General features: G+C 43.6%; 1 long non-coding RNA gene across 3 annotated transcripts; it reads right to left on the bottom strand.

The window, feature by feature from the left end:
* Positions 1 to 1,622: 1,622 nt before the first annotated feature.
* LOC125335422 lies at positions 1,623 to 51,342 on the bottom strand. 3 transcript variants are annotated; one of them, XR_007207451.1, is made up of 6 exons: positions 50,610 to 51,342; positions 50,098 to 50,219; positions 29,614 to 29,730; positions 14,844 to 15,082; positions 3,851 to 3,993; positions 1,623 to 1,905 (listed from the first exon to the last, which is right to left on the bottom strand). It is a non-coding gene; the product is annotated as an uncharacterized LOC125335422 (long non-coding RNA). The 3 variants fall into 3 exon arrangements; XR_007207450.1 differs by having other exon boundaries at positions 1,623 to 3,993; positions 50,098 to 50,222; XR_007207449.1 differs by having other exon boundaries at positions 1,623 to 3,993.
* Positions 51,343 to 60,948: the final 9,606 nt, after the last annotated feature.

Raw genomic sequence — 60,948 nt, 5'->3', positions numbered from 1 at the left:
ACATTGAAATCTCAGTTGATTTGTAACAGTAATTGAATATCTACAACAAATATGTACAGCACTGTGGTGATGGACTCAGCTCTTTTAACTCCAATAAAGAAAATGCTTTTAAAGATTAGGCTGATATTAAACTACTTTTCCTTTCCCAACTGCCATCTCTATTTTTGAATGTCATGGCCACCTGAAAGCTGTTTCAGCAGATGCAGAAAGCATCACAAATTGTGAAGTAAACATGAGGTTTATGGGCAGTCTCTCACTATTTACAGTGGAAATGGAAACAGCCCTGGATCCCCAAACAGGAAGTCTCTGGTCTTTGAAAACAAAGCAGAATTTATAAAATTATGCAGCTTCCACTTCCCTATTTTGACACTGAGCTTAACCCTTGAACAAACGTTTCTGTGGGCAGCCTCTGGTTTGTGCTTCACTGGCTGTTTCCCTACCAGGTGTCAAGGAGCAATCCCACAGCGCATCCCACGGGATACAGAAACCTCAGGGCTGTCTGAAACCTGAAATACTCTGCAGAGACCACGAAGAAGATGGCCCCAGTTTTGTGCGAGGCCAGCTGGGAATTCAGGCTGCCCTGAGCTGTCAGTGCTGGGGTCTTAGGGGAGCTCTGCTCCGGGCAGGGCAGGCTCCAGGCTGAGCCATTCTGTACGAGCAGCTCCTGCTCTGCTGCCACACCAGGCCCTGTCGCCACTGCAGCCATGGATGGGCGTATCCAGTACAGCTGACACAAGCCAAAACCAGACAGCACGTGCTCCTTTAGCTGATAAACGCCAGCTTTTCCCTCTAAGGGCTACTTCCTGAAACCTTTCAGAATCACGGTGAGAAACCAGCTTAGCACAAGGGCCCCCTTGCAGCAAACCAGCAGGACATGGCACTGCTGAGGACTCTTTCTATAGGAACATCTGCTGGAATTCACTGGCTCCCTCTGGTTGCTCCACAGGGTCTGGTCCAATTCGACTGCCACTCTCACCTGGCTCTGAGGACACTACAGCAGCTTCTGCTGTCGGCACCCTCTCCATCCCCAAAGCTCTTTTTTCAGTTCTTAGCCAACCCCTGGTACCCAGCCACCTCCTCTACCTTCACATTCCAGGAGTGTGGATTCTCTCCCACCACACACACACCTTTTGCTGCTGGACAGATGTTTCATTTCAGCAGTACCTGCTCCTGCAGGACCTTTGTCATCTACCCAGCAACATCAGCTGCTCCCCAAGCACTGATGCTCACTCCAGCTGGCCCCTTTTAAAAGACACAGCCAGGCCAGCAAGGAACTGCTGCAGCCCACGTGGCAACCAGGGCAGGCCTAGGGCCTTCACAAGTGGAATTTATTTTCCTTACACACTAAATTAGACATGCATTTAAAAAACTCCTACCTGACACTCTCTTTGTTTTTATTTAAATACTTTGCCATTGGGAAAATGTCAGGCTGGTATAAATCTAGGAACAAACTACATCCTCAAATGCACTGCTGCTACTGCGAGTGTTTGGAGAACTTTGTGCTTTGATATCCAGAACTCCCATTAAAAAAGGATTACACACACACAGAGCACTGCAGAAAAAGCTCAGTGGTTCTTGCAATTCTGTAGAACACAATCCCACGGATGCAAAAAACCCAAAAATGAAAACAAAACAACAACCAACCAACCAAAAAACAATAACCAGAAAAAACATTTTTACCTTTCCAGTTGGGTGAATACTTTAAGAAGTCTTTTAAAGCCAACCTTTTTTTAGTTGTCTGTGATTTCCTGCAGCCAGTGACAGCTGTAACATGTCACATTAATCACATCTGAGCCTTTCTCTGTGTGGGGTTGTCCACATGAATAACTGAAGTTACATCCTTGGTCCTCCAGCAGGGGTCATGTTTTGATGGCAAATGAAACTCCAGCTTCTGCCTAGACTAGGCTTTAAAAAACCAAATTAAACTGCACAGTTACAGAGCTGGATCATTAAAGGTCAACCACGCGAGCAGGTGTGGGTTCATTGGTCAAAGTGCTCCACCCCACTTGTAATCAGTCTCGGTGGTAATTTCATTAGTGCCTGGGGAAAAGCCAGGCCAGGAGAGGCAGGTGATGGGGCAGGGTGCGCATGGCAGGGCAGGGGGCTCTTAATCCCAGCAGGGTAATGGCCCATGGAAGTGCTAAAAGAACGGTGCTGTGAGCAGCTCTCCGGGCTCCTGGCTTCAGCAACATTTCAGTTACAAGCAACTGCCCTTGGATTTCTTTCCCCTGTTACTCTGGAGCTGGGCAAGGGCTCTGCTGCAATGGCACAAGCTGCTGCACTGCCCAAGCATCCAGGGACGGCCAGGGGACAGCAAAGGGACCTGCACGGGCCCAAGCCTGGTCTCAGGGTGACTTTAGCCATAAAGAACAGGGAGCCCAAGGGGAAAACAACTCGCACCACCCAGGGTCCTGTGGCTTCTATGGCAATAGAGGGACAGAGGACGCCCCTCCTTTGCTGTGGAGATTCCCCTCATCATCACATCTTTGCCCTTCTCTCTGTACTTTTTGTTGCTGACTTGTTTTTTGATGTTGGGCCTTTTCACTAGTGAAATGTTATTTTATTTAAAAGAAATATCCCACACAAGTGACATCCCTTTCTACAATACATAATCTTCCCTCCCTGAACAATTTCAGTCAGAAGCCAAGAGGATGCAGACTCATTTTCCCAGAATCTCTCTGCTTTTCTAAAGCTGTTTAGGTGACGGATGAGTCCCCTGCCCATCCAGGAAGCACACTTTGCTGTGGTCTACAGATTCCTGATCAGGCAGGGGGACTTGGGGTGACCTCTGTTCCATGTGCAACACTGAGGCTCCTCCACCCCTGTTCCCTGTTTCTTTGGACACTTGCTGGTGGCAGCCCAGGGTGCCTGTGCAGGTGAGGGGCACTGGCACCAAGTGTTAATGCATAACCCCAGTGTGCCTGAGGCCAGCACTCATGGAATGGAACTGCTGTTCCAGGTTTCGGTGCAACTACTGCCCACCCCTTCAGCCTCCTGAGCAATGGCTTTGCAGTTATTTACGGCGCAGTTAATCAGAAGAACCCCTCCAGATTTAATAAGCACGTACAGAAGGCATGCTAAAGGGACTGAGGGGAGAGGAAAGATCAAAACTCTAAAGCTGCCCAAACTGATGTGGGATTTTGGGCAAACTGTTGGCTTTGCTACTCCCTGTCTGTAACAATCCATGCCACTGGCTCACTGGCTGGAGCTCTGGTTCATTTTAAGGCTCTCAAACAGCAGAAGGCAGAGCATTAGTTTGCAAACTTTAGTCAAGATGATATAAAATTATTCAGGACAATCAAAACTAAAATTTTCTGCAAAGACTTACAAAAAGATCCCAGAATGTTGTGGAACTGGCCAGTAAAGTACCAGAAGGAATTCATAGTAAGACACACACAAAAATATTTAAAATTATGCCAAACACATAGATGTGGCCTCTAAACCAGGATACAGCTCAGGATCATTCACTTCAGGAAAGAAGAAGTGGGATGTCTGAGCCAAAAATGACCCCAGCAGGAGTGTGGTAATGCCACTCAGGCAGCCCAAGCCCAGCCCAATGGCCCAGCTCTGTTCTGCTTGTGGCATGTCCCCACCCCAGGGATCAGGCAGGACTTGAGGGCAGGGAGAGCAGCCCCTGAGCCCCTTCCCAGGACTGCCCCGAGCTCTGTGTGTGTCCCAGGGCACTGAAGGCCCCATGGGGAGCTGGAGGCAGGGCTGCAGCCTCAGCTCCGTGGGGATGTGCCTGATCCTTCCCTCAGCTCCCCCTGCCCTGGGCCACCTCGCAGCTCCAGGTGGCAAATCCCCTCCAGACCCCACAGGACCAAGTCACCACTTGCACACCACCTGGTACCTTCCGAAAAATGGCTTCATCCCAGGCCCCAGTTCCAGGCTGATGCTTGGGAAATGCTGAAATCCACTGGTGCTTCAGTCGGTTGGTAACAGGCAGGGGCTGCACCTTCACTTCCAGGTGCTCTGATGGCTCCTCTGGCTGCACTACAGGTAAACGAGCCAGGTCTACATCAGGCTTTTATTAAAGAACTCCTCTTCTCATTCCCAACCCAGCATGTCTGAGGAGCTTGGCTGAAATTTTAGCATCGTTAACACCCCATCAATGCTGTGTGAAACATGCCTGTAGGCCAACGCTGGGGAAGTATCCATCTGGAATCCATCCCTGGCATGGATCAAAGTCACATGAGAGCCTGCCCCTGGACATTCTGGTGACTCTGCTGTGGGGAGAGGAGGCTGCAGGAGTCCTAAGCACTTGAGACATCTGCTCAGGTCTAGCTGTCAGTAGCCCAAACTCTGTCCATGGATTATGCTCATCTCTGACCAGAAGGAGCCAGGTGAATCCTCACTGCTCTGCAAGACGACACAAAGCTGAAGCTTCCAGCAAGGAGCAAGTCCCAGCTGGAGGGGGAAAGTCTGAACTCCTGCAGTTAATCTGAGGAGGAAGAAGATCAGACATTCAGCAGCTGGCTGAACTAAGGAGCAAATCAGTGTGGAGATGGGACAGGGAAAGAAGATATTCCTACACAAAAGGGCTGCTTTGTTCCCCTCGTACTTTGTGCCAAGGCAGCAGAGAAGGAACTGTAAAATCTAGAACAACTTTTTTCAGAGCCTGATAAAAAAGGCAATCCAGAAATGCATCACATCCCGAAAACACTTCTGCAGTGCACCCAGGGCCTACACAGAAGTGACCAGGCACACTGATCTGGGGACAAAGCCACTGTACCCTGTTTTCTTTGTTGGCCTGGACCAACAGACCTGGCTCTGAACTGCTGCAGAGATGTGTGATTTCCACTGACCAGAACAGCACAGAGGAAGGGAGTTTCATTTAGGACAGTACCTGATAGGTTCCCACACAGCAAGCTGGCTGAAGGCTAAATTATCTGCTTCAGAGCAGTGAAGGATTGATATGCTTGAACTCTGTAAGGTTGGAATTACTCAAACACCTCCTCTGACTTCAAGACTTTGGAAATAAATCAGAAGGGGGCTGATTAATGCCAAGCTCACACCCTGCTCCCCCTAAAGGCTCAAGAATTCAGGCATGGCACCTTTGATCCAAGAGAAGAGCTTGCAGTTGTATCTGTCATGCCTGTCTCTCAACAAATGGACTCCTTTTCCCAGAGATTTTAACTCTGGCAGCACTTGGCCCTCAGCACATATCAGCTGATGTATAGTGCCTGTCTGGACACATTTGGACCCGTCCTGATTCTCTGTCCCTTTCTTCTCTACCCTGCTTTCCAAATAGCCATCCGTGACTGTTTACTTTGGCAACGCCTGCAAAAAAAATAGTCTCAATGAAAAGGCAAAATCCATTAGGAAAAGCCAGCTGAGTGCTAAAAAGCCCCTAATCAGTGGAAAGTTTAAAGAGCACCGCTCGGAGAGAGGCTGTGGTGCCTTTCCAACACCTCCCCAGCAATGTGTGAGGCTATGACATGTCAGAGTGAAGCCTCAAACACAGGCACAGTGCCAGGGGAGCTGTTTCCTCAGGGCTGAGCCTGTGTCCGGCTGGGTGCTGGGGAGGGAGCTGCTGATGGAGGAGCAGCGGCATCACAGCAAATAACTGCAACCAAACTGGTAAAAGTTCACCCAGCTGGTTCCAGCTCTGGCTGTTCTCAGCCAAAGGAGAGAGAGGGTTGATCTCAGCTCAGCATTACAACTGGACCAAAGCAGGAACTTGGGGTTTAAGGGCCGGTGCAGGTCCAAGTAAGGGGATCTCAGCGACACCAGCTAGGGCAAAAAAGCAGCGCTAGAAAAGGATCTGTTGCTGTGGAGAAAGAAATGCCCTCAAAATGTCTTGTCTGAAACACTGAATTCAGCCAAGAGCTGAATATAGTTCAAGCTAAACTGCAGTTGCCCCCAAACACCTCTCAGCTGTGGATCCCCGCTGAGAAATGACTGCTCACTTTGGCTGTAGGAGGTAGCCAATGCTCGGCCTGGGTAGATTTACTTGCTTTGGGTTGCAAATATTTCAAACCACCATCACCCAACATTTCGCAAGTGCATTGAATTACAGATTTCAAAGCATCACAAAGAAGTCAACAAACCACTCCTTTCAGTTCCCCTACGAAGAAGAAAGTTGCATGTTTTTCTTTCAGGGAACAATCAAAATATTTGTAATGAATCTGCTGCTCTATGAACTGTGTTTTTAAAGCTTGATAGAAACAATCAGGCTCAGGTTTAGCTCATTCTCCTTCATGTTTTAGAGGCTGTAATATGGTGTGTAAGGGAACTCAGGCACAATTTACCTCTAGCAGCTTTATGCCACTGAAGGATGTGCACATCACAGTCCACAGGTGAACTATTTTTTGTCACCTAAGCTACACAGACCCCTCCACTCTGTACAAAATTCTAAGACATGCTTAAGGAAGTGTCAGTAATTGAAATTATGTTGGGCTACACAGCAGGTCATACAAGAGGTAGAAGTCCCATTCCTAATGTCCAGGGTTGTTCTGCATGGGACAAACGTGCTCCTTTGATCTATTTGGAAACTTTTAACTTCAAAAGAGGAAAATCAGAAGTCCTTATTGTTCTGGATAGTCCAGAGGAGGGATATGAAGATTATCAGAGAGCTGGAGAACTTCTCTCATGAAGACTGAGAGAGCTGGGGGTGCTCACCTGGAGAAGGGAAGGCTCCAGGGAGAGCTCAGAGCCCCTTGCAGGGCCTAAAGGGGCTCCAGGAGAGCTGGAGAGGGACTGGGGACAAGGGATGGAGGGACAGGACACAGGGAATGGCTTCCCAGTGCCAGAGGGCAGGGCTGGATGGGATATTGGGAAGGAATTGTTCCCTGGGAGGGTGGGCAGGCCCTGGCACAGGGTGCCCAGAGCAGCTGGGGCTGCCCCTGGATCCCTGGCAGTGCCCAGGGCCAGGCTGGACAGGACTTGGAGCAGCCTGGGACAGTGAAAGGTGCCCCTGCCCATGGCAGGGGGTGGGACTGGATGAACTTTAAGGTCCCTTCCAACTTAAACCAGTTTGTGATTCAAACTTAGGGTCTACTTTTAAGAATTTTGCACTTTATAGGAAAGCAGAAAGATATTTCTGGTACTCATAGAAGTCTTCCCATAACTCCAATTTTATTACAGAATAAAGTTCTAGTGAAACATCCTGAGAGAGCCATGGAATTTTAGGGAAGTATCTATCACACTGTGGAAATGTAATCACCAAACCACAGATGAATTCCAGACAGCCAGGAATGATTCAAGTACAAAGACTGCAGCATCAACTGAGTTTTTCTTCTATCAATTAGAAAATTAACTGATATAGAAGAATAAAACCAGTGTGTCCTGAGCCTTTATCATCTGTAACTGGAGAAATGGACATTACTCTCAAGTAGGCAGAAGCAGCAGGTGGAGCTGAAATGCCTTTGAATTAAGTGTTGGAATGGCCTCTGTCCCAGTGAGATATCTGGAAATGTGGCACGAGCGCTGTACCAAACCAGTCTGCTGCCACAGCAAACTGGCCCCACCTGGGCAAGGCTCGGCCCACTGCAGTTACCTCGTCAGAGAACTTGATTCACTCAGAACTCTCAGCGGGCTCTGCTCTCAGCCAGCCCTGAATTCCCACCTGTCCCTCCTGCTGACCAATCCCACCAGCTTTCAGGTAGCCAGAGGGGATGGAGATGCACACACCTGCCCTCTTCCCTTGTTAATTAAAGCCCTATGTAAGGCTCCCACGGGCAGGCTGTGGTGACTTTTGGCTTTTCTTTTTGGTTTTATAAAAAAGGTGTTTAGAGGTTGCTGAGCCATTTATGTTTGAGGAACTATTCCTAGTCTCTAGAGTTAGTTTCCACTTACAGAAGCCTGCAAGGTAAGAAGAATTCTCTTGTGCTGATAAACTTTTCATGTGTGTGTTGCTATGTTGGCATTTCTTCTGCTGTGCTGCCTGGTGATTTGGTTTGGGTTTATTTCCTTTTTTATTTAAAAAGACGCATGCTAGACCAAGGTATTTCCTGGCAAGGTAATGGTTTTTTTTGCCTGGGGTTGCCTGTTTTGAGGAAACATGCCCATTCTGGTTGGGTTGCAATTCTGACTACACAGGTTTGAATTTGGCTGCAAAGTCAGATTTGTCAGGTTTCAAGCTGTGTTGGATTGTTGGAAGGAACTCGAATAATTTACATCCTCTCTACTCTGTTCTTACAATCAACAACAGATATTGCTTTAATTTCCATTCCTCAGGCAGTCTGGAAAGCCTGATCAGCAGTGGTGACCTAAACTTCGATTCACAGGCCTGTATTTGTGGGTGCCCTTCTCTGCCCTTTTCTGCTTCTTACCTTCAATATAAGGAAATCAGCTCTGGGAACAAGTATTTGTTCTTCATCTCTCATAGATTAAAATTTCAGTCCAGTAAAAAAGCTTGGTGCTAAGAAGTACTTGAACTGGTGATGCCCTTAATGGCAGCAGTGCTGCCTGGAGGGCAGGGAGACAGGAGAGAGAGAGACCAACTCTGAGTACCATGAGAGGACACCTCCTGTCCTTCTTGACACCTGTTCTGTAGCCCTAACGTGCTTTCCAGTGCCTCCTCTCCAGTAACCGAAATCTGGGAGGCACTTGGTGCCCTGAAACGCTTTACAGATGCACTGAAAACCGTATGAAGGAATGTATAAAAAGAGGCAAAACTAGATTTTATGCAGAATTGATGAGAGTGAAGTTTAGGAGGTAAAAGTAGCCCAAAAAGTGTGTGCTTTCATTTTCTGTTCATTTTTTTGTCCCCAGTTTTTCCACCTTGAGGTTAAACTCATGACTTCTTATCTCTGAGCAGGCCCAAGGTGTTGCTTTTCCTTATCTGCTGGGTATAGACAGTGCCAGTGGCCCACCCCCATCCCTGCAGGGAGCAGCTCCCCCAGGCAGGTTCAGCTGAGGATGTGTCACTTTGGGCAGTGAGTCTGGGAGCCTGAACCATTTGTAGCTTGTGAGCGTCTCTGGAACACAGAGGGTCATAAAAGCCCTTCTGAATGGGCACTTTACTGACAGAGCTCACCTTTAATGGCCTTTTTGTGAAGTTACAGCTTGGCTTTTAGGCCCTTTTTGCAATTCATCACTTAATCCATACATGCTACCTTGGCCAAGAGCTGGACAATGGGGCCCACTGTGTCTGGTTTTGTTATGGAACAGCCAGAGTGGCTTTTAACTAAAACAACGTATCTGAAGGAGAAAAATGTATTCACCTTGAATTCCCAACGGCTTTGACTTACTTAAGGCAGCTCTGCAGACACTGGTGTGTGCAATCAATGAAATCAAAACTGCAGCCACATAAGGATGGCAGAAAGGAGTAAGAATGTATATGCCTTTGCATGTATAAAATACGAGGGGAGGAAATGTACAGGGAGGAAGGAAACAACTATCCTTGTAGCTAGCTCTGGAAAAGAGTATCCTTCTGATATGAATTTTATCATGATTAAATATAAGGATGTATTAGACTGGCAGGGAAGGACTGCTACACAGCCCTGACACCAGCTGGGGGCCCTGCTAAAGGTCCTTTCAAAAATCATGTGTCTTCTGGTACAGATCAATCCTATAATCCATTTGTCAGTTCCTTTTTGAATGGGAGGTGGATGGTAAAACTGATCCCCCCCCCAGCCTTCTAATGCTGCTGCACAAAGAGCACATGGTTTGCCTTGGACCATGTAAACCCAGGGTGCCTTGGTGGCAAGCCAGGGCCGGCCCAAACCTGCTGAGACTTGGAACACATCAAACCAACTTGCTTAACTATCCTCCTGTAACACTTCCAGATACAGAGGGAAGAGGTAGATACCCTTACTTAAGGGGAAAGGAGAAGGAGTCCTCCTCTAGGCACTAGGAAGTGTGGAATTGCCTTCTGGAAGCATGGAATCGCCTTCTGCACTGCTGTCAATCCTTCATAAAAATTAATAATCCTTTGTCACAGAATGGCCTGGGTTGGCAGGGACCTCAAAGATCCTCCAGTTCCAGCCCCCTGCCATGGGCAGGGAACCTTCCACTAGCCCAGGTTGTTCAGAGCTCCATCCATTCCTTGACAGAGGCCCTTGCCTGCAGGAGGGAGTACCCCACGGAAATCCACTTGTGATCCTTCACATGCTTCCTCTTTCCAGGGTGCTGACTACATGAATCCAGTGGGAGCAGGGACGCCTGGTACAGGGAAGGGACTGGGCTTCAATGTCATGGAGGAAGAGCAGTATCCATATTATCACCTTTTGGCTCAGGTAGGCCAGGGACCTGTCACTTCAAGGTGGGGCTCTCAAATGGGACCATATGGCAAAGGGTAATCTTTATTTTCCCAAAACTTCAGCTGTCAAATTCAGATTATTTTTTTAAATGAGATGAGATTTTTGGCTTAGGTTCTAGTTAAGCTAATGTGGAAAGCTACACATCTCTGGAGGCTTCTAGAAGCACTTCAAAAGACTGAAGTAAAGTCTCAAGAAAGTCAGCAGGGAATACTATACTCTTCTGTGGAATTTATCCCACTTTAGTTTGGCTCTAGGCACCCAAAGTAAAGCCACAAATTTGGCAATCAAGTAAGTGGGTGGCCAGTCCAACACTTAGAGTAGCAACCATTGACCTCAGTTAATTTTCCTTCTACACTCGGCCATTCCACCCACGTCCTGATTTTTATCAGGCCTTCTGTCTTCCAAAGAATCTCCCTCAGAGAGTGAAGTAGGACACATTCCCGCCTTGACTGTAATGTGTAAGTGAAACTAAAGCAGGCAAGAGGAACTGGGCACCAGTGGCATTTGCTTGCGGGGCTGGAGCCGAGGGCCTGTGTGCGGCAGGCCTGCTGAAGCATTAGCTCCATTTGCTTTTTGTCTCTGAGCCCCCCACACCTGCCTGCCATTTAGCTGCCTCTGAAGGCTGGCCAAGGGACATCAGATCAAATAATAAAGGCCACACTGAAGCAGTGTTTCAGCTGAAACAGTATGAGTGGAGGCGAGATGGGGCTTGGAAAAGGCTCCCTCTCAAAGAGCCCACACATACATGCGAGAAGGTCATTAACTCGTGCCTTGTGCTATCTTTGCCGTCTCTGCTCCCTCTCTCTCAATTATTACATCAGAAGGAAATGAGAGAGCACTTTGCCAAATACTAATGGACTTGATGTTTTCATAATCTCAAGTGCACAACAATCAGAGTTGTTTATTTTCCAAAGAAGATGGGAATCAGGGGAGGAGGCTGAAGACTGTGCCATTCTGTTAAGGAGGAGAAAAAAACCCTTATGAACAAGAGCTGAGACTGAAAAACAAGCATCTAGGAACACTCTTGCTGTTACAACTCTAGCACTCACTTCTGGGGAAAAGGTAGTGAGAGTGGTTGGATATTGTCCTGTCCCAGTGCCCACTGCACAGTAACTGACAGCAAGGGTCCAAGTTGGCAGAACACTTTAGAGTCCCACTTCAGCTTGAACTCAGATGCTTTAGTTTTTTTTTTATGTCTGAGTATAATGATACTGCTATATATTTGTTTCTGAAGCATAGCAAGAACCACTTCTTTCTGAATGAAACGTGCTCAGGAGACAGGATGTGACTGAGCTGACAGGAGGGGTCTCTGCAGTGACATGAAGGAGTCAGTTCTGTTTCTTGGTCTCAGTAGTCAGCTTCCCCACAACTTGAGCCTGTGTGAAATCCCAGGCTTTGCTTACAAAGGGAGCTTAGCAGGATACTTGCACATCCTTAGATTTATGCTGGTGTACAAATACTGGAATTTCCCTGAAGAGCCAGCTAGGACTGTGAAGCTTCTGTCCTGGAGTCACCAGGTTGTTCCCCTGGTAAAGGACTGGCATCTCACTGGGATGTGAGGAGCTGTGGAGGGCATTTGGTTTTACTAAGTGAGCCCAAGCCATCCGCAGGAAGATAAGGATGCTTTGTGTTCTTCCTTGCTGCTCAGATTTTGGAAGCTTCTGCCTTGACAGGGGTTTTAAATTCTCAGCGTCCTCTGACACTGCTGACAGGAATGTGCACAGGGGCTGATGTGGGAATGACTTGCCCAGTCACACCGCAACTGAATTATCAAAGGATCCCCCAAGAGTGTCCTCCTTTCCCACACATCACCTTTCAAAGGTCATAAACCAGAACAAAGGCTTTGTATAATTTGGGAGTCTTTGGGCTGAACTGGGTCTTAACAACTTTCCTAGTGCATGCAGGTACTTATTTATCCCTATGCTCTAAGTGCAGGAATTGCCAGTGTTTGTCCATACAGGCAGATGTTCTGGGCCTTTGACTGGGTTAAGAAGTAAACAGGGCTCTTAACTACCACCGTTCAAGCATTTTTTCATCCACTTAGCAGTTAAATTCCAGATGCCTTGCACAGAGAAGAGCTTTGAATCTTGTCTCCTACAAGCTTATTATCGGTGTTGTGTGCAAGACCAGAAGTTTTCCTGATAGTAAAACAAAGGGCTGCATCTCTGAGGAAGGAACAAAACATCAAAAAATACCAAACAGGGAAAGTTTCTGGACCCCATGTTAAAAACCAAAAGGATATTTCTAAATGGCGAGTCGGACATGAGCCGGGGCAGTGGAGGAGAGGAGCGGGTGCCGCTCCTGTGCCGGCAGCTCCCGGGAGGTGTCGCCGCAGCCCAAGGCTCGAGGCGCCGGGACCGGGCTGTGTCCCCATTGCATCGGGACACACGGACTGTGGGCAAGGGGCTGCAGGGGACACCTCAACCTCAGGTGGCAGAACCAGACTCCAGTGCCACCTCCTGTGTGATGCTGCGGCAGCAGCAGGCTGAGGCTCCCCGTGCCGATCTCATTCCCACGTCCCCATTGTCAGCACCTGGATCTTTACCTGCAGCAGAGGGTGAGGGGCTCTCCCTGCCTGCCGCTGAATCTGCTGCCTGCCAGGGTGTCTTCCGTGGGTGACCTTTGTGCTGAAGCCTAATAAATGTTCAAAACCAGAGGGATTTTGGATTTGGTCTGACAAAAAATGAGATTATGTATACAGAGAGATCTGATAAAGAGCTGCTTTACTTGCATTAAAGCAGACATTTAAAAGAGGCTTTCACTGAGGACATGGTTGCTGTGGAATACTGGGACTGTGTCATGAGAGTGGAAGGGTGTACTGGGCATCTCATGCACCATATAATTAACTTGATTTTTGGGCATCTTGAGTGCCACTAGACTTGAATGAGACATTTATGCAGCACTTGGTGTTTGTGCTCATCAAAGGTATCACTTTGTTGTACTTGAAAATACAGCAGCCAGTGCAACAGAGGCTCAGCACTGGCTGGTCTCGTGGTGCTTGCAAAGTATGAACGGGCACCACTGGACAATGTAGTGTGGGGACGTGTAGCCACACACATCAAACTGAGATGTTTTCTGTACACCTCTGATATAGGAATATTTTGGCAGCAAGCTTTAATATTGTGTCCCAAACTGCAATTATAAGCTGGTATACAGGAAGACACTACTGTAGCTGAGATAGGAAGTGATGATTATCCCTCACATACAGTTTAACTGTATACAGGAATACTGAATGTGGATGAACTGCTGGTGCTGCTCTCAGAAAAAGAAAACTTCCCAGACTGCAGAGACCACATTTAGAGGGAGGGAGGTTAAAAAAAACCCCCCAACAATCCAAGAATGCTCACACAACTCCAAACCACCAGGCAGCCACTCTAATCCTTTAGAGTGGAGAGCTGGAAATGTACCTGAACTACATCACAAGTATGAAGTCCATCCTCCAAAAGGAATCAGATGCTCTGTGGCCCACGTGCATCCTCCCCATGTATTCACTCCCGTGCTACTCCTTAGAATCTCATGGAAATCTCTAATTCAATGAAATCAGCCTTCTCCCACTCCCTGGTGCAGAGTATTCCTTCAGTCACAACTAAATGTGTCTTTAACAATGAGGCAGATGCAATCCTCAAGGGCTGGGAACATGGGCAGCAGCCTTACAGGCAGGTGTGTTCAAACATACCTGAGAGCTGGGCCACCCCACACCTGCTCCGGATCTGTTCTTCCCCTTGCTCTGCTCTCAGGCAAGCCAGCGAGGTTATAGGTTTCCCCATCAGTCTCTAACACTGTGTTTCTGTCCTTCACACCCACTGGTGACCCATCAAAGTACCTTGTTTATTATTTTCAGATTCCTCCAAGTATTTCTGGATGCACCATTCAGGAGCTCTCCTTCTAGGAGTTACGCTTGCATTTTTAGTGCTCTGAGATTTCTATTAACTCTGCCCTACGTGTTTTTCCTCCCTTAAGCATTTAAGTACACAGCTCAGGCATGTACTTGTCTCACTTTAAGCAGTGGCCAAGGGCTATTTAATGATTTGGGTTTATACAGCTCACACTGCCTGCCTAAGTACCTGTGATACATGGTAAAAGCACAAATTCTTCCGTTAGAAACAGGTTTGTGTTTCAAACAAACTAATGTACACTCAGAGTTTTCTTCAGTGACAGCCAGATGAAAGCTGTCCAGCCCAAATAAGCCAGCTTCCAGCTCTCCAAACTTTCCTTCCCCTTTGGAGAGGGTGTGAAGTGCTAGTTTCTGGTTAAACCTTTTTTCAGAATCAACAGTGAGAGACAGGAGTAGTGTTGTGGTTTCCAGCCCTTTTGTCTTCATCTACTTCAGGTCACAGTGGATTTTTTTACATGTTAGAATTTTCCTCCTAAAACTTCTCAAGGCTGGAATACTTGAATTGCTGAAATATCACTGAGTGGTTACTGCCCCTCACTCAGGACAATTATGTAGCCCTTAAAACCTTGCTTGCACTGTTTTGTTTTTTTTTTTACATTGCATCTGCTCCACTGTAAGTCTGTGTGTGTGTAAAGATGCCCTAGAAATGGACCAACTTCATGGGCTTCAATGATGGTGACAAAATGAGGTTAAACTTTTAAGCAGCCAATGTAATTTCTCTTGACATGAAATGATTCTCTTACCACTCAGATGATCAATTATCTGTACTGATCAACACCCTTCTGTGTTGTTGGGCAGTGCAGGATTCTCCTGTTTGGCACATCTGTGTCTCAGGGTTAGAAGGGCCTGATCTCTTGCTGGGGATCCCCAGGCTGCACCTCCACTTGTGGTCTTCCTGCATGATGGGGCTGAAGCCTGGGGAAAGAAGGGAAGGGTGATCCAGCTGTAGGACATTGAAGTTCTTCTCATAAGCTGCTCCTGACTGGAAAACAGAAGTTTTGGTACCTTAGAACAGGAATGGCCTATTAGAAAATACTACCCTCAAGAGAGGAGAATATTATTTTAAATAGTCATCCTTCACCTGAAAACTTTGGAGTTTGATGGGTTTTAATTCAAATACTTTTAATGAATTTACACTTCTGGGTGAATAAGGCCCACAGAAAGACTGTGGCTCTCTTTAAAAAGCCTAAGTACAAGAGTGGAGATGTGGAAGAGAGGCACTGATAGCTAAAGATGCAGAAGAAAAATATGTAATGGAAGACATGTAGGCAAATACTCTGCAGCCTTCTGATGGCTTTGGAACAGTGTTGTCCAGCTCCAGCATCACCCATCAGAAAAAAATATCTGAAAGTCACATTTTCAGCCTCCCAGAGCACTTGAATCTAGGGCAAGTGTTATGGGGACAGATCCAGGTCTGCTACTCTGCGTGGCATTCTTCCTTTTGTGCATCACCATGGTAAACAGAGAGGGTTGCCAAGAGCCTGGATGCACTGTTTGTGTCAGTCCCTCATCCCCTCTCCCCCTCCTTCCCCAAATGCTTTCTCGGTGATTAGTTACTGAGTAGAAGGGGCTCCAGTTACCATGCAGCCTGCCATCCCTCCTCATTTTATTGGAACTAATATCCCACCTGCGATGATAAGGTTTAAACTTGTTTAATCTCCCAGCTTAGCTGTGGTGTTTTAATATTTTTAAAATGGTTGTTTCAGAAATGGGGGATTTAAACAGGTTTTGAATAAATAATAAAAGCCCTTCTCACAGGTTGCAAGGCAGGCTGGGAGGCATGAACCATTTTCATCAGGTCAGATTTCATGTTGGGTTATCCCAAGGTGGCCTGACTTTGTGGCTACAGATTTACAATGGAACAGTCATATGCAAAGCAGTTTATGGAGGAGAAACTGCTTTAATAATGCATTTCCTGCTCAGCAAACAGCAGATACAATGACATTCATAGGGAATGGGAGAGTGAACAAAGTCTTGCAGGAAAGGAACCAGTTTCTCCCCAGAGTTTTAATAACATTTTTTTGCTCCTACAATATATTTGGGGAGATAAATGTTGACCTGAGAGACATCAGAACGTACAGTTTTGAAGTGAGAGAAAAGACAGGTTTGCACATCTCAGGCCTGATAACCTGGAGCTGCATCTGCATTGTTTCAAATCTAAGGGAAGGGAAATGGGTTCTCATTTCATGGTGAAACTTCACTGGCATAAACATAAGACTCTTTGTCTGGAATAAACTGGATAAAGTGCCTTGTGTTAACGTGTAGACCACCTTGGTTTGTCTCCCACTCTTTGCTCCCTGGACTGGGAATGCTGTGTTCAGCCTCAAGAGCAGTACTGACAAGCTCCTGACTTCTCTGAGCCAAACCAAAGCTGCAACACCAGGCTTTCAGGAGTCTTGTCCAGTCCCAGTCCAAGCCACTCGGATGCACACCAGGCTTCTAGGAGCACACGTGCAGGACTGGGATTGTAAAGCCAGGAAAACCAGGCAGGACTTCTTTAGCTTTGTTCAAGACTCCTCCTGCACACTTAGGCACAATGTGTGTGGAAATCTGAGTAAACCACAGCATAGTGACTAAAGCAGGGGTGGCCAAAGGCTGCCAGAAAGGAGCCCACTGACCCATGGCTCAGTTGCAGAAGAGCCCAAGCAGCACCAGCTGGATGACCTTAGTGCTGTCCAATTCTTTTCCTAAGGCTGCAGAAAAGGTGGGCACAGAGCTGTTGTACAAATACTGTTTATATTATTTCTGTCAAACACAGTAATTCACAGTGATACCAGAAGGGCACTTGGCTGTGGTCAGCTTCAAGTGAAGGGAGAGCCATTGTGTCTCAAAGATGGGTCATGCCAAGCTCTGAGTTTGTGCTTGCACACATGAATTTGCAAGTGCAGCTCATAAACAAATCAGCTCTGAGTAGCTCACTTAGCCCTGCCACCCCAGATGGGCTCCTTCCTTACCTGGTGGAGAAGGAGATGGGGAACCCAAATCACTTTGGGGTGGAAAAGAGAACAGGGAAGAGAATAATGCTTTCATTGGTGCATAAACTCCTCTTTGACACAGCTAAAATTACCTTTGAGCTCCTCCAGGAAGCTTTTATGGACAAAATAGCAAATAAGAGCAATTTACTTCACAGCATATAATCATATTTCCCGTATCTGACATAACCACAGGGCAAAAACATGTAAAATCTAGATGAGATTGGGTAAATACATAATAATAACAAACCACTGCCTCCATTACACCTTCTATTTGAGGGAAAAGAGGCTGTTTCAGCGTGATTTCAAGCACTACTCTAGTTTTGTACCCCATTGAAATAGTGAAGTATTATCCCCATCTTCTTTAGCAATGCCACGGAAGTCAAGTAATAACTTGCTACACACACTGCTCACTCTGTGAGAAGCCCTGTGGGCACAACCTAAACAACCTCAACTGCAGTTGTCTGCCTCAACATAAAAGCATCCTTCCTCAGCAAACCAAACAAACCCCACACCTAAATTCTTTATGGAAAGATGTGGTATTGCAGGCTGAAGGTGATGTATAAAACAGGAAAGACTTTTTAAAAGCAAGAGGGGGATAACAGTGAAACTGGGGCTCATTTTTCTGCTAAAGGAAAGGTTGGGGAAAGAGCTAAATCTGTCAATGAAAAGATATGCAGATTACTTCGAGGACCTTTAAAGGGTGGGGGCTTAAAACATCAATATTAAAGTGGAACTTGATTGGCAGGACAAGCAAACATCAGTAGGTTCAGAATGTTACAGCAGAGAGCCATCCATATCTCTGGTCATCTCATGTGCATGGAAAAACCACTTTGTTCAAGGGCCCCGTGTTAACGAAAGAATTTGTTTTTCAGTTCCTTGAATGTCAGTTTTCAGCTGGGGGGTACCGAAGGGCAAACATACAGAAAAGTCAATCTTGCAGATTCAGGAATGAGCTGAAGTCCAATTTTAACAAAAGAAAGGTCTGGGCAAGTGTTATTTGGTGTTCAGCTGTAACATCACTAAATCAGAGCACACTGCAGGAAAGCTCTTTGGTTAGTCTGCCACTAGATACCTGTCTGAATACAAATCACCTCTGCTAATTGCCAATAAAGCAAAGATCAGCATCGTATTTATTACATTAATATTTATTATTTATTCAGAGGCAAAATTTCACACAACAGCACGGGCTACTGTGGTGCTTCAGCTTTTTAGCTGGCATCTGTTCTTCCATGAGGTTTTATGTTCAGTTTTTCAGTGTACCACTTGTAGCTATCTGGTTTCAGGTCATACAAATAAAGACAGATAGTGGGGGTTTTTGTTTTGTGGTTTGGTTTTTTTTGGTATATGGCTACTGGTGAGCTATGCAACAGGAACACCACTGTAGGACAATCCCAGGTGAATCCCACCTCTGATGCTCACATGTATGATGGACACAGCTCTAGCTACAGAAAACAGGGGTCAGTTCAACTTGTGGAAATTGGAATCTGCACAAGTGGGTCTAGAACGCTTCCAGTCTGGTTTGCAAACTATTTAGCAGGAGCCAGCAACTGAACATGGCTCAGAACAAAAAAGGAGCAAACCCAATGGAAACACCAATTTGTGAAGCAGTAATTATTCCTTGTTTGAAGTGGAAGGTCACTGGAGGAAAGCAGTGTCTAGAACTGGAAAAGTGACAAGTGCTGTTCACTGAAGTATTGCGGCAGATTTTTTTGGCAGTTGTTTGTACTTGGGGTACCTAGACTTGGCCATAGCTTTGTTGTGCTGGTTAACTGTTTGTGGGGCAGCAGTACAGGCTGAACCACTGAAACAGCTGCCTGGAAAGGTTATTTGGAACCAAAAATAAAGTTATCTGCTTCAGCTGATGATCCAGCCATGTGAATCACTGTACTGCTATACAGCTGATTTCTAACAGCTCAGGTAAGTAATTTGGAGTAATGGAATGGAGGAATCCAGGGAAAGATCTGCTTCAGAGGAGTTTGCTGATGGTGGAGGGATTCTGTGGACATATCCTTTTAATTTTTAGAGATTTGATCTGCCAATCTCATACTTCAGGAGTAAATTTGATTCACTAAGATCTTGCTGACTTCAAACAATCCCCCAGGAATGCAATTTGTAACAAACAGCCAAGACTTAAGCTTCTGCATTAGAAGAGCACTTTAGTTCAGACTTCGTATTTAAAAATACATTAGAAACAAAAGTATATTTTTTTCAGGTAAAACTAGCCCAGTGCCCTGTGTGTTAGAAGCTCTGCCTTGTTTTGAAGGAAGCAGCTGTTCCCTGCCAGCCCCCAGTGTCCTCAGGTGCAGGACACACATATAATTTGCTCTTATACCTCAATCAGTGAACAAGCAGAAAAATAGGAGGAAATTAATTTCTCTCGTTCCTTTTCCCTCTGTCCTATTTTTTACAAGGGCCTTTTAAAAACGTTGCTTACTATATGATTATGCACAGCAGGGGTTTGTAACAACCTCATCTTAACTCAACTACCTCTGCCCTTGCTGTGGAATGATTGGTTGCCTTGGCAATCTTCTCCATGTGGTGCTCAGGAGCTACAATTATAGTGCTTTTCTCAGTAGTGATCCTCTTAGTTCCCTTTCTTAGGAGTTCATGATAAGGAGATACAAAATTATATATATAATGGATTTTATTGCTCCAGCCTTCTGTCTCCTTCAGGCCTGAAGGAAGCATATCTGCACTATCTAAACCTGTTTGCTCTGCAGCAAGGAGAAAAACCCTGTTTGTGTAGGATGAAGGACTGTGTTAGCTGGAGGTCACAACCAGGTGGGTCAAGCCACCCGAGGTGATAACTCTGAGTCCCACATAAACCCTGAGGATTCCAGCAAGAGCCTTTTGAGCTACCCCCCAGTGAGAAGGACGCATTGTTCTGTATTGCATTCCATAGACTTCAGCTCAAATGTGCTGTCTTTGCAAGTGAAATGATGGCAACTTGAACTGCTGGCTCTGCAAACTCAGGCTAAATTCAGATGAGCAGGACTTCACACTGAAATGGGAGGGGCAGCTGCCTCAGCCTCCCTCAGCTCGGATTTATCAGCCAAGCCTGGTGCTAAACTATGCCATCACATATTGTCTGTGTACAATATGGATGGACAAAAGTAAAACCCGTGTCAGCTCTGTGACATTAGCAAAAGATTCAGTGATAAAAATGCACTATTTTCTTGACTGTACTTGTTCCGCTGGGGTAACAGGGGGGTTTAACATTAAAAAAAAAAAAACAACCTGTCCCTGAATTTGAATATGACTGGTAACACAGAGGGAGCAAGGCTGCCAAGGAAGCAGTCACAAAGCAGACCATTAGTTTCGGGAGAAATCTGAGGGCAGCACTGAGGTTAGTTCAACCTCTGCTCTCTGTAAGCAGTGGGTAGATGCACAGAATGGTCATATATTGCTTAACCTACACGTGAGCCTCTGTATTGTGTGCCTGTGTCTGATCCTGTGAGTACCTGAGAAAGGACACGTGGTTTTCTTGCTGCTGAGGTTGGCAGGTTCCAGTTCGTGCTCAGGGAGAGAAGTTGTTCTCACCGTGCACAAACTGTGGGGCTTCACAACAGAAATGCTTAATTGCAGCTGGCATTTTGGACACTCAGTGCCTGTGCCAGTGGGCACTCGGCTGATGAGAGACATCCCTTCTGACACGAGCAACGTGAAAACTGCAGAGGAGACTGAAGTGCTGAACTGCTGGTTCACCAATTAAGAACCAAAAAAAAATTAAGCAGTCCTAAACAGTTCAGTTCTACCTGCTAAAACACAATCAAGCAGAAGATAGGTTTCCAATTCCGTACACACGGGTCTCCTCTTTTTCTCTTCCCCTGCCCCCTCTGCTGTCAGTGCGACCAGAGATGTACTCTGCTCCAAGAGGGCAGCCACCAGCAGCTGCTTGAGATGCCATCATTAATTAAAGTCTTGGTTCTCAAGTGCTGCTCAGATTCAGGAAAGGGTGAGAAATGCCATGTCTGAGAGCCACGAAAACAGAACTATCTCTCAACCAAAATCACTGAGGCTGAGCACTTCCAGGCAGATCGCACAGATGCCTGGCATACACAGAACAAATTCAAAACTGACTTGAAGGAACAAAACTCCACCACCACCAAAAGCTCTAAATTCAATTTAGAAGCTACATGGAGAGTATAAGAAGGAGCTCTTTTTGCACTAGATACTGTCTTAGTACCCTTTTGAAGAAGAAAATCAATGGTGAGGTATTAAGCTGATCTGTTTTGTTAAGTTTGACACTGCATCAGTAATTTGCCCCTTTTGGATCATGGAAAGTCTCTTGTGCCAAGGGCTCCCAGCCCTCCACATCTGGGCCTCGGGTTAAACAGCAAACAGGATACACAGATACCCTTGACTTTCTTGCGCCAGCACATTGCAAGCCAGGTGTGAAGTTCACACTTGCTTTCTTTCAAGAACCAAGAAACCCAATAGAATAGCTGGAGCAGGTTTCTGCTTCAGCAAGGACCCAAGCTTGTTTTGGGTCAAACAAGGAGTAGCATTAATCCCCCCCCTTAATTGCAGCCCCCTTCAGGGTAGAAATTGGCAGTCGTCTAATGTGATGGAGGAATGTTACACATGAGCTCAGGACAAAGCAAGGAATGATGTTTCCATTGAAAATTCAATGAGACATTAATGGAGAGAAAATAATTACAGCTGGAATTTGGAGGGGATGTCAGGTTTAGCACCTCTGTACTTGCAAAGAGTACTGCAGGATGTTTAGAAACCCTGCTGATCTACGTCACTACCTGCAGTGCTGCATTGACTTGGGAGCTCTTACTGTTTGTTGCTCTGGAATTCTTTTTAAAATGTATGGAATCTGACAAGATAATATCTTGAGGTGGCATGCAAGCTTCAACTGCACTTCACTAAATCTCAAAGAATCTATGCATCTTTACCTTTTTGCCCTTTTCTTTTTCTCCTGTTTGTTGCAAAGTCAAAGGAAACAGCTTTTTATGTGAATGATGATTAATAAGCAGCCCTGCTGAAGGGTGACAGAGCTGATGCTAAGAACAGGCTGCTTTGATAGACACTTTAAAATGTGTTCTAACATGTGAAAATGATAGGCTGTCAAGTCACCATTCAGGTGTACACCGAGATAATAACATGCATTTGAGAAAAATGATAAGCTAAAATACACATTTCTACAGCATGAAGATAAATAGTGAAATACACACTTGTGTGCCTCTATGTAAAGTAAGGAGAAAAAAATTAAAAATCCATTTAGAATGGAATTGTGAGGAGTCTGGACATCTCCATTGCCTTGTGCTTGAAATATCATCTCAACTGAGTGCGTCTTCTTGTATTTGTGCTTGAATTAAAGATAAAAAGCATTTGCAGTGTCCATCCTATCAAACCTTCCCACAAGGTTCAAGGCATCTCAGGACAGGACTTTCTTTAAAGGTTATGTCTGTACTTTCAGTATGTGAATTTCTGGGCAGAAATAGAAATGGGATCTTTCTACAAAATAACACAATTAATGGGAAGCTTCTAATGAAAATGAGGCGGTAGAATGTCTGGTTTGCTTGAGATCACCAAGAAAACAGCACTTTTCTCATTTGCAAAAAAAGTCGACAAGCAGCAATTGAATTTGTGTAGTAGTGAAAGGATAGTTGTCTTTTCCTATTTTTTGGAAGTATACTGCAGCCCAGAATCCCCTTCCCTGACTGCTACTTTGACCTCTTAAGAACAAAGTGCCCAAGCATTGAAGTTTAACCTTAGAAACATACAGTGAATAACAGGCATTTTCCCATTCCTGTTCATGTTGCCATTTTCAAACATCTGATAAATGTCAAGCCCTCTCCCTTTAAAAAACGTTTTTCCTTTTGTATCAGGGAAAACCAAAACAAAACAGCAAAGCCCAGAATGCCAGTGTGAACCATGAAGGCAACTATCCTCACCTGAGCAGATTGCCCTGGGGAGACAGGGTAGATACCCTACCTGGAGTTGTTCCAAGTTCTTCAAACCCAGCATCAAAGCAACAACCCTCTGGCTTAGAGGTGAGAAAATGATGCCCTGAGGCACAGCTTCTGTGTCAGGCAGATAGCAAGCAATGGGCTCGTAAAACAATATTTGAAGAAAGGTAAAAAAACATGAGGGAAAGGGAAGAGTTTCTTATTAGCTGCAGAGTAAGGCTTTTCGATCACAATCTCTGACAAAGAACAGCACTACCTGGACAGTAAATCACTGTGGCCGACTGAGGAACCTGTGCTGATAAGAGCCTGACAGGTCAGGGAAGAGGTTCAGGGCTTGCAGGGAAAATCTTTCATTCCAAACACACACAGCAGACCAGCAGAGGCAGGAGGAGCAGGTACAGGCAGGCAGTTCTGAACAGGAGGGTGAAACGGGATTTCTGCTCTCTCTACAACGAGGAGAGAAAAGCCCCTCTCTGATGCTTTTAGTTGGGAATAAAGAGGGCTGCCTTAAGATTCTTCTATCTATGTCTTCTTCCCATCATTTCCTGGGTCTAGTGATACAACCCAAAATGACATTGAGTGTGTCCACAGATTCCCCTTCGTGCTCTGGGCAGGCAGGTGGCAGGGACAAGTGACTTGGCATGTTGTGCATTTTCTGTAAAACTTAAGATTTTTTTGGACTTGCTTACTTTGTAGTGAACGAATATCATGTTCTTTCCCCTCTTTTTCCCTTCCCACTCTTCCCCTTGTGCACTTAGTTTTGTCCCCACAGCAAAAGGGAGTTTAATATGGTGTGATTTACATTGGCAAGGAGGAGGGAGACTGGAGGAAAAGCAGATAATTGAAGAGTTTAAGCACTTTTCTCTTGGTTCCCAAACACTGTGGGTATGATATTTCAATATTCTGCAGAATTTCTGGGACACATCTGAAATATCTAAATTCAAGAGGTGACTGGAAAAGAAAATAACAAAAAAAGGTTTAATAAATGTTCAGGCAGATTTTATTGTTCCTTTGCCAATGCAAGGAGAAGTATGGAAGACTACACTTTGCCCTTGATACTGACCTTCACATTATTGCATTTTAACTATACCATCTTTCCAGGGACTGCTCCACAGCATTAGTGCAGAACCATCCAAACACTCATATTCCTCCTACTTTTCCAGTGCTCCTCTTGTGCTCCCATTGCTCCTAAGTTTCAGAGAGCTCCACACAAGACTGGGTGATGAGAGAGCTCCCCATGCAGTAATCTGCCCCTGAGCCCTTACTGCCAGTCCTGCAAGGGGTATTATTGTGCCACCAGAGCAGTAGAGAGGCTCAAAACTCACTGAAGAGTCTATTTCTAAAATTTTGAGCAGTTAAGAGTTCATTGAGGCTATTTGGTGATATCTAAAGGCACAAACCAGCAATGCTGAAGTTTTCTCCCCTCTCTATTTACCTTCTACTGGTCATAAATTTTCTCTGCAATCAACACCTTGCTGCATCCTGGTTTTTTTTTTTATTTTACTACTGGTCCAGCTAACCTGGCATTCACATTCTAAGCTACAGTTCACTTGCAAACTTTCTTGGTACAGCTGAGGGAATGGGGAGGGAGAAAACATACATAGGTGTGTAGAAGCACTAAGCTGTGCTGTTGAATGAGCAAAACTACATTTAGAAAGTATTAAACAGTATTTTAAAAAGGCAAGAAAACCCAACAAACAGCCAGAGCCTGCTGTCTTTCTTGTCTCCTATGGAAAAAGGGGAATTCCGGCTCCTGCCATTAGAAATAAATTGCCAGCAGCAAGGAGGTACTAACTAGTCTGACACGGTACTTTCCCCAGGAGAAGAGAATGCTGTTATAGCACCGAGAAACATTCTGACCTCAGGCAACTGATCTTAACAGTTCAGTGTCTTAAATTCAAGGGAGCAAGAAGGGAACGATGATAGCACTTGCTCTTCACTGAGGCACTTGCCTCGAGAGGCCTCTCAGTCCCACTTCAGATGAACAAAGTCACTGTCCTTCTGTCAAGCACTTACAGGCACCACAGCTCCCTAACTCCACTGATGGGGACTACTCAAATTGGGTAAACCTTGTAAATTGTCTCACTAGAGAGGCAGTGTCTTGGAGCCACTATCAAATCACATGAGAGGAGTCAGATTAGATTAGATCACAGCTAAATCTATCCCAGCATCCTGTCTGTTACAATGGTCGTTAGTGGATGCAAATGGAAAGCTTGTGAGAAACAAGGCAAGTCTAAAGTGATCTTGCACCAACCCAGTCCCCCCAGGAATTAGGGATTAGATGACTAATGTTCTCATAACAGGCTTTCACTGCACTGAGACCCACCTTTCCTACCTCTGTCTCTGCTTTGAAACTGTCACCCTGCAGTCAAGATGTTTGCAGAAAAATGCATCTGTAACGGGTTAAGATAGGAAAATTTCTCAGCCAAATTCCCCACATGTTGACAGAAATTAATGTTGAGATGACAGAAGACTTCAGCTGTAGGGAGGGGTTAAAACGAAGTTGAGGGCTTTACGAAGTCTTCATCCTTGGAACTCATAACCTTCCTTAAAAGCCCTCATTTGCTTCTTGACTGAACCCTGGATCTTGCACCTTCCTTAAAGCACTGACACAAGGCTGTTGGCTATTTGAGGACAGAGAGATATTCTTGATGCTCAGGTTTAGTTCTATTCTGGTTTTTTTAAAATAAAGTATTTAGCCTAGGCACAAGGAAGACAGTAGTACACTGCTCAGGCCACTCAGAGAATCAGATGTAGGTTCAGCTTACTTCAGACAGAAAAGGGGAATGAAACTGGGGCTTCTAAATTCTTTTTCTGTTCCAGTTTGCTGGGCTGATCCAGGAGGTCACAAGCATGCAGGGTTTTCCCAACTCAGACCACATGTTTGGGAGTAGATAGCACAATGTCCAGACAAGATCCTTCTCTTTCCAAAGACCAGAGCCAGGGAAGCTGGAAGAGGACATGTTGAGAAATTCCTTAAATACTCACAGAGTGCTCTTCTGTATATGGTGTCACGCAGAAAAACAAGTTGCTACTCTTGGCACTTTTTAATACATACCAAAATTCAGGTGGATCAAACTGTACTGTGTAACAGCTGGGAGAATATAATGCTATGGCTTCAGAGTCAGGTATTCAAATGAAAAGACCTAATTTTACATGTAATTACCTCACTGTCAGTTTCTAGAACCTACCTGCCAATTAATCCCTAGTGTAGGAGGCCCTCATTTGAGAAATGGAGTGTGATCCTAGACAATTCCCCAAGCCATGTGTGTGCTCAGGGATGTCTCTGGTTTGTCTCTGTGTCCTTGTGAGGGAAAACATGCCCTGATTGTCCTGCAGACTCTGAGAGGCAGGAGCAGGTACAGCCCAGTCCTCCCAGAGCCTTCCCAAGGTCAGGATGCAGAGCCCCCGCGGCAGCCCTGACCTGTCTCACCACGGCACAGATACTCTGCTGTTCTGACAGCCTGGCAGTTCATCACCCAGATGAAAGCTCTGATCTCCCCCGTTTGTCAGCAGAGCTGTCACAGGTGAAATTTTGCAGATTTCCCAAGGTAGGTGAATTACAGAGTCAAATATGACTGGGGGGCAGAGGCAGAGAGGAGGGCAGGGAATGTACAGTTATTGAAGTCTTCAAGATGTCTTGGGCACGGTGCTTGGTGCTTCTGTCTGGCTCTTGCCCGTGACTACTGGAAGAGGCCTAAGGGACTGTTCCTGGAATCCTCCAGATTGTCAGGGACCTACTGCTCAGCCAATGGGCTACATACAGATTCCTCAGCTCTAGGAGGGAAAGATTTAAGCCCCGTATTGAGCCATCTTCTACACTTTCAGACTTCTAATGTTCATGTTAAGGAGGCCCTTCTGAGCCCTAAGCTTTTATTTTCTTATACACTCAATGTTAATTAGCTGTCCATAAAGTCTTACATTTTGAAGCAGTGAGGAATCTTACAGGCGTGGAAATTAGAATCCTGTATATCCTGCAGAGAGTCCTGATACAGGGCTCTGAATCTGCTGGCAATTCCAATGCTGTGTTTCAAAGCTCTCTTTCTGCCAGAGTGCAGAATGAGACTTAGTTTTTGAAGCTGAGTTGTCAGTAACAATGAAGAGTAGCTAGTCATGTTCTGGTTTATAGCAGACACTTGGAAACAGCCACAGACCAACAATCATTTGAAGAACTTCTCAAAAAACAAGCAGCAGACATCTTCGGAAAAGCCTAACTGTGACTGGGAGTGAAGGAAAGGGAAAGCTTACAGGTTTACCAAGCAGGAAAACTAGCTGCAGTAAAAGGAAGTGTAGTAGGCAGAACTGATCCATCTTTGTCTCTTAGGTATTCCCTAGTTAATCTCACTGCTATTCCAGTAAGAATTTGACAGTGCTCTACTTTCTCCGTAACTGGTCCAACATTTAGCAAATAAACAGCAAACACGGGTGAGTTTCATTACACAATACATTTTCTTCCCTTTCACGTTGGTTTTCAAGTAGATCAGTGGCATGCTGGAAGGGTGAAAACTCTCCCTGTCAGTCAACTTTGTATTTAATAAATCCTTTCTTTTCCTAAGTTCAGCTCATTCTGAACAGCTAATTTTGTGATGGCCTGAGGATGCAAGGAGGTCAATACTCTTTGCAGGGAAAGTCAGGGGTCAAAATCTGCTACTTGCACACTGAGTACTTCCATCTTCTGTGATATAACGTACACTGCATCTACTTGTATGATTCTAGCAGCCTTAGTCCCCTCTTTCTGGTCTCTCCAACGTCCATGATACAACACAGTTGTGATGAAAAAAGTGGTGAAAGTGATCAAAATAGGTAATTTGGAAGCCTGTGCCAAATGTCAGTGCAGGAACTGCCTCAAGTAACTGAGCCACAATTTTAACTCTATGAAACAATTTAGTTCTAACAGATCTACTGCCCCAAGCTTTCCTAGGTGGACCTGTGTTGCTGTGTATGTATGCATTTTATAGCTTTGGCCAGTCAAGTATGGAAGGTACAGGGCTTCTTTCCATGCAGTTCTGGGCTCTGACACTTACCCCAGTCACCAACTCCCTGAGAGCAGAGCAGGATATTCCCAAAGATAACTCCAGTACACCATTCACAGCATTTATATGGAAATGATCTCTACCTAGTCAAAGTGTCTTCAAAGGAAAATAAAGCAGAACAGAAGTAGCTCAGGTTCGTATCGTGTGCTGCTCTGAATAATGAGGAAAAGATGATGTAAAATGTACAACCACTATTTTTTTTCCAAATGTATTTATCTATTCTGTATTTGGAATGAACTGCCCAACTGAAATATCTCTAAATGGCAGCAGAACTGTTTGAAGATTAGGAGCACTCCAGAGATGAGATTTCCCCAGTGTCCCCCACATGGGCCTATGATGAATCCCCATCATCAAAATAAACACACTTTTCTACTAAACACTGTTTTATATATAAAAGAATTGGCATAGACAAATAACTTGTAGTTTATGTAAGCCAAGATTCTCTTACAGGCCCAGTACCAACTGCTATAGATGAAGGTGAAACAAAATAAAAATTGATAGGACAACTTGCCCCAAGGAGAATTCTTCCTAATTGTGAAAAGTTAGAGAGTGGCTGAAAGATGAGTTCAGACAGTACAAAAGGAAAGAGATATCAAAAAAGGACATATACATTCATTCAGGGAGAGTTTTGCCAGTTATACAACCTTGCATAAGCTAAGCTGGTTTATCTCCACACAAAGTTTCATGTACATTGGCTTTTTATAGACATGGGAGGAAACAATCTCCTTGGTCGTGCCGGGACACCACAGAGGGTAGCTTTCTCCCAGCATCCATGTAACCCTGGAGCTGCTGTGCAGGGTGAACGCTTCCTGGAGCACTCCCAGTTTCCCAGCACAGCCCATCAGGAGGGTCACAGTGGAGCTATGGTGCATCTGGAAGGGGTGTCTGGTTTCTGAGGCGAGGGGCAGAAGCGGGACCCCAAGGGAAGGCTCTGTCCCTGACCCCCTTTGCCCTCCCTTGTTCTGATCTTTATTGGGCCGTCTGCCTCGTAGCATCAAAGGCAAAAGCAGGCCCGTGATTTGTCCTACAACAGCTCTATAAAAAACATAATTGCCCAATAACCCTCTGTCTGCAAACCAAACCATCTTCCTGTTTCTTCTCTCATAAAGAATATTTGACAAGCCTGCTCCATCAGCTTATAAAAACCTAGAAATAGCTACCTTCCCTAGAAAGAAACTTTACAGAAAAACAGAATAGAAACTCATTTACTTATATATATATATAGTATGTGTATACAAGTAAATGCACTAAGACTTCCACAGCAAGTAAAATACATATATCATTTAAAACAGCCAAGTATTGGCATGACAAGCAGAGGAAGCATTCCTTCCTAAAATAAGGATGTAGCCCTACATAGTCAATTTATAGTGTCAGAAATGTTCTGCACAAAACTGAAGAAAAGTGAGGTGGGGGGTGTGTTGCTGAACTAAACGGGGAGTGATCCAAAAATGATGCAGTAAGAATTATCCTCAATATCATCACATTATTGTGAAGCTGGATATGAGCAGAGACAATTTAGAATTATTTTTTTCCTCTTTCTCTCTTAGATCTTGTTTTCCCACATAACATTGGTGCAAGACTCACCAATAAAAATGATTCTTCAGCCTTCCTTTCAGTAAGTATACAGATGTAAATTGTCCAGTCACCTTCTGGTTAGTGTAGGGAGTAGCTCATTCAGGTGACATTCTGTCCTCAAGCATCCTTGAGAAAATACAGAGAAACTTCAAATTAAATTGCTATACTTAAGCTTTAAATCTAGACCATTTTGTGCTTCAGCCACTAAAAAGCAGTTTGAAGTAATCCTTTGAATAATGTTGCTCTGATGTTTTTAAAAGATCAGTTATCGAACAACTTGTCTGACTGTCACAGGTCTCATTTGAAATATTGGACATAGATATACAATTAATTTGATTTGTGGTGCTGAGATTTACACTCCTAGCAAATGTAGGAATACTGCATTTTAATTTACTTTCAATACAAAATAGTTGCTTTGATATGCCTGAGAACAAACACCTTGGGATCTGTTCCTCCCAAATGACGTCAAATAAGAATTCCTCTATTAACATCAGTGGATGAAGGATCAGGTCTTCAAAACCAAAGAATTTATGACTCCTGCTATGGGCCAAATCTTGAAGTGCTTACTTTATTACACATGCAAGATTTGAAATCAGTGAAGACAAAATGAGAAAGGTGATGCCAAAGCTAAGGGAAGGGTCCTGATTTCAAATTCCACTGCTTTAAATCCAGGGATGTTTCAGAATGCTCCAATTTCACACCAGTGTTTTGTGTAAGCAAAACCACCTGAAATCTGGAACAGGGGTAAAACCACAAACTCCAAGTGGCCCTTGCAGATAAGGCCACTCTGAGTAGACGTATACATAGTTAGGATGTTGAATAATGCCTGTAATTTAAAAGTTTCAAATAATATAATATTTTCATTCATGGTACATAGGACGCCTCTTCAGGTGTGTTTCCTAGCTTTTTTCAGTCTCATACAGGAATGAAATATTTCTTTTCCATTCAGCTGGTTGTGCTCTGGTTTGTATTCACATAACTAATTGTCTCTGTGGGACTGAATCCTGATTACAATTATCTGTCTCCAGAATTTTATACAGCTGTCAGTCGTTGCTGGCTAACAGTCTGCTTCCAACATCCAGTCTCTTGGTTTCTTATTGTGCACTGGTTCATCTCTCTTCAGGGTCCTCCTGAGGTTAGACAATCGAGTTGTCAAAAAAGAACCGTTTTCCAAGCCTTCTCTACTTTTTCTGCATTCTTTCTGTTCAACACAAGGTCATTGTCACAGGGGACTGAGCCCTGCACTTCCCAGCAGATTCTACTGCATCTTTTCAGTAGTTACACTTCAGAAGTATTTTCTGCTCCCTCTCCAGGCTCTTTCCTTCCCCTTGTACCTAGTGGAGAAGCAACCTCTCTGCAACTTTTCACACATTGGAAAGAATTAATGTCCCAAGCAGCTACATTCAGAGTGACCTGCCTGGTGTGGACCTGTGGCTCAAGGCAATCCAGTTGGCTTGTCTTACAATGTGAGATGATGCAGGAGTCCTACCTGTTGGCTCAAACACTGTAAGGCCAGGCTTAAAAGAACCTAAAGTCAGTGTCTGCCTCTTTCTAGTGATGTTTCAACTCTTCTCTCAAATCTTCTTAGTCCTCCCCCTATCTCCTCCCTGCATAGTGCTCCCCCCCTCTTAGTTCAGCTAGGTGGTGAACACAAATATTCCTGGAACACTTTCAGCAGTAATGCACAAACACTGAGAGAATCCTGAGCCCATCCTATGATGGCAAGATGGCATTTTTGTTCAATGAAGATTTCAGGCAGAATCTCACATACAACTCACCCAGAACAGTGGACAGCGAGTGACCAATCACATATCTTGGTCATCTCAGTCTTATTCTACCTACTTCCCAAGCTGGGAATTCTCCTTCCTTGTGTCTCCAGTAGACTTCTGTTCAGCAGCCTCCTCCTCCCAGCCAGTTTGTCTCAGGGACTCCCTAGTGACTTATTCTCCCCTCTGCTGAGGAAAGCTCTCAGCAGAGGCTGTGCCCATCTCGGAGCCATGCCAGCACAGATGCCTCCACCTGGGGGAAGCACAGAACCACACGGAGCTCCTTGCTTTTGGAAGGTTCCCGAGTACTCTCCTGCTTCAGGTAGCTCCTTAATATGCGAAACTCCAGGCTTAAAAGTTGTGCCAGGTCCAACACCAGTACCGAGCAACCAGAACTTGGACCAAAACCCTATAAAGGAGGGAGTTTTCACACAAAAGAGGTACTGGGTTGGCTGGTGCCCTCATAACTCCAATCTATCAATTTTGAGGGTTTCTCCCAAGGAAGAACTGGACCCAAAGGTGGGGTTTCACCTGTAGCTTTGGGACTGAAGCAACACAGGGAGGTTACAAAAAGCAAATGGCATGATATTGTACAGCATCATTGCTCCTGAAGTTGGCAGGTTAAGCTTGTCTGGGCCACCAGGCTGTAATGCTGTAAGTGTATGAAGGTTGTTACACACACTATAATTACTACAGTAATAATTCTGAATTCTGTAGCATTGAAGAAGAAACTGTACACCATTTGTGAGGATACATACACTTAGTATGCAGTATTTATGTAGTATATTCTACTGACTTCTACGAGAAAAGCAGAAAGGTGTTGGACACAGCACTTAGCATGGCAGACTGAATTTTGAGCAAAAAAAAAAAGAAGTGAAAGCCTGCTCTTAAAAAAATGAATCGATGTGTCAGTAGTGAAAAAAAGTCCATGCTGAGCAGCAGGAACCTATTGTATATACAGTCTCCTCCATAGATGCTGGTACGGTAAAAAAATAACTTGTCTTGAAACATTAAAAAAACAGAGTTGGCCATTGTGATACTGAGATCTGTGGTCCTTTGCCTTCAAGCCCAGAATTTAACTTCGAGCCTCCCTGCTCAGCAACTGTTCACAAAGTTGTTTAAAATGAAGGTCTCAGTCCTGCTTAGCAAATCTGCATGGTATAAAGTTGAGCTAAACCAGAGCCTTGTTAAACAAAACAGGGCTCAGTGCTGGCTTGGCAGTTTGTTCCTGCTGTACAGAACTGAGATTCAAAGTAGAAGCTGATTAAAAAAATTGTGGAAGAACAAAACTTTCCTCTTGTTCCATCACTCTGGCTCTTAGACATATTGAAAAATAAAACAGCCAGCAACTTTTACAGCAGCAAGACTTGGAGTGTGCTACTGGGAAACCCACTAAATCTTTAAAGGAGGTACCTTTGGAAATATTTTATAGACACTCATCTCCCCAGCAGGAAAGCTCGTGCTGGAAAGAGACATCTTTAACAAATAAATAATAGTTTATTAAGTCACTTGTCTCCACAGCAGGAAATAAACTGGGGGGTGGGAAGGAGGGTGGTGGGTGACAAAAGAAGGGAAACAAAAAATGTTACCCTTGCAACCCCTCTGTTCCAACAGAGCTGTATTTATTTAAAACACTCTTCTCCTAAGACAGATGGAAAAAATAATTAACCCAGCCACCCACCCCTTTTATTAAACTCCTTTGTGACCACCAGGGATACGATTAACATGGCCACCATAAAAACCCAGTCCCCTACCCTCAAAATAAAGAGAAAAACACAAGTAAGAGTGAGACACCGTGCAGGGCAGGAAGTAAATTAAGAACCTGCCTTTAGGGCAGTGAAATATTTTTCCGAGTACCTGCTGGAAAATTTGACAGAATCATAGTGAAGGGGTAAGCATTCAGTTTATCTCAGTATGACCTTGAGGACTCACTTCTGTGGGAGTCTTCCTCAGGCAACCAATTTGTGTGGAAACTGTGTGGAAGTGCCATCACTCAACAGCAGAGTAGGGACAGAGGATGCAGTGCTACTTGTGAGGACAGAAGGGCAATTTACAAGTTGTCCCAAGCTTTCCCAGTTTTGAAGCTTGCGCAAATCCTCTGATGTTCCGTGTGCAATCCCAGAAATTCTTGGGGTGCTAGGTAGCTATCTAAATTTTTTATTCACTGGAATTTTCTATCATCTTCCTATTGCTGCTTCAAGGCATTCTGTGCCTATGGAAGGCCAGGCCAGATTTCCCCAGGAAAAGCTGTCTTCATTTATACAGTTGAAGTCTGGATTTCTCCAGTTGTTTACACAGCACCATGGCCAATCCAGGTACACGGATCCCAAGCAGCAGATTTTTCTCCCTCTCTACTATTGCCTTTTATAGTCACCTATACCTCAGTTTCCAGTTCAAATTAGCCCCGTGTACAGAAGATCAAAGATGCTCAGGTCGAACAACCTTCATCCCTTTCTGATGATTCTTCTGGGATCTCCTGAGCTCCACAACCCTCCATGTCATGAGAATCATATGAAAAACAGATCTTAAACCTATCTGTGGCTATTCACGTGTTCTCATGGGCCAAGTGGTTACAAAACCAGATGAAAACAAATTAACAGAGGGCTATAGTAGGCTTTGTGTACTTGAGTCTGAAGTTACAGGAGTCCATAGTGGGGGCATCGCCACACTGAGATACTGACTTCCCTGTATTATTCCCATGTTATCTTTAGCAATAAACTTGCCCTTTCTGAACATGTCTATACTGACATTCACTCCTGACTGCAGCACTTCATTTGTTAGGATTACCCCAGGCAAGAGGAGATCAGCCAGAATCACAGTGTAGAATAGGCTTTTCATCATAGCAGCCTGACTAAAAAAGGTTATGTATTGTGTCTACCAGCGCATACTGGTGATGAGAAGCCATGCCAAATGTGGCAGCCTAGGACTAGAAGCTGCCAGGGTAAAATGATAGTCATCTCCACGGTGTAAGATCTGTCAGCTTCCCAAAGCAAAGATTTCCATTCTGTGATTGCCAAGGAAGCTCCTTGCATGCTGTCATCATTATATAAGGAAGCACTGAAAACATTCTGAATATCTTGTGAGAACACATTCAAAGAAAATACTCAATACATTTGATTTCAAGCTGACTTGGGAAGCCTTTTGCTCACCTTCTATTAACCACAGCCCTGAGTGTTCTGCTTTTTATCCCTCAGGAAAAACTGGAGGCCTGCAGGCTTAGTCAGAACCTGTTCCTATAGAACATTATATTACCCCTGTGCTGTGGTAGATGGTGACAGTGGGAGGGTAAGTGGTACCAGCTCAAGTACAGGATGAACAAACTCACTTGTTGCATGGACAAAAGGTCTGCACTGAGCTGTCCCAGTAACAATTGTTTACATTGTTCTGTAAATACAGAAAAAAGATACCTGGAGTGCAGGTAAAAGGAACATATAACCCATACTGATAATATGGACTGGAGTAGATGTTCCCATTTTAATAACAGCCTGTTAAAAAAAGAGTAATATTAGCACTGTATAGGTCAAAGTCTCTCCAGATCCCTTGGCAGAGTGAAGTTTTATTTAGTAAATGGTTTCAAAATACAAGATTGAGTAGGAACAGTGGGATGGGGAAGAGGTAACTACGATACTATCCATTTAGGGCAACAGTAATCAAAATCAGAAAATTATACCTAATATTTGCTAGTCTCTCATTTCTTAGAGAAGCCAAACACTACAGTACCTGTTGTTACAGATAATGGGGGGTTGATAACTAGGCTATTGTATGTGATTGCAGATTTTAGGGAATGTTAGACTAGCACAGTGTGGCTCAGCAAAAGGGCACTGAGTCAGGAAGCTGCATTTACTGCTAGCTCTGCCACTGGAGTGTTTTGAGTAAATAATTTTGTTCCTATCCGTGAAATGATAAGGACAAATGTGCTTTCTTTGTAAGACATATATTGTCATGAATGGATAAGAAGTGTTAGAATGAAAAACAAATGTTGTTGGATAGCTGAGACTCGACTTAAAGCATGACTGGAAGGTACAGTCTAGTTGGAAGCGGGAATATTCTAACTGAGCTGGATGTGGAAATCTCACAAAAGTATTTTTCATGACTATGTGGAGATGACAGAATCATAACTTTAATGTCCTGTCTGGATGGCTTTTATACAGCAACATGCATCCTGTTTGGCAGAGCTTAGGATATCTTCATACAAATATTTTAATGCCTAGCTGCTACTTATTTAACAACTTTAGAAATAGTTTTAGTTTATATAAATTTTATCATATTCTCAGGAGGGATCAGAAGTCAACACCCGAGCCTTGGGATCCAAGGGAGGGACTGACCTTGCCAGATTTTCACCTTCTGGTTATTGGCAGTCCAAGTATTTCTTTCCTGCTGCTCTGACAACCAATCTGTTTGTCTGGCAAGCAGTCATGAAACAGTTGATGTGGGTTGGCCCTGCTCACTGGCATTTCAGCATCACTTGGTAGCATTCATCTGCTGCTTGTGGAGACGGATCTCAAAAGAGAGATTTTGAAGGGTTTAACCAATTTCCTGAGTTCTGCCCATCAGCAGTGTCTTCATTTCCTGCCACTTTATAAAACAGGCTCAAGTTACAGTTACAGACTTGTTTTGGGTTATTCTAAGTAACTCCACTGAGCTGCTTCAAGTTTATACTCATGTGGGATCCTGCTGCAAAGACCATGGGGATTGATGGGAATCTTCAGTAGACTTTTTATCAGCCTTGATTCTTCATTGTTCAAACCTATCAAAATTTTACCATTCACTTGAACAGAAGCAGGAATAAATACCTAAATAAGTGGTAGTTAATCCCTCACCATGTAAATTGTTCATGGATCGGAAAAAGTAACAAAGCGGTTAAAAAACTAGTCTGAATCCTGTACTGAATGAATGCCATACATTTTGCATGTAAGTAATTTCATCTAATATTTAACTAAGAACTAATGGGTGCTGCTCTATTGTTTTCTTCTGAAAGAAATCAATTTCTTAGCTGTATGGCAGTATTGTATGGAAAGGGATTACTGTGTACATAAAGACTTTCAGTATTTGGCTCCTACCTAGGTGTTTCTGGTAGAGTTTAGCTTCTGTGGGACAAAACTTTGCCTCATTAAAATGTTAAAGTTTCAGGACAGTGAAATAAGCTCATACTAGTTGTAGCTTGGAGGGGTATAAGGGACTGGACTGGGGATGCTAAGAAAAGCTGAACTGCATTAGGTACATTGATTGCTCTGGGTTTTTTACATTTAAAACGGGTTTGTTTATTGACATGATTTCCCTGACAACTCTGTCTCACTGATACCCAGATCCATGGTCTATTCATGCACAGGACATTGGATTAAAGGCATCATCTCATGTGACAATTAGAAGGGTTTTTTTAGAGAAAGTGGGGTTTGTGGTTTTTTTCCCAGTTATCTGGCAGAAGAATAATGAAATAATGAAAGCAGATAATCAAAACCAGCACAAACTATGAGTAATGCAGAATCACAGGTGATACTGGGAGATTAGAGGGGGAAGAACTACTCAGCATTGACCACCTTCAGTAAGAGAAGGTAGAGTTGCTGTGTTGTCACACACAAAGTTGCCTGAGCTGGTCTTTAATTACTGAGAGGAAACAAACTGCGTAAGAGCACATCTAATAAGATTTCATGGGACACAAAGTTTAGGTTTAAGTTTTTAAAAGCAGGTGATTACAAAACTGAAATTCTCCACCGTATTTACATTTTCATTTCAAATAAAATAGTATGTTCCCGAGTGCTTAAATTCTGTACCACAGTAAAGTGGGTTTGCTCGTACTTGGGCAAGTTTAATACATTTCAGTGCTGTCACTGTCTCAACTAATACATATAATTTTGCTGTTGAGTTTAGCCCACTTTTGACAGACAATTCAAAGAAATGGCTCAATTGTGTCAGGAGGAAAATCCTTCTAGGAACTGACATTGAACCAAAATTTCCTGCTCAAGTCAACCAACCATTTGTCTTCAATTACTGATAGGTTTTCACAACGTAACTAACTTGAATTGAACATTATTTTCTGTTCATTTTTTGTATCTCCTCTTGTAATGATATCAAAGCTGAGGATGCTGGGAACCTGGTTTGCTTAGAGAGAATGAGACAAGCACAAATGTGTGCTTTGGCATGAAGATTCCAGGTCTCAAGGAAAACAAAAGTGTTAGAAAGCAAGAAATCCTGATCCTGGAAGAAAATTATGTACTTCTGAAAACTTGGGGCAAATTTAATGAGCTGGCACAAGAGGACAAAAAAAAAATTTGCCTATGCTTTCAAAATACTGTGCATGGTCAGTTGTTCTAAAAAACAGTCAAGAGTTACTGTGATTAATCAATGCTGTTGTGCCATTTGACTGAAAATGCATTATCTTGGCAAATGAATGAGGATTTCAGGCAGACCAGCCTAATTAGACAGAATATCTATTTATGTAGCCATCTCCTTTATACCATAATAATAAACAGTAATAATAAATAATATGTGAAAATGGATTCTAGGAACCTGATCAAATATGCACTTAGTTCAACACACTCTTTCCACTGGCCTCAGTGCCCACCATTGTTCACGCTGGAATGCTGAAGAGTATTGAAATGAAAAGATTTAGTAAAAAAGATAGGAATTTGTCATTGGAGAGGATGTATCCAACACACAGAAATCCTAAAATTCTGCAAGGCACTAAGTATGGTTAATACGCTCCTCCTTTTACTGTCTAGTTTAAATTGCTGCAACTCTGATTAACAGAAGCACTTAACCCTGTGTTTGACTCCAAGAAAAATCCTAGAACACACTACAAGTCAGATTAGGTGTATGCTAAAATGCTTTTGCAGATTCAAATTAATAAGCATCAAAATCATTACATTAACAGACACCTAAATGCAAAGAGACACTATAAAATTAGGTACTTTTCTGTATTTGTTTTCCAAACAAGTATCATGGACAAGGAACATCAAAACTGAAAAATCAAGTGCTCAGTTTGGGAAACAAATCAAAGCTGCTCATGTACAACCGCACCTCTGTCAGTGTACCCAGCCCTAGCCGTGTGTATGACAAAGGAGATACCAGACACAGGCATTACGTGCTGGGCCTTTTTGCCACTCCTAGTTCAAGCAAATATCTTTAAAAAGAATAAGAAAAACTCAAGGGAAGTTTTGTCTGGATTAAGAACGTGGGAAAAAAAAGGGCAAGGAAATTAGAACAAAGTGAAGCTCACAGCCTTAGTGAAGACAGTTTATACAAAGTCTTTTTGCAACTGAATAATTTGGCTTTTGCAGCAGTCTGATTCTCTGACAGAATGATCAGCAATCTTTCCTCAATCACTGTCTGTAAAATAATAAAACCTATTATCTCCTGATTTAGATATGTAGATGTTACACTATGTCTTGGCATATTACTGTGAAAACCGTCCAAGAAAATCACTGCAGCAATTTTCTTAGTCCAAGAGCAAGCTACATGCTCAGATCTGGTTTGTTTTTTTTTTTTCTTTAAAGCAGTATGGATAATGGAAGATAGATGATTCTGATTGGGTTCATAATAACAATAGGCAGCTCTTTACAAAACTCTCAAGGCTTATCTTGAGAGAAATCCCAGCATCCACACACCAGTTGATGCTCCTACTCCTGTTTTTGTCAAGTGTCTGAAATTGCAGCTTCTACTGAACCGAGTTATTTAATCATTGTCATGAAATGGACATAAGAATCAGTCAAATACGCGATTTATTTCTCCACAAAATTCCTAAAAGGACTTGTAATTTAGTTGCACTGAAAATGTGGAAATGGACAAGGTTAACAGGAAGAAACAGTAAAGGAAAAAAGGAATGAAAAGGCTATAGCTGCAACATTTTGTGAAAAGATGTTGCTTTGGTTGCTAGAACCGTAAGAAGCATGATGTGATAGCAGGTTTATTCATTTCTAATTACAGACATGGCTTCATCTGCAAGTCTTCCTCCCCCTCCTCTAACTGCCCCCCTCCTTTTTCCTCCCGTCCCCTGGGGCAGCACTGTGGTGGGGCTCAATCACTCTTTTATTAGTTGTGATATACTGTGGCTAATTCCCTTAATCTGGACCTTGCTTTCCTATAAAGCCCAGACCTCAGGTATTGAATTTCCCTGATCAAAGTGCAACCAGTGTGGGACACAGCAATCTCCACTAAACAGGGGAGCTTGGGAAAGCTCGTAAATGGAGTCAAAGAAATACACACACACAACGCACTCACAAGATGGTGCAATCAATTGGTAGAACAATCACGTGTGAAATATTACTAGCTCCTTAAAGTGCTGGTTCTGGGATTTACTGCAGTGTATTAATCTGCTATGCTTAATGCATTGACCTTTCACCCCCAGCAATTCAGTAGACAGGGTTTGAATTGCCAGGAGCTGATACAATGGATTAGGAGCAGAAAGACCTCACCACACTCAAGTGCCACGGCAGCTCTAAGCCATACCACCAGTAACTTCTCCATCTTTCCTAACAGATACTGCCAGACAATGTGGCTACCACAGAAAGGACTGTATTGACAGCAGAATTTCTGGAAGGGGAGATAGTGGAAATAAGGCTTGTTATAAAACAATAGAGAAGGGCAGTCTTGTGACTGAGTCACAAGACGGGGATTTAGAAGAATTGGTTTTATTCCATGCAGTCGTTCTCTCCTTGTGTGCGACCTTAGGCAAGACAATTCACTTCTTAGGGTCGTGTCTTTCCTATCTGTAAATCTGGGATAACAGCACTTCTCTGATTTTCTCAGGGGCAGCACAGAGGCTTTGCTCACTGACATTTTAAAGGCACTTTAGGATCACAGGATTAAAGGTGTTATATGTTCATGCAAAATAGTATGATACTCTGTACACTGAATACCCGTCTGGATGGAGAAGAGAATGAAGAGAACCTCCCTTCCTATGTAGACCAGGAAACTCAACCATTAATCTAACAGCTTTCTCTTCAGAGTGCTGTGTTGAACCAAAAAGTTAAATCAGATCTAAAAATAAGTGCTATGCAGACTTGGAGAAATGTGTACAAATAAATGACATGGAGAGCAATGCACATCTGTAATGATGAGATTACCACATGTTCTTTTCCTGCTTCCTTGGTCACCCAAAATCTCAATATTTCATGCACAGAAAACCCTTTGGAATTGCATTTCCAACGTTAACTCTTCAATGTCATCTTTATTCCATATAATTAAACAAACAGTGCTACTGAATTTGAGAGGAGTGTCCAAAAACCTCATCAAGGAGATTATTCTAAGTAATTGCTATCAAATGCCATTAAATTCTGAATAGCGTTAAGCCCCCTCCACCGGCCTGCACAGGCACTCTCATTTAGGATTAAAGGGACCTTTATTTGATTTGTTTTACTTCAATACAAAATAAATTAGGTTGACCTGAATTAAGGCCTCTTTGATACTCAGGAAGAGTGTCTACACAGGGATTTACTATGCTTTAATTTGTCCACTTCAAAAGTTAATTTGGATATTTTTTTCCCAACATGCTCTGAAACTACCCCAGAGTACATGTGTCATATTTATAAAATGGCCGAGAAATTCAAGCCCAGGGCTCAGTGAATATACATTCAGAATTTACCATTTCAGTGAGCATATTGGCACTGCTGAGTACTCCTCAGAACTGGAATATACTTAAATGATAAAAAATGGCGAGATTCACCTCACCAAACTTTGGCTGTCCAAAGTGAGGTCTCTAAGTTTGTTACATCTCCTAACTCCACAGAAAGATGTGCAAACCTAGAGGATGACAAAGCCATCGTGGTAGGCATCTCTGAGGCTGCTGTTAAAGGGCTGCTGTAAGTCCACATTAAGGGGAGGCTGTCCCCAAAAGTTCACCTCATATTCCCCTGTCCTTAGCTGCATGTTTCCCCATGCCTCGTGTGCCAGCAAGCATTCATACAGCGGTGGAACAAATCGAATCAGAAAAGTGATCCAACCCAAACCAACTCTGAACAATACCAACAATGAGAAGCCAGAGAAAAACATGAGTTATGCATCTTGACTTAAGCTGGCTTAATTTTGATTGTGTGACCGTATCCGAAAAAAAAAGCAGGATGAACTCTTTTCCAGAGATATTTCTTTCAGTCTACCAATTAAATGGGCTTTGTAAGTTAATTTATAGCAAACACCTAACTGAAGACAACTGAGGAGAAAGAAACTTAGCCCCAAGAAATCATACTTGTGCCAGCTCCTATGAATGGAAGTATGTCTGAGTTTCTGAGCAGTATCTATACCTCGGAACTTGTGGTTAAGTGTCTTTCCATCAATTTTTCACAGTAAGCTTTGGCAAAGACAGTTGAAAACTCTTTTAAGTGGACAATTAATAGTACCTTAAAGGTGCCTGGTTTTCAGAAAATGCTGGGAGCCAGTCCTGTGAAAACCATCACTCAAGTAGGGCACTCAGAACCGCTAACCAGTTTTGGTCTCTTGGCCCTATCTAAAAAGAGTAGAGTTCACATAAATTAACTTTTAAAACAAATCAATACACATCTATTTTAATCCAGCCATGTGCACATCAAGAAATAATTTTTGTAAGTGTGGCACTGCTGATCCTGTTACACATGGATCAGACAACGCATCATGAGTTTCAAGAATATCTTGACTTGTGGTCAAAAGGCCTGAGTGCTCAACTTGAACAGCTTGGAAACCAGAGCCCCTCAAATCATAATGCAAGGATTTGGGAGTAGCAAAGGGCAGAAGAGATGAATAGTGTAAGAGCTGAGAATGGATCTGAACAGAAGGGATGTCACAGGGCCACAAAGGACAGTTGGGACATTTCTTTGCCCTGGTGGGTTTGTGGGCCCTGCTGCTCACTGCCTGACATCAGCCACTTGGAATGCCAGTAATATAACACCCCTGCGACACTCGTGCTCCTGCCGTACCGTTTTATTGCCCTGCTTCCACTCTCTCTGGTTTATATCGGATTGTGTTTTCCAAAGACAGGCAATAAAGAGGGGAGGAGGGGAAGGGGGATTTATAGCCTGCTAAACTAAACTTCCCTGGGCTTGCTGTCCTCTGTCCCAGCCCTCCTCTTGCTGCCCTGACTGGTCTGGAGGAACAGTGCTTATAGCAAGGTCTCGGGGTGTGAAGGACAAGGCTTGTCAGAGACTACTTGGGCTCTCTTCTTGGGAGGTCAGGGAGCACACCCCGGTCTCCCACCAGCTCCGTTCCCTCCGTCCCAGGCACTGTGCCCTGCTGCCATGGAAAAGCATGGCCGTGCTGTCACATGCTAATAGTCTTGAGACCAATCTTGATTTGCACACTTAAGAGTTTGCCACATAAGTCTCTCTGTGGAAGGACTGTGGAGCAACTAAAGGCTTAAAAAAATCTTAATGGCTTAAAAAAACCTTAATGCAGGCATCTTTAGTACTTCTGCTTCTGAGAAACGAGTGTCAAGGTCTCTGTCTCAGCTGATTTAATGTAAAGGTTTGGCTTGCTATATGCACGATTTCAAGTGCTGTATGATAGTATGATGTGGTTTGGGATCTCTATAATACACACTTAACTAAGCTGAGAGCTTTTAGAACATGAAGATGAGGACCTCCAAAACAGCACTATGCCACTCCATAGTCTTTAAGGTGTCTGAGGTGAGGATATGGAGCTGAAAACAGTTGCAACTGCAGTTCTCTGCAAGAGGGAGCTAGAATCCTGAAAGGCTGCCATTTAGACATACCTGCTTTGTGACAGGCACAACAACAGCACCATGTGATTATGACATTCTCTATAAACATGGGAGGTAGGACAGAGGATATGGGGTTGGATTTGGGACAGGGAGAACCATTTCTACACAGCAAATACATGGTGAAATGCTCATAAAAGGCATAAGTCTCTAAAAAAATGCATCTGAGATGAAAATTCCACTCAGTGGAACACTCAAACTCCTGTGCTATTCAGAGTTTTTAAAACATCCAGTCTTTGCCAGTATTTCCCGGGAAATGGGATAAATAGATGGCATTCTTCCCTACTGCATTTTCAGTGTGGTGTGGTATAGGACAGAGAGAGAATGAGAGCAAATAACTTTGTGTCTCAAGTCACTGCACTCAGTTAACTGCGGCAGATGGGTGGGGAGGTGGACGAACACCAGTAAAATGCAAGCACATGCACCATGTAAGCAGTGAAATTACAGTGTGGTCTGCTGTGATAAAACTGTCAAGTGTCTCTGAACTGCCTGTCATTGACAGAAATTTTAAACCAGCTCTTACTAATGTGATGTCACAGGGCCAGGTGCTCCTCTCTGCTCTCTCCTTCACTGCTTCCTGCTCACTTCTACCTTTGGCAGCTGCCCTGGCCATGGTGGGCAAGGTGAACACACTAGGCAGTGGAAGGGATTGCCTCAGCTTCTCTGGGGAATGGAATGAGTAGGATGGGATGAAATGCAGAATGGTAAGTGCAATCTGCAAGGAACTTGTGAAACCATGATGTTCAAATTGTTTTAAGACAGCGCTGAACAAATGACAAGAGATACTGCACTGTGGGGAAAAACTCAGCAATGGCAGAGATGAGTGGTGTAATGGGACTTCTGAATGTACACTTCTCTGATTGAGAGCCTGCATGTCACAGTTTCTCAGTCCGGTTCAGCTGCACACCACAGGACATGCCAAATGACACCAATCAAAAGCCACCCACCATTTAGGTTAGCAAGTGTTTTTCTTTTTTAATTTTCTCTCATGAACCAAGATGGTGTTGTGTTCTTTAGTAGAACATGTGAAAAAAAGAAAAAGGGACACTGGCCACCTCTCCCATTGCACTTGTAAGCTAAACCTGGTTTTTCTCACAAAAAGCAGAAAAATGGCTCCAACTTCAGGACCTTTTCATTTTCTTCTTTGTTTTGTCCAGAGGTAGCAACTCCTGAAAACAGTTTCCCTATAGGTCTTGGGAGTAAAACACTATTCAGGGCAGGTTCTTGTGTTTTTATACTTTGTTATTATCCATTGGAAGGAGAAAAAACCATAATGGGGCAGAGGGAGAAGGCAATCCTGATGTATAGAAAGCATCCACCACATGCAGAGAAATACCTCATCCCTTCTCTAGCTGTAGGGACAAGATCCTTTGTATACTGTGCACTCAGAATTTATTTACACCTCTACTACATATACGTTGTATGTCTTTAGAAACTGGAACCTAATCAATATTAATAATATTCCAATTATTATTTAAATAATAAAATTCCAGCTTCACAAAGTCTCAGGGAATGCAACCCTGCTATTCACTGTGGTGCATCACACAGATGTGCAAGGCTTGAAGCTGCAGCCAAAATTCGTAAAAATGCACTGAAACGCAGGCTGAGTATTAGAACAGGGTTTACCTTTTGCTGCAATGACAGGGCATGTTAAAGGCAAAAGTGTTTCTAGAGACAATTTCCCCTGTATTACAGACTGATAAGCAAAGACCACATCAGAATAATTAAATCCAACTTCTTTAAAGAGAGAGCCAGCATAAACTGGCTGAGGACTCATTTTCACCTGGTAGTTCCTGGAAGATCAACTGCTCTGGACACTTCTAAATAAACTGGCATTACTCATCCATAACACATCTATTCGTATCTTCGTAAATTTTCCCTGTTCAGAGCAAGAGATAAAGGCACCATTTACACTCCAGAATTACAGATTAAGTCTAAGTGGAAGTTATATTTGCTTGTCCTTCACTGATATCTACTTTGCTGTTTGTGAGTGAGAATGAAAGTGTTCTTGTGGGGTTTTTTTTGTCAGGGAAGTTTCACATTAAACTTCCTCTGTATTCTGAAATATTTAACACAACCCTCTGCAAAGACTCTTGACAAAAACACTGCTCATTAAACAGTTACAGAATCTCAACCAATCTTGAATGCTGCCACGGTTTCCAGTCTGGCAATGCACAAGTTAGAGCAGTATGTCCTGCCAGGTTTTCAGTATGTTCATCTGATATAAACATCTCTCCCACCTTCATGCTTTTATTTCCTGCTTGCCCCGCATTGTATCTAATGCATTTAACAATTGCTTCATCTGAAGTATTTCTAGTGAAATAAAAACAAATCCTGGACTCCTTCCTCCTCTATTTCTACTGCTTTATTAACCCAAGGTGATTTAGGATGTCCTTGAGCCTTACAGCAATTGAAATTTATTTTGGGAGCTGTGTGCTTAGGGACATGTGGAAGAGGTTATTTATTCCAAAGAGCCATCCAGCAGTGATGATGTCACCAGCAAAACACCGTGCCGGCTCCGCTGGTTTGCTACCAAAGCACTGCCTCGAGTTTCCTGTATGTGGGGGCACTTGCTGATATACAGGGTGCCTGTATATAACTGGCATATAGATTGCTTATTTTGTTAGAAATACTTAAAATTAGCTTTTGTACTCTTTATTTTTGGCCTTCTCGAAACCCCTGGTCGCGAACTTCTGCAGTTTCACTTGCAATAAGCAGAGATCTATTGTAAACAAGTTCCATCCCAATCTGAAATGAAATGCAGCTCAGTCATGGCAGGGTGAACCGCTGGGCAGCTCTCTGACTGCTTCATTTGCATATGCAACAACAGATGACAGATTTGTGAATAAAGTGATCTATGAGGATATTTTCCTGTAGATTCCTATACACTTATATAGTTGAGTTTGAAGGAATTCTGCTATAGGTAGCTCATACTATTTTCAGAGCTGCTTCTAAAATCCCTGACTTCCTCCTCAGACTAGCAGTATTCCAAGTTTGCTCCTACTTCTAGGCAAAATATACTGGTAAAAACTATCCAGTGTACGAGTAGACACAGTCCCTTCACTGGGGTTTGTCTAGCTATAACTTGCTGCTAGCAAGGCTAAATATCCATGCAGTGGAGTGTCAGATTTGCTTTATGGAACACAGGACAGAGTCATAGAAAACAGGGCAGAAAGGAAGCCCAACAGATCTCCTAAGCCATCTCCTTCCCTGGGACAGCTACACTTGCAGTGTTCCTTCATGAGGAGCTAAGGATTGGGATGGGATGCTTTTTACCAGCTGAACTGTAGATCTCCCATACAATCTTTAGGAAATGAACCAGGACAGTATAAGCAAAGCAGTATAACCCCTCTGTTTTTCATATGGGTATTGAGGAGCTTAAATACTGCTGATAAAATGCTGTAGGGCCATGCATTGCTGGATCAAAATGCATATGAAGGTGTCATAAGTATTTTTTTTCTCATGGTTTGACTCTCTTAGTACCGGACTCAGTGGGACTTAAATATCCAAGGGAAGATTCTGTGTCAGTACTGAATTAGGCTCTTTACAGTATTGAGCCATTAGTAAGTGGATTGTGACATTCTGAAATTTCAAATTATGCTTTACTACTTGTGTTAGTGTGCAATATTGCTTGTTGCAAGCAGCTCAGAACTAGGCCACTGTGAATATCCCACCTGCAAATTCACCCCAAGTGAGCTAGTTCCAGGACTCAGGTGATGGGAATACCGTACACCCACTGGTGACTGAACAGCACACCCCAAGGATGTCATGAACAACTGCTCATTCAGTGTGTGCTTTCTGCAGATATTCAGATGTTAAATTCTCCCTCTCCAGGTACACTGCTATAGAACATGAACATTTCCTGGCCCACAGAGTATCCTGCTGTGATTAAGTCCATAACTCTTTCAAGATTCTAGGACATGCTCATAAAAATATTACTCAACCCCTAGCTGTAACAAGTACAGGAGTGGGGTTCTGTGCTAGAGAAGTGGTCAGAATATTATTGGGACATAATGGGAGTAATAGGTGTGAAACAGTTATTTGCTACCTGAAAACTTGGGAGGGAGAGAAGATAAGTGTAAAGAAGGACCACACTTGCAGTGTAGGTGTGAGTGGATCACTTGGTGCTGTTGTCTCACCAAGTCCAGTCTGCACCGAGCAAGGACCCACATACCTTTGACACCTTTCTTGCATGATGTCCTGGAGCCAGAAGTGGTCTCACAGGACTTGTTGTAATTCTATTTTAATTTACACCCAACTTTCCTCTCTATCTCTTTCACTAGGATGATCGAGGTGGTCACTGCTATCAGTCACTCTAGTCAAACACATTCTTTTAACATGGTTTTTCCCACACTTTCCCTTGGAAGCTTTCTTCCCCCCTCAAAACGCATTGTTTCCTACCAATTCCTCTTCTCCATTCCCTTAAGTTCAAGCAAACAAAGCAGATCATGTCTCACATAATAGGACAACGTCACCTCTAGGGAAGAATTAGGCTCTCACGTTCCTCTCCTACTTCAATACTTCTATTTAATATAATACTTTTATAGACCTTTTCTTTCCTATGCCAATTTCTCATCTGTTATTTCTTTGCTCTCGTTCACTTCTTACTCCCATCATAGATTAAAATCTCTCCTATATCTGCTACAGACTTCTTAAGGTGTCCGTGTATGGCTAAAGGGTCCTATTAACAACAGAGATTGTTTGTATGACCTAATTAGATTTCCACAGAGACAGCCTTAATAGGCCCTTTTGGTTTTTTTGGATTGTCTGCAAAGTAATAGCGCAATGGCAGTGTTCATTTTGCTTGGCTGTATCAGGCCATATATCACATCCTTTTCCTTCCAGTCCTTCAAATAAGCTTGTCTCATTCTTATTTTGGTTTCAAATTATAGATTATAAATTTTACTTCTCTCCACTTTTCCCTATAATTTGACCCCCAGCTGTTGAAACTACTTCGAGTGATTCCCCCTGCCCACCATCCACCCCATGGTTTCATATGAAAGACAGCCCTGGCTTTAGGAACAAATGACGTCCCTCAGACCAGCTGTGCCTAATAAAAATCCAACCTCCAACTCTCACTTCCCTTCCTCAAAAGGGTAAAATGGATTTGAAAGTGCTGATGATAAGATACATGGGAATACAAAATCTGCCTCAGTCAACAGACCAAAGCTGTGCACTGTGACATCATCGTATCCAAAAGAAACGATGCTGTCAGTTCCTCCACTGCCCTATAACTAGAAGTTATTGCACTTGTCCCAGAGAAGGGATATTTGTCCATTTAATTTAGCCTTGTTTAGTCTGGCAAGAGTTTTTTTCATTCCTGAAGTGCCATAGCAAATACTAGAAAATACCAGCTGCCCTCTAGGGTCCATTAGAATCAGTCCACGTTGTGAAAAACACTCCCCAGTATGGGATGGCCACTTGAAGCAGTTTTCCAGTAACCCTGCAGAATGCCTACCCGAGAAAACAAGGTGGCTTTAGCTGGCAGGGAGCCTGCAGCACCTGCTGTGCACAGACAGGCTGGGAGGTGGCACGAGCCAACACTACTCACCCTTACCTGCACGTCCTGGCAGGCAGACCAAGGGCTGCCTACGTGTGGCTGTGTGACAGAACACAGCTGGACCAGAGCACATTTCAAACCCCTCCACTGCCTGGGCAGTGAACATTCCAAACATCTTCTCTTTCCCTGTCTTTTCCTCTCATCAGTCAAAGCAGAGTATTTCTGTAATACTTAGTGCTGAGGCAAAAACAATTCTTGATTTTCCCCCCTATTTCCCACTAGAGATTTATTCTGTTCAGCATTGCCAAACTTCTTTAAAAATCTGCATCCTTTCTTCTCTTCACCCTTTTCTGTAACCTCCTTAGATAGTTTGGGATATTTCCATAGACCTTTTTGATTGAGAACATTTCATGGAACTCTAATACACAATATTTTAATGAGATTTCTGGTATATCTGGGTATCAGGCAATTTTGAGATACCACTCTCTGGTTTTTTGTTCCATTTCATCCTTCAGTTCCCAAATGAAGCCAGCAGACACAGGACACCTACAGATGATCTGAGAAAAATAGTCTGGAATCTTTTTCACAGTTCAGTGTTTTAGCTATGGAATAAGGAGACTTAAATGCAAACTTAATGCTTTTGTTACTACTGTAAAGTGTGAAAATGTTGATAACCAAGAGGAATAAATATATCAATACTATATTCAAATTTTGAATGAAGGCTGCTCTCATCCATTCCCACATTTTGTAAAGAACCTGATTCTGCAGACGTAACCTGTCTCTATCACTGAAAATGGATCAATTTCAATGAATTTGGTGTGATTCAAGGTTACTTATCACCTTCCAGAAAGTTCTGAAGAGCTTAGAAAGTGAACTCTTAATTATACACAGGGGTAAACAATCTAGGCAAGACAGCTGGGAAATCCCAGCTTTTCCATAGCTCCTAACACCCATGGTTCATAGAGCAACTCCCCAAAATCCTGGAGAGAGAACATCGGCTTGCTCCTGTCCTGGAACTGCTGCTTGCAGAGTATTTTGTACAATGGAATTACAAATGGCTGTAAAAACAGGGCCTCTGTGATTTCCACTGGAAGAGAGTTTAACTACCCAACAGATCTCATCATTAAGAAATGTTTCTGGTGCTCAGCTAAAATGCAGTAATATCCCATCAGAACTGCAGCCTTGCTTTACTGCGGCTGATCAATGACAGTAAGTTGATTAAATATAGAGTTTAGAGTGACACACAGGAGGATAAGCTTCAGAACAATGAGAGTCCCAGGGAGAATTTTTTGATTTTCAGGAAACTGCCTCAATTACCTTCTGTATTTTTGCTTCATTTCAATAAACATGATGGTAGAGAGCAAATACTGATTTGGATTCACAGAATATTCTGAGTTGGAAGGTACCCACCAGGATCATTGAGTCCAACTCTTAAATATATATGGCATGTACAGGGATTGAACCTACAACCTTGGTGTTATTAGCACCCTGCTCTAACCAACTATGAAACTATTCTATAAGGAATTATCTTGATTCTTGTTACTTACCTCAGTTTCAGCATTTAGTATTATCTGAATGCTTCAGTCCTGCTTGTACCAGTGTGGACCAGGAGATGGGGAAATGCCACTCAAGCCCTCACAATGGGACAAGAAACCAAGCCGTCTTCTTTCTGCTTCGTGGCGACAAATTTACAAAATTAACGAAACTTATTTTATTTGACTCAATAAGCCATGAGTGAGTTTAACAGAATGCCACAAAGCTGAGTTTGGAAAATGATTGCCACCCTCATCTCCTACCTGAGGGTAGTCCCACGTTCTCCTTTTACAGGGTCCTAATGCTGTAAAGTGAAGCCCTGGCACAGGCTGACCAGAGATGCTGTGGCTGCCCCATTCCTAGAAATGTCCACAGCCAGGTTGGACGGGGCTTGGAGCAACCTGGGATAGTGGAAGGTGCCCCTGCCCATGGCAGGGGGAAGGACGAGATGAGCCTTAAGGTCTCTTCCAACTGAAACCACTCTATGACTCTCTAATACACGAGAGGATCTCCTTCTCAAACCTACCTAGGATGTCCTTGGCGCTGGAATGTGCTCATGGAAGGACAGAGGTGACCAGTCACCTGCTGCCGTGGTGGCTGGACAGTGAGGGCAGACCCATGGCGGCCTGAAGTGCGGACGGACACGAGGCGCGGCGGTGATGCGATTCAAGGGTGCGCGAAACCGTGAGGCGCGGAAGGGCACGAGGCGCGGTGATGCGACTCAAGGGCGGGAAGCCGTGAGGCGCGGATGAGTACGAGGCGCGGTGATGCGGCTCAAGGGCGGGAAGCCGTGAGGCGCGGATGGGTACGAGGCGCGGTGATGCGGCTCAAGGGCGGGAAGCCGTGAGGCGCGGATGAGTACGAGGCGCGGTGATGCGACTCAAGGGCGGGAAGCCGTGAGGCGCGGATGAGTACGAGGCGCGGTGATGCGACTCAAGGGCGGGAAGCCGTGAGGCGCGGATGGGCACGAGGCGCGGTGATGCGGCTCAAGGGCGGGAAGCCGTGAGGCGCGGATGGGTACGAGGCGCGGTGATGCGGCTCAAGGGCGGGAAGCCGTGAGGCGCGGATGGGCACGAGGCGCGGTGATGCGGCTCAAGGGCGGGAAGCCGTGAGGCGCGGATGGGTACGAGGCGCGGTGATGCGGCTCAAGGGCGGGAAGCCGTGAGGCGCGGATGAGTACGAGGCGCGGTGATGCGGCTCAAGGGCGGGAAGCCGTGAGGCGCGGATGGGTACGAGGCGCGGTGATGCGGCTCAAGGGCGGGAAGCCGTGAGGCGCGGAAGGGTACGAGGCGCGGTGATGAGACTCGAGGGCGGGAAGCCATGAGGTGCGGATGGGCACGAGGCGCGGTGACGAGGCCCCTGAGGGGGCGGTTACGGCGGGAGGAGGCTGAGGGCAAAGAAGTGACCTCAGGTGCCGTAGATAACGGCTTTCACATGTTTGCAGGATAGTCAGGGTTGGAAGGGACCTCTGGAGGTCATGCAGTCACACCCCCTTGTAAGGTAGTGTCACCTGAAGCAGGTGACAAAGGAACACACCCAGATGGGTTTGGAATGTCTCCAGAGAGGGAGACTCCGGGTGTTCTAGTGCTCTGCCACCCTCCTTGGAAAGAAGTCCTTCCTCATGCTGAGGTGAAACTTCTTGTGTTGTAGTTGATGGTCTTTCCTGTGCATATTGTTTGTGAAATGCAATGAATTACTTTGAAGCTCTTGGTTGTCTGTTTCAGTATCAGCAATCAATTCCATGTTCATTTCAATGAGAAGTCTGAAGGTTTGCTTGTGTCCCAGTCTGGATTTCCAGTACTGTGCTTATTTCTGCTTGTGACTATGGACAGCTTTCATCAAAACACTGTTATTCTTGCTCAGCAGATCCATACCTTTAGGGTCACATGATTTTCTCCCTAATTCTCACCGTGTCCTCTGCACCCTGGGATAAAATTGCTCCAGAGCCTTTGGTGGCTCATCTGTGCTTCACTAAGTAAGGCAGGACTGGCTTCTCCAGGAAATCTGAATATGCACAGTCATAAATACGTTCTTAGTACAGTTATTTAGTAATAACTTCATTGTTGTTTAGTAAAAACCGCATTAGATACAGGGATAGCACAAGGCCCCAGTGGGCTCAATGTCTGTGAGACCTGGGCTAAAAATGAATATTTCACAGGATGAATCATTAAATAGAGGAGGAGTGCAGTAGCGATGGGAAGATGGAGGGGTTGGGCAAGCCAGGTGTGACTGAACAAATTTGTTTATAGGAGAAGCCTGATATTTGTATCCCATAACCTTTTTGAATCTTATTTGAAGTAACATAATCGTTCTTATATTAATTACATGTCGTTTTGACTGTAAGTGAAGTTTTGCTGGGTGTTTATGCCTTAGCCATAAAGGATGTGCTGGTGTAAATACCCTGATACAATTATATCACTGAATCTGCTGAGTGGAGCCACAGCTTTAAAAGAACCATTTGTCTATGTAGTTTATAAGGATTTCCTCACCACCGAGGCAAGCCCTGGAAGCAAGCTGACTTTGGTTGTTTGCTTTTGGGTTGTTGGCCCATTTTGAATGCAGCCATATTAGGGTTACAGGGGTAACTCTCTACACCCAGTCAATACCAGTATTCTTATGCAACTTTTAAGTATAGGCCAGGTTTCAGTTTTCCATCCTAAGCTATCATTACCTGTGCCAGCTATAAAATTACTCAAAATACATTTTTCTGTGAAGCTGAATGGATGTCCTTTTGACGGAAATGGGAATGTTGGACTGAACTGTATGACAATGCAATTTCTAATCACAAACTGTAACTTTAAATTTAAAAAAAACCCAAACCAACCCATTTAAAGTCAAAAGCTCAGTGTTTCTTGTCGTTCCTCAAGCAATTGTGGATTCATTATCAGCTTCTTGTGAGGTAAAAGAGTTGTTACAAAACAGAACTTCTACATGGAAATGATTACAGTTCTCTCTTTTGCTTTAACATTTGGAAAATGTTTCTCCAAGTTGTTTGAATTTAGCCTCCCCAGATATGTAATCTGAAATTTGTTTATATTCTGATTCAGCCTTAGTTGCAATCTGTGTAAGCTGCTTTAAAACAAGGTTTTAAAAGATAGCGTAAATGGGCCCAAACATTTGCTATTCTATAAGTAATATTCTAACTTTATTCTTAGGGTGAGAAAATCAGGTGAATAAGTACTTCAGTAATGTATATGCTATGAACAGAGCTAAGGCCAGCCCTTGTTTAGGTTGTGGCTGCTTCCACTGGGAATCATTCCCAACAAAATGATAAGAGGAATGGTTGACAAGGCTTGTATGGCCTCTCTGAACAAAGGACACCCCATCTGTCAATGGAGAAGTGCTGGTGGTTTTAGCTTAGCCTGTAAATTTAGTCTTAGCCTATAGCTGAGCGTGGTTATTGTGTCCTGGTGATCTCTGCTGGAAGACCTTGATGCCGATTATGGGCTGGTGCCACATGGTTCCTGCTGTGAGCCATGTGCTGTCAGCTCCTTCCGAGGCAGAGCTTTATCCCTGTCCTATCCCATGTCTCCTGCCCCGAGTGCCTCGGAGTAGAATAAGCCCTGTGTGCTCCTGAGCAGGCACCGAGGCAGCCACAGTGCCCTACAGAGTCTCACATGTTCTACTGATTATCCAGCACACTTAAATTTTGAGTTATAAGGGTGACCCCAGCCAGTTGGCTGAAAAAATATATTTGACATCATTGAAAATGTATGCTGCTGCTGAAGCATGGATTTTAATTTGAGGAAAATGTCGGCCGTAATCTAGCATACATTAAAAAATATATCTTTTTATTTCCATATGGGTCACGTTAAGGAAAATATTAAAAAAAAAAAAAAAAGCCAACCCTATTATATGAAGTCTCATTAAAGCAGCCTGGAAAAGTTTAGCCAATTTACAGGCTATACATCTTAATCTCCCCAAATTACAGGACAGATAGAAAAACGGGTGGTTGAGAGGGAAAGCGGGACCAGCAGAACCTGGCTGAGGGCCAAACAATGGATCAAGTAGCCCTTGCTTTCACTTGACTGCTACCCCTTGTTATTTAAAGCAAAGAAAGGATTTTCAAAGAAAGGCCTGGAAACAGCGAAGCACGGAACGTACTTCCTTCTCTGGGTGAAAACTAAAACCCAAAGCTTGGTTATTTTAACATGGTGCCTTGGCCCATCTCTCTAGTGCCTGGAGAGAGATTTTTGAGAGCTCCTGAGAGAAAATAAGGTATCTGCAATTCTTCTGTAGTTGTTAGCAGGCAGGTGGTTTAAGGACTGATTGTACCGTCTTAGTGTTTGCAGGGAAGCCAGAAGTGGAATGGGTATAGGGATGCTAAAGGATGCAGGGGATTTTTCCCTGCAGGGGAGGCAGTCAGGTGTGAAATGGCAGAGAGGTCATTGTCACCACTCAGTTCAGTGCTGTGTGTGTGGAAAACTACACACCTGCCGCTTTTGCTGCTGTTGCACCGTATCCCAGGGCTCTAGCCAGTGGTAAAGAGGGAGAAGTTGGGGATCGAGATTAATGGCTCTTGCATTGATCTAAGAGACCAGACACTGTAGAAAGCACTAAGAGGTGAAGTGTCATGACGTGAGTTAGCAGATGTGTTAAGAGCCAGCAAAGGGAACAAACCTGATCAGCAGAAAGAGGAGGAAAGAAGCTACAAGATCTTGAGTGTTTGCAAATCATCCTGCTCTTAGCAAAAGCCGAGGCTGGCCTGAAGCATCTAGAAGAGAGTAGGGTTATGGCAGGGACTAGGTTGGTCTAAGAGATGTGTTGTGTCTGTATGGTTTTCAGGGAATAAGGTTGGAGCAGAACTGTATGGCAGAAATCAGTGGTGTTTTCCTCCTGCAGGTATGATTGTAGCTGACCAACCTCATCTCCTGTTTCTGTGGTACCAAGAAAGCAAACTGGGGCAAGCTAACTGGCTACGTGTGTACATGGAGGTGCTCACTGCTTGCCTCCCTGAGTGTGTCTGTGCCCATATTAACCTGCTGTGCATTTATGTATTTATTAGACAAATTATGGGTGACTGACAAAGCAGTTCCATACATTTTTGAGAAGACTTTATCTCCCCGAACCATCTATTTTATGCTTTTAGATCAGGGGAAGTTGATGGGGGTACGTATTTTTCTGTACTCTGGTAGGCAGTCTTTCACTATGGTATTCCATGAGCTGGATCTTGAAATTTCCTGTTCCTGCCTTCCTAGTCCTCAAGCCCTCTGGCCAGGGATTGTCCCATTATCAACGTAACAACCAAAGGGAGGGGTTACGCTTTTTGTGTGGCCAGCTCTGGCTTGTTTGAGGAGTTCCTGCGACTTGTTTGCTCCAGGAAACTTAGAGCTTGGCAAATGGGCTGCTCAGCCTGCTTTCTCGTGGATATGAGAGTGGCTTTTCATGTGTTTGCCATGCCCTACCTATTGCTTCTTCAGCACTGTTTCTTTCATAGCGCTCGGAAACACTGCCCGCAGGGGCTAAGGCATTCTGTGTGCCTTGCATGTGAAATGGGCGCGTGTGGGAATGTGAGTATGGGCGTGTCTTGGAGGCAAGTTTATTAATACCACTAGAGATAATGGCCTTGGCAATATTTTGAAGCATCCTGCTTCATTAAATTATAGACTTTGTGGAGACAAAGAGATTAGGGAGAGCAAGGAAGATTATTTCACAAAGCAAAATATTATTGTAATTTGCTAGTCTTAAAAACTTTGCAGAATTCAGTGGGAAAAATTAGAGGCCTTAAATATGCTGAAGTTCCTACAGCTAGGCTTGATGACTGACTCACTCCACCTTACCAGTTAGTGTCCAAGAATGCACAAAGCATTACATGTTTGTACACTGATATTGTTAAAAATGTCACTGATCAGTGGCGTATTTTGAAAAAAACCGCAATCCTTGGCTTTGTTGAGGTCTGCTAGGATAAGTAATAGTGCATATTTTCTCCTGATTAATTTAATTTTTTCCATCCCTGTTTTTGTTCATGGTTTGTCTGCAAACAGACCATAGAACATCTCAACTATTCAGCATTTATGAATTCCTTTCATCATCTTAAATGCAAATACTTCAGGATGGGGCCAGGATTTCTTATATGTTCCTCCCATGGTTAATAGAGCAGTGTCTCAGTCTGGACTGAATTTGGTTGTCTGGGCAATGCTTTTCCCGTGTATAGTAATTTATTTTCAGAAGAGATTTTTTTTTTTTTTTTTTTTTTACCTGTTTCTTATGTACTCCCATCTTTTCACAATTTCTTTTGTTGGAGTAAATGTCTAAGATTTTCCCAGCATTCCCATTGGATTTTCATGACTTCAGTTCCTTCAGCTGTTCGTATTCACATTACACAGCTCTGCCATGGGCTTAGTGACTTTCATTTGAACCAAGCTCCTAACACCTCCTCTCAGGTAGGCTACAGACATCATGGATTCCTACTGATTTAATTTGCTTTTAATATTTATTTTTACTGCCCATTGCCATTCCTCCGTATGAGTCTGAATATCTGACATATGCATAAATCTGGTCAAGGTCTTCTGACAGAAGGAAAAAATATACTTTATTTATTAACATCTGCACTGGAAAGCTGAAACTTCTGTGATGTATTTTTCTGAGATAAGCAGGAAGAAATGTGACTCACGTTCCATGTGTTTTCTTCTGCGATAACTTTCTTTTGCAGCCTTCCTTCCATGGGTTTTGACTGAGGTAGTCACCAATCCAGAGCTTCTGCTGTCCACATTTGGAACCCCAGTGAGAGCCGATGTATGAGCTGGCAGATGTCACTGTCGTTTTCAGAATAAATCTGCTCATAGGTGTCCCTGTACTGGTTCTGGGGCTTTATGCCACTGTTAGATCTTATACCCTCTGGTAATTATGACTGATATCACTAACATTTATCCTGACTGATATTTGAGTGCTTTGTGCACCACAGCTTGTTCTTTGTTCACACTGTGAAGTGTGTACACCTGCCTTGGAGCAGCATCAAGCTACACCAAGGAATTTTAGTTTTCTAATTCTTCATCACTGTAAATGTAACCCTTTATTACAGACCATTGGTCCTCTGGAGGTACAGTGCTCTCATTTTATCTTACCCAGAGCTCCTGAAATATTCTGTCATGTTGATACTTACTGTACTCTTTTTCCCATATTAAACGTCGTAACAAGATGTTTGAGACTACACCTCTATTTGTGATTGTGTTGCTTGAGTATCTGGGAAACAAGGACTGTAAAACCTGGTGTGTGTGTCTGTATATATATGCGTACTATAGAAAGGGAAGTTTTGAATTCTTAGAATTCTTTCTTGTATATATTTGCTGCTAATTAGGAATAAATACCCTGTACCCCACATGAAATTCCAAACACTGCTCAATGGGAATCTTGACTGTTCCCTACCCCTGAAGGTTGAAAGGGAAAGAATGCTTGCTTAACCTGCTATTTGGATGCTGAACTAATTTACTGAGCTTTTCCTTAAGGTGGAAAGTTTATAAAGATTTTGCTGTCTGACCACGGCTAGAACTGTCATGGTCTCCTGAGGCAGCTCTCCTCCTCCCCTGGGAAGGAAGTTCATCTGAGTTCCCCAAGATGGGCCTGTGTCTTTTACAGTACAGCTATAGACAACAATACATGGCTGTGCTTACACTGATGATGTTTTCCTCTGCCATGGAGATGAATATAGGTCATTTGGGCACAACCCACTAGTTCAGGCAGGAAGAAAATAGGTGAGTATTTGTCTGTGATTGTATCTTAACTTCTACTGTAGACGTACCACAGGCTTATGGAGAGCATTTAGGGCTGATATCTTGGTAAAATCTGGTCTAATTTCTGCTCTGCTGCTGATCCACGTCTTTGTGTGGTCCACAGTCCTCAGGACTTGTGACTGTTGGTGAAGCAGCACATGTAGGGTGCTGGAGCAGCTGGTAGCTCTGCTTCTGTCTGACACAGTCCCTGGGCCCTCTCTCCACAAACTTGTAACACCTTAAAATTTAAATATAATGCCTTGAAATTAAAATACAAAGTTTTAAATGATCCTCACCTTGACAGGACTTAGAGCCACTATTTCCACTTGTGATTGTACCTCCTGACTTGTATTTGGCAGCAGTACAACCACTTGAAGATGTGTATGTTACTGAGAGATCTATTTGGCTTTTCTGTTCATTATGCTCTTTACTGCCTCCTTGTCATTCTAATCAACTCTTCTTTTTAGTCAAGAGAGGCATGAAAGAAGAAAAAAAAAATCCAGTTCTGAAAAATGTTATATACTGAGCTCTGAGGAAGCCCCTTTGATGCTAAAAATATGATGTAGTGATTTCGAGAACAAAGAATTTCTATATCTTACTTTCTGGTGTCTGGTTTTGAGGAGCTTATCTTGCCTCTTTTCCCAGCAATCATTTATTAAAAATAATTGATAGGGTAAAAATTAAAATCAGAATTCAAAGTATCTTTCAGTGGACTTCAATATACCTTAAGCATGTGGGCACTTTTTAAAATTTGACCCTGTCAGTACATTGTGTCCTTCTCTGGACCCCTGTCTTCCTTCTCTAGAATGTGAAGTGCTCTAGGGGAGAAGATACCAGGGTACGTGTTTGCACAGTGTCCACAATCCCAGGCTCTCGTCCTCAGAGCTCTTAATGCTGCTGTCATGTTGCTGAACGTCTCTCCTTTGAAGTGAACATTTCCCAGGTCTCACAGATCCGCTGCTTAGGCATCAGGTTTGTGCCGAGCAAACCCGTTCTGGGATACCATTCGCCTCCGAAACGGTGTTCAGGCCTCCCACTGTACCTAAATTGGCAGGGCTGAGACCAGCATGGGATGGAGACAAAAGCAGCTCTATCTGTCCTGGGGAACAATGGAACAACCTTAGCTAGTGCTGCAAGAAAGCAGGTAGGGAATGTCTTTGTGCTGGGCTAATGCTGGGAAGATAGCGCAAGGAGTCAGGCATACAGCTCCTGAGAGCTTCTGGAAAGCAAGAGGAGTGAGTTTGCTTTCTTCCTTTTTTCTGTCAAAGTTTAAGTTGATTCTCTTGTCTACTTTCTTGCCCCCCTTCCCCCTCTGCTCTCTAAGCCTGCTTTTGATTTGGTTTTATTGGCTAGTGAAAGGAATCATTTACTAGTCAAGGGCCAAGCAGTGACAAAGGAATGCAGGTAAATTAGTTTCAGTTCCTATTTCTCCCCGTCTTCCTCCTTTGGAATTTGAGCCTTAGAAAATAAAGTCCTTTTACCCATACCGCCCCCCTCTTTTTTCCTAAAAGGATTCCCCCCCATCCCCCGCAACCTCTCTCTCAAGAACTTCGTTTTTGTAACTAAGAAAACCCCCATTAAAGTACCTAAAATGTCAAGGTGTACAACACATTCAATGAAATCCAACTAAAGTGCATTAAAAAAAAAAACCCTACAACTTTTTGCACGCTCCTTAAAAATGCAGAAATTAACTGAGTGTCATAAAGCTTGTTTTAATGAATAACTACGTACACACCGGGAAGTTTTACATGCACATGTATCATGCTTCAAATGCTAAAATATAGTTAAAGTTTAAACATTTGCAGAAGAAAATATGCAAAAGAACTTGCAGAGAATCAACATGGAGAAAACCTGTATGTTCAGTCTTTCATCACTCAGTACTATTGAAGTATTAAGTACTAAACCAATAGTAGTAGCATTCAAAGTGTCTATTTTTTCGCTTTTCTTGCTTTTTTTCCCTTTGTAGCTTGCCTTCTTTTGGTCAACTTGCTTCAAATGTTACCTGACTGTTTCACCAACTGTACTCTTATACAAAAAGCTTTAGAGGTTGAGGCCTTCTTTTTACATCCCATTGTCCTTGGTAAATAATGTAATCCAGAATGTTCTGTGATGTTAAATAGTATAAGGCATTGTGGCATTAATGACAGAAAAGGGTTTGTTTCTCATTGGTAGCTATTCTTGTTAGTTATTTCCACATTCCTAATGTAGAAATAAAACCATGATTTATCTTTTTTTCTTAGCGCAGCAAAAAGTTGCTTATTCAGTCTTTTAGTTGCCTTCATAATTAGATGCATTTTGTGTTTCTGCATGCATAACACAAACTTGAAATACAAAAGAACTCAGTTCTGCCTAAACAACTGTAAGGTTTTGGACACCAGCTGGAAGAAGCCAGGAAATGTAAGTTAATTCTGATACTCCCCACTTACCTCACACTATTGTGAGTACGTTTTGTGGTGAAAAAGCACAGTGATGAGAGAGGTAAGAACACAACGTCAGTCCTAACACTGCATTTCCTGGCTTTTGTTGGTTTGTGCCACAGCCCTAAAAAATTGTCTTTAATTTCCTCAGAAAGGGGGCAAATATGTTTTCCAGAGTGGTGTAATAATACAAACATAATTTATCTGTCCAGGCAGAACATCAGCTATTGGGGGAGTAGAATCAGAATTTGACATGAATTTCTTAGAAAAATCTCTCCTGTATTTTCTCGCTGTGTTTAAGTACAATTACTTCAGTTTGTAATTTCCAACCGATATTTAAATGACCGTCGGAGACCAAAGATTTCTCCTCCCAGTGGAGCAGTACCATTCATTAAACACCCGCTAAAGGTGTTTTTACAAATGATTTCTAGGGTTCAGTGGTGGTCTGCTTTTATTTGATTTAGAGCCACTGAGTAAGTTTCTTTTCTCCTGGCAGGTTTAGGAAGTACAGAACTTGCTTGGAAAGCTGGGAGGTCGGATGGAAGGAGTGAGATCTGTTATGTCATTCCCAGAGCAGTGCTTAGGTTGGATCCAGGGGCCGTTGCAGTAAGAAATGCAGGTCTTGGTTGTGTCAGAAATGAAGGACAAGATGCTTGTTCTGTGCTTGGTATGAAAGAAAAATGGAGATTGTGTATATTCATAACTGCATGAGTGACAAATTATTGTGGTTTTTATCTGA

Source organism: Corvus hawaiiensis, chromosome 18 (genome assembly GCF_020740725.1).
Source record: "Corvus hawaiiensis isolate bCorHaw1 chromosome 18, bCorHaw1.pri.cur, whole genome shotgun sequence".
Lineage (NCBI taxonomy): Eukaryota > Metazoa > Chordata > Aves > Passeriformes > Corvidae > Corvus > Corvus hawaiiensis.
Note: the sequence above shows the minus strand (reverse complement) of the source record. Positions and strands in the feature narration are given on the sequence as shown.